Source organism: Protopterus annectens, chromosome 10.part0 (assembly GCF_019279795.1).
Source record: "Protopterus annectens isolate FY-2018-M chromosome 10.part0, PAN1.0, whole genome shotgun sequence".
Classification (NCBI taxonomy): Eukaryota; Metazoa; Chordata; order Ceratodontiformes; family Protopteridae; genus Protopterus; species Protopterus annectens.
The window spans coordinates 1,297,928,964-1,298,001,052 of NC_056744.1; positions in this window are offsets into that span (position 1 = coordinate 1,297,928,964).

Consider the following 72,089-nt stretch of genomic DNA (forward strand, 5'->3'; position numbering starts at 1 on the left):
CTGACCCAGCTCTGTTAAGCATGCTACATCAAAAGAAACCCAATCTGTCCACACCATATGCCCCAGAGACCTCAACCCCATTTCCACAATCAGCAGAACATGCTGGAGAGACAGGTACATAACCCAGAGAATGGCTATGCTATGGAATAGACTTCACATACATATCAAGCAGAGCACCTCACTGGCGCTCTGCAAGAGAAATCTGGATGAGTGGATAGGGAATTGAAATCTCACCCTGCCCTGGAGATCACTCCAGTGGCTATACTTGATAGACACACTGGGGAGTAACATCAGGTGACACGATGCCAGGGTAATCCTATGGGCTGGCTTGTAAAGGCTCCATGGCCATTCGCCTAGTACACACCTATGAACCTATGGTTCTCAGTACTGGCATACATGTGTTAGTGCATCAATGTCTATAAAAGTATTTGTGAGTGTGTAAACATGTAGGTGACAGTAGCTTAAGGCTCTTCTCACCCAGTACACCTCCCATTGCCATACATTACAAGGGCTGGTGATGTTCTTCACTTCACAGGTTCCTTGGGACACTCTTCACCCTGCAAGCCCTGTGGTGTGTGCAGTACCTGCATAACACTATAGTACCAATAACTAGATAGGGTTTCTAATCTGTGTGTGTGTGTGTGTGTGTGTGTGTGTGTGTGTGTGTGTGTGTGTGTGTGTGTGTGTGTGTGTGTGTGTGTGTGTGTGCGTGTGTGCGTGTGTGCGTGTTTGCATGTGTGTGTGTGTAACAGTGTGTATATTTGTAGGATACAGCATTTTGTGGCCTCACTCTTCCAGTTGCCATTCTTTATAAGGGCTTGTGATGTTGTTCACCTTAGAAGAACCATGAGACACTCTTCACCCTATAAGCTCCAAGGCACATGCAATAAATGCATAACACAGTAGTAGCAATAACTAGATATAACTAGATAGGTAGGAGTTTTAGTCTCAGTCCTGACGTGTGTGTGTGTGTGTGTGTGTGTGTGTGTGTGTGTGTGTGTGTGTGTGTGTGTGTGTGTGTGTGTGTGTGTGTGTGTGTGTGTGTGTGTGTGTGTGTGTGTGTGTGTGTGTGTGTGTGCGTGTGTGTTTGTGTGTGCGAGAACTGTATCATGTGTATGTGTTTGAGTGAGAACTATATACATTGGGGGGTGGGTATTACATTTTTAGGCTGTGGTACTCCCAGTACACATCCCAAGGTCCACTTTACAAGGCCTGCTGTCTTTATCAAGCATAGAATCAGCTGTTGACACTCTTCAGCCCCATAAGCCCTGTGCCGCATGCAGGAACTATGTAACAGTATGGACTGACTAACAAGATAGGCAGGGCTGCTAATCTTGGTCCTGGAAAATGTGTGTATGAGTGTATTTGTGTTTGTAAGTATGTATAAATGTAGATTAATGTATTTTCAGTCCATTCTCACCCAGTACACCTCTCATTCCCATACTTTACAAGGCCTGGTGATGTTGTTCACCTTAGAATTACCTTGGGACACTTTTTACTCTGTAAGCTTCATGGCACGTGCTATAAATACATAACACTGCAGTAGCAATAACTATATCGATAGGGGTTCTAATCTCATTCCTGACAAGTGTGTATGATAACAGTATCCAGTGTGTTTGAGTGAAAACCTTGCAAGTGTGTATGAGAACAGTATCCAGTGTATGTTTGAGTGAGAACTATATCCATTGTGTAGCCATCATTTACAATTTTAGGCCATGTTACTCCCAGTGCACATTCCAAGGTCCACTTTATGAAGCTTGCTGTTCACATCTAATGTAGAGGTGTCTGTAGACACTCTTCAGCCCTATAAGCCCCATGCCGCATGCAACAGCTATGTAACAGTCTTGTACAGTCAATTGAATTGTGCAGGTTATAGGTCACATTAAAGGTGGGAAGAGTTGTGAAATGTTTTATTGTGGTCTCATGTTTGTATATCACAAATACCTGACATTTTAACATGGGTGTGTACACTTTTTATATGCACTGTATAAGAGTACTTTTAAAATATGTCCCTAGTTTTGGCCCTTTGTCCCCCCTCCCCATTTTATCAGTCTTTCTCCAGATTTCTTGCACTGACAGGTTGTGAGGTATGCTACAGATATGTTACATCTCCTGCAAATAGACCCCCTGTGATGACCACTTTGATGCAATGCAGTTAACCCCACCACAAGTGAACATGCACATATCACAATATGGCTAAGAGTAACAGTTGTTTGCATGGTGAAATGCATGACCTTAATATGCCTGGGGTATTGGTGAGCCACAACAGGACAATACTATACTCACTGGCTTCAGGCTGCTGTCCCACATCCAGACCAGAGGTACTTATGTAGTTGTGGGGGAGAGGTATTGCCAGCAGACTCACATGTGACATTGTTACAAGATGAATGCTACTTTTCTGCACATGTACTGTATAAGCTCTGATACTACACAATTTTCTGTCCTTCACCGTAGATGTGCACTTGTGTGCATTGAAAAACCCCAACCACAAACGCAGTCTGACCTGACATATACATCTAGATACTCTACAGATGTCAGTATGACTGCTACAGTATTCCATTGATGTGTACTGGGGCCCCCTTGCTGGGCATGGTGTATCAGGTCAGTTGCCCGATGCCTGACCTGATCGTATGTGCGTCCATGGTGACCCAAGTTGTCTACTCTTTGGACAAGCTCATCCCACAGGCAGTCCGGTTCCACAGATTCTGTTGGCTACAGTGAAACACCACCCCATGGTGCTGGATTATCATATTGGTAATGACCACAGTTTCAGCTGCAGTGTATGGTGGCTGTCTTGCACTGCATTTCACCGGGAAGACATAAACAGAGAAACACATCACAGGACCTCATATATTGGTCAATGTTATTTACATAACCTGCACATCAACACTAACTAGCATTAGCTACCACTTACGACAACAACATACCCCGTCATCTATCAGCACAGTATGAGCTTGCATTGCACTCCTGGTCCTGATGTGTCATGTTCCCCCAATGAGGGCCAGTAAATTGCATAATCCACCATTCATCATTCACCTTTCTGTAGAGGGATGAGAGTGGCTGTCTGCCTTGCAGATGCAATGTCAATGGTGATCAGGCTTTGCTTGCATATACTGTGTAATGGAGCTGGGAGCATATGCTTAAGTTCATGTAGACTGCAGACAGGGATGTTATCAGGTCCCATGGAGACTTACTTTTGTTGCCTTTGATTAGGCATTATGGACCTGCTCCCTGATGATAAGGGGAGGGGTGCAGGTGCTGTGCATATCCACCTATACTGATGTTGGGACAGGAGGGTGATGTTTTCCCTTAACCTGTCTGCAGAGGGTTGGTTATAGCCATGCTGTGTGTGTATGTGGTGTGATTGACCACCAGTACAGGATGAGTTGGCTTGTTGCCTCTGAGATTGAAGACATATGTGAAGGAGGCCTTGTGACTGGCCTTGGTGGATGTGTTCAGTTTGTAGTTATAGTTAGCCTTATAGTAATTCACCTGTGATCTTATATGTTTGTTCAGACACAGGTTGACTTGCTTCCAAGTTGGTGCCTGCTCCTACCTGGCCCTATACAGCTAATATAGTGACCAATTATGTGGTTTGTGTATTGCTGCTGTCCAGCAAAGGGGATTACTCCACCTTAGTGAAGGTAGGTTTTACAAGTCAGGTATTGCTGAGTCCATACAGCTATGTAGGTGCTCATATAGCTGTATGTAGTAGGCATGGACACAAGGTCATAACACAGCTGGACACCTCTCCATTTTCAACCTGATAATCATGCTTATTCTAGTGCCCATGTCTGTGTCAGGGCAATGCAACAACCAGTATCTGTAGAAATGTATGTCTGTTGGATGCACAGAAACTAATATTACACATGTGTACAACATGTACTGTTTACTTAGCTGACATTTTGCATCTCATGGTTGTTGTTTTAGGCTTTCTACTATACCTACTCATATATACATGTGCAGCTGATATACATTTCGGTTCTGTGTCAGTATGGCACACTATATTCATGCTCTTGCTGCTCAGTCATACCTCTCAACCTGTTAGAGCAGGACATCTGGAGGATGACACACATACATGGGGGGCAATGGCCCAAAATTAGTGACACTTTATTAATATTCCTGTAACACACTTAAGTCAGTTGATAGCACAGTAGGCTTTGCATTCACAGCAATACCCTGGAGGATGTCCAACACTCATATGTATGCTATTATGCTCTAATGTCAGTCCTTACAGATTTGCCAATGATTTGCCAGACATAACACAAATCTATGAGTAAATGACTACAAATATAAGGCACACATATGGTCAATGTGCACAACACTGGACAGTTGAGTGGTATGAGCTCAGTATATCACATGCAGTTCAACAGACACGTCTGCAGCAGTCTTTTACCATACATATACCCTGTATAGGTCTCTTGGATTTGTGAGACAAATGTGTATCATAGTTGTATTCAATTTATGACATCCCACTAGCTGGCCTAGCAGTGTTACACTCAGTATTGTTCAACAAATACTCCAGTAGTAATCATATGTGAGCCATCTTTTCCTGGGGTGACTCAGGGATCCGAGCTGTGATGTATGTCAAGGCAGACAGACGCAGATGCTATGGGAATAGGTGCTGATCAGCAATATAGCAGTAGAGCAAGTCTTGTTGAGACATATTTGTTTAACATCCTACTTCCCATTATTGCATATCCCCTACTGCATTCCACTACATGCTTACTTGTTTGACATACTTTTTTCAAGTATTGTTGTTTTTTGTTTCTGATTCTGTTACTGTTTCTGTCTCTCTCTCTCTCTCTCTCTGTCTACACACATGTAGAGGTATAGACCTGTTTTGCATAGGCAGCAGCCTGCCTTTTGTAGTTAATGCTCATGAGCAGATGATGGCCTGTGCACCAATCAGTGTCCCCACTTGCTAATTGCATACAGAACAGCTGTGTTGTTATACCTATAGCCAATGGCATGGCCACACACTCCTGTAATTCAAGACTTCATGTAGGTGTTGCCCCTTTTCCTTGCCTATGAGGTGGACTTCATGGAGGTGTGTGGACAACAGCATCACAGAGGGTATTTGGAAATACCTCTTACAACAACAAATGTGAAGACAGCCCAACAACATGGGGGAGAAAGTGCCAGACTTAGGGACAGAATGTAAGTATTGCTGTTATGCAGTTGGATTATCATGGAGGTGTGTGGACAACAGCATCACAGAGGGTAGTTGGAAATACCTCTTACAACAACAAATGTGAAGACAGCCCAACAAAATGGGGGAGAAAGTTCCAGACTTAGGGACAGAATGTAAGTATTGCTGTTATGCAGTTGGATTAATGCTAGTTTAACAGGGTTTGTGAAAACATGGATTTTCTGCATGATTTTAAGTCTGACAGTGTTATGTGGTTGACATAACTCTTAACTGTAGGGCTATCTGCAGATTGGCCAGAGGTTTGACTCTTATATTTGATCTGTTCCTCAGACAGTTGTTGTCCTTGGCAAATCAGTAGCATTATAGCATACTCTGGGGACTGCAGTAACTAAATGCTAACATCCATTGTGTTTCTGACTTCATATCCCTCAGAAAAGATATGTTACAACAAACCCTGTAACACCAGCAACATTTTCAGTCTATAACAGCAATATTTCAAATATTCCCCTGTTTTGGGGCCTCTGTCCCCCAATTATGTGAGGCTTTGTTGAGATGTCATCCAGTAAGAGGTTGATAGTTATGGTATATCAGTATTTAGTGCCTTCATTCTGATATCATCCTAGTGATGTAGCAGAATGCCAGACATGTTATGAGGAAGAGGCCATATCTATGAAGACAAAGCCTGGACATTCTGTGGGAATCTGTACAGTTGAGAGGTCTGTGTATGTCTGGTGATTGTTAACAGACTGTCAGGATTGTGCAGCAGTGTAGTGTGTAAATGCTAGTTGGGCTGTGTAGGGATGGGGGTAGATGTAAGTGTCATGGCTCTTTTTCTATCTGACTGCATGCTGCTCCAGTTTCTTGTGGTCTATCAGCTGTATATATTTCTAGGGGCAGACTGAGACATGTCCCGTACCACCTCAGGATTCCTACAACACTGTGACGTGGGCCACTATATGTAGGGGTAGTGTGTGAGTGGCAAACATGATATTTCATTTCCCACAGTCATTATACTCTAGTGTTCATTTGGCTTAACAGTATATCACTGTGACTGAGGTGAAATTGGTTGTGGGTATGAACTTTCAAACTGGTGTCTATTTTTCACTACTGTTACATCCCTGTAGTGCCTGATATATTTGCAAATGCATGTGTAAATCCCCATAGCTGATTTGGGATAGCGTTGTGTCAGTCTGACTGTAGTGTGGATGGTGCTAGGTGACATGCTTAGCAGCTCAGTGTAGTTTCCCTAATGTCATGTTATGTCCAGATATGAGTAGGATGTCTAGTTGTCGGGCTCATATCTTTGGTCTGGTCCCCATAAATGTTGCGTATTTCTGACAAATCAGTGGGATAATGTGAGGATTTAAGTCACTAACTAATGAGAAGCTAATAAGTCTTGCACTTGTGCTATTTCAGTCAATATAAGTTAGAACAGATGGTGTTACTGCAGCAACTGTCTCAGCTTATCTGCTCAAGTATTTCAGATATGTCCCTATTTTCATGGCTTTCTCCTTTCACTTTGTCAGGCTTGGTCCATATTTGTTGCACTGTGACTTGGGCCACTATATGTAGGGGTAGTGTGTGAGTGGCAAACATGATATTTCATTTCCCACAGTCATTATACTCTAGTGTTCATTTGGCTTAACAGTATATCACTGTGACTGAGGTGAAATTGGTTGTGGGTATGAGCATACCTGTCAACTGGCTGGATTATTTCAGAATGTCCAGGTTTATTGCTCAGATTTTTGGTCTGTTCCACAAATTATTTGTATTTCTCTGGTAAATCACTATGATGATCTGAGGATTTCTTTCAGTAAATGATGACATACATTTCAGTTTCAGACCTCATATCCATCAGAAAATGTATGCTGAAACAAACCCTGTTACTCTAGCAACTTTCTATGTTTATAATAGCAATATTTAAAATACGTCACTAGTTTTGCCCCATTGTCCCCCCATTTTGAAAGCCTTTTCCCAGATGTCTTGCACTAAGAGGTTGAGAGGTATGGTTCTGAGGTATGACTGCACTACATGTTATGTACACACACACACACACACACACAAACATATATACATATATATATATATATATATATATATATATAGAATATATTTTTCATATATATATATATATATATATATATATATATATATATATATATATATCTCCATACATACACACACATATATATATATATATATATATATATATATATATATATATATATATATATATATATATATATATATATATATATATATATATATACATATATATATATATGTATATATATATATATATATATATATATATATATATATATATATATATAGATATAAAACCTTGATGATTCCACAGAGCTTTTTCCCTATTGTTGAATGACTCTACTATATGATATGTTTGAAAAAGCATCAGAAATTCCTACAGCTTAAATGGTGTAGTGGTACATTGCTCTGACTATAGTGTACAGGGTTCTGGGTTTGCGATTAGGCAGAGCTGATTATTTTGTTGCAAGGCAGAACAGTGGCTGATGGAGACAGAGTGATTAAAGCAGCGTTAAGTGGCTTTAAGCAGGTTTGTGTGGGTTTGTGCAACGCTAACCGATACCAATACACGGTTAACTGTAGATGTGCTTAATCATATTTGGCTTCCTTAGCATCATGCAGACTTGCTTACTCCCACTTACTCCTGCTTACACCCACACTAATTCCTTTAAAAGAAAAGAAAATGGGGTTATATGAAAGTGGTGAAAAAGGGGCACACAAAGGGAAAAAAACAATATGAAAAGTAACTAGGGATGTGCAGGATGGGTGCAGGGAAGGTCCATAGCTGTTAATTTCTTATACAGCAACAGCTATGCATTTGTACAGAATTTGGAAGTGAATTTGGACACTCTAACCCAGAGAGAGGGGTGAGGACAACAGACGTGCTGTCAAGAAAATTGGACCGGATTGCATATGTCTAGTGGACACGTGTGAAATGGACAGCTATGTATGGGACAATATGTTTTGGGTAGGGTAGATGCCCCTTTTTTTTTTTGTTAAGGTAAGAGTGGGATGTTGGAGAAGGATTGTAGGTACATCTGGGGAGGTAGGTTGGGCAGGGAGACAGACAAGACTGCAGACAGAGGTGGTACATGACACATGTGGGGTGGTAAACACCTTGGATGGGGAGGGTGTTTGGGAATCAAAGGCCCATGGGCCCCCATATGGATATGGTGGGACTGACATCCCTGATCGCAGGCAGTCACAACTGCATCTTCACAGCCCCAGTGGTGGCTGTGCTGGGGACTGGACAGGATGGGCCGCCTGCTTCTTGAGGTGTGCCAGGCGACCCTCCATCTGTTGCAGCTGGCCACCCAACTCAGAGTGAATGGCACTGTATACTATACCCCAGAAGTGACGAGGATGATGGGCTCGTCTCTGCATCCATGCCTAGGTGGTGCAGATCCTGCAGAAGATGAAGTTCCAGTGTGGGTCCCACACATGCTAGGGCCCAGTGCCATGGCCAGATGGGGTGGGACAGGTGGATCCCAAACATGCTATGGTGTTCAGGTTTTCCAAGATATTTTGGTTAGTCATGAACCAAACATTTCAATATTAGTTTTAACAGCATGCATGGGTTTTCAAATTAACCTGAAACAACAGATATGAAAAAGTTGCATAGCAAACAGAACACATGCATAACTAGAACAGTAAGCATTGTAACAGCATGCCAGTAACAATGATGGCAACAGGCCACCAACAATGGTATTTGAACAAGGTATGTTAACATGCAACCAGTTAATTATATGAACAATAATGGAACACATGTCCCAACATTAGGTTTGGTAAAAACATATCTGTAGTATATGAGTAATAATTAGTGATGCAGATGGGGGTGGAGTGAGAGAAGAAAAGTCCAATAACAACTGCATAGGCTTCAATTGTTCACAATAGTACTGCTCAATACTCTAGAAGTCTGCCCTCACTTTACATCTACCTATGGCCTACCTATGACATACCCATATTTGTGAGGTGGGCTATGTAGATGGCCTTCCGTACAATGGTTCCAACATGGTGGGAAACTGTCAGGTTGCTACCAACCTCAGTGCACAAGTCGCCTCACATCTGATTGCATGCTAAGTGCATTATTACTATCATACTTAGTGTGGATGACATCTGCCACAGCAGGAGGAATGATGCCTATCCTGACATTCTTTTTGTGGTACTGCTTCTTGCACCAGTCAGTAATTGGGTGAGTGTCTCTTGGGGGATGCTCACATCAGTAGGGGAATGTAAGACAGTGGCCAGCTTGCAACCATTTGTACACCTGGTCAGCCACAGACCACTGCTTTTGTCCTGTACGTCAGATACGTATATCTCAAACAGTAGAGGCCCCCAGACAGATCCTTGAGGTACACTGTTGTGGATGAATCTACTACTAGAGGTGGGTTCTACTACTTTGACTGAGTGGGCGCTATCATTGGGCCAGTTAGCTACCCATCTGGTAACCTACAGGTAGGTGATTAGCTGTGTAGGTGTATGCATCCTGTCTGCCTGGGGATTAGTGTGAGAGGATTGGGCTAGGTGAAGGTAGATATTGTTCACTATCTTCCCCTTGTCCCTGTATTTGTTGACCACTTCAGAGAGGTCGATCAAATTGAACAGGCCTGATCTTCCTTTGACAATACCATGGTGTGTGGGCATTTTGTTGTTGCCGATGTCCCTGTTCATAATGTTCTTGATATTGCCTTCCATGCCCTTGCAGAGCAGGCTAGTTAGGCTGATTTGTATAATATTGCCTGGGTCCGTGGATTGCTCCACCTTTGTGTATAGGGATAACAGTGGCTGTCCTCTGTACAGATGGTCTGACAACGGTGCTCAGGCTGTGGCTGACTACAGTGCAGAATGGATCTGAGAGCCTATGCCTGTGTTCATGTAGGATGTAGCCAGGGATGGTATCAGGCCTATGGAGACCTCTGTGTGTTGCCTTTGAGAGCGCATTATGGACTTGCTTCCTGATGATGAGGGAGGAGGGAAGGTGTTGTACATACACATGCATACCAATGGGGGGACAGGGGGGTAATGTTTACACTTCACCTGTCTGCAACTGGTTGCCTGTATCTATGCCATATGTGTATGTAGTTTTACTGCCCACCACTACAGAGCAGATTTGTGTGTTGCCTCTGGAATTGCAGACACATGTGTGGAAGGCTTAGTGATTTGCCTTGGTGGATGTGTCCAATTTGCACTCAAAGACAGCCTTAGGGTACATCACCTGTGCCCTTATTTGCTTGTGCAGACCAAGGTGACATTGCTTCTAATGAGGCACCTGTTTCTTCTTGGCCCGTTCAGCAGTTGTTTCCACCTATTATGGTATTTGTGTATTGCTGCTGTCCACCACAGGCATTTACCCTACCTTGAGGTAGATGATGTTATCCTGTCAGGTATTGCTGAGTACATACAGCTATGTAGGTGCCCACATAGTACTATGGTGTGGGCCTGGACACTGCTGCTAGTTCCAACAAATGGGACATTGGCTGTACAGCTACTTCTACCTGCTCTGGGAATTTATAGTCATTTGTGTACAGTTCATTTTGTTTGAAACTGCAAAGGGGGGGCAGGGGTGATGGTGACCTGAACAATGATGGCTATGTGGTCAGATATTACCAAGGAGGATGGCACTGAAGGAGTGCTACAGTGGCTGCTCATGTTGGTTTGAACCAGGTACAGGATATTTCCACCTGCAGTAGGAGTGTTGACCGGCTGATCCACTGCATTGCTGTTCACAAAGCAGAGGAATCTGTGTGCATTAATGTTCAGGTGGCATAGGTTATGCACACTATGGTTGGGCATTTTAAGTCACCCAGGAGCAGGGTAGATGATTGAATCCTGATATATTCCAGCAGGTATGGTGGGTATCTTTAGTCATGGATGGAAGCCTGTAGCTAGCTATGATTTGTGTAAGTGTTTTGTCAACTGTTAACTGCACTCAGGATGCCACCCGTGCGTCATACTGTTTGGCAAACCTGGAGGTGTATATGTGTATGCTAATGTTCAACACTCCACCTCCTGTGGCTTTGCAGGCCTCCATTTGGGGTCCAAATGTATGATGGGATGAGTGACCTGGCAAGGATGGTGTGCTGTCCACAGCTAGAAAGCAGGTGTCAGTGACTGCAGAAATGTCAGCATCCTACAGGACAAGGTACACTTGCATCAACAAGGGTTTTGTTGTAAGACACCTAGCTCAAGTTAGAGCAAGACATCTGCACAAAGACACACATCAGTGGTGGGCAAAGGCCAGTAAATAGTGTCACTTTATGAATCTAGCTGAAACACGCTTAGTTGCCAGCAAAGACGGTGTCACATTCACAGATCTACTCTGCAGGATATGACATCAAATGTATGCTAATATGTTATGACTTCAGCCTTTAATGGGTTGCCAGTGATGTGCCAGACAATACACAACTGTCTGAGGCATTGACTACAAATATAAGGCAGACATGTGGTCAGTCTGCAAAACTCTGGACAGTTGTCAGGTATCAACTCAGTATATCACATACAGTTCAACACACACATCTGCACCTGTCGTGTAGTATGCACATACTCTATATACATCTTTTACATTTGTAAGACAAGCATATGTATCAGAGTAGCATTCACAGGCGACATATGAATAATTACAACAGTCCAGATAGCTGGCCTAAAAGTGACACACTCAGTGTTTGACAACAGAGACTCTATTAGTAGTCATACATGAGCTGACCTTTCCTTGGGTGACTCAGGGGTCAGAGATGTACTCCATGTCAATGTAGACAGGGCACGCGGAAATGGCCATAGGTGCTGGACAGCAGCATGTCACTCCAGCAGTTATGGTTGCGGCCTAGTGTTTAATGTCCCATTTGACATCATTGCATCCCCAGTCTGCATTCCATTACAAGCTTACATGATTGACATACCTGTTATAGTGCTCAAGAGTTTCCTCACAACAATGCAAATGGTTAGGTTAGTGTAGTCACAATCTGTCTTTGCGTAGATGGGTTGAGATCTGTATTGCATAGGCAGCAGCTTGCCTTTTGTAGGTACTGCTCATGAGCAGGTGATGGTCTGTGCACCAATTAGTGTCTCCCACTTGCTACTTGCATCCAGAGCAGCTGTGTTGTCTTTCCATTTGCCAATGCCATAGCAACACAGTGCTGTAATTATGGCCTTCATGTGGGCCTTGCCTCTTTTCCTTGCCTGTGTGGAGGATATTATGGAGATATGGGAGCTACAGCTTCACAGACAGTAGGTGGAATACCTCTCAGGACAGGACATGTGAAGACAGCCCAACAACATGGGGGACAAAGCTCCGGAATTGGGTACAGATTGTAAGTCACTAGTGCTGTTACACACATAGAGGGTTGCTACACTAACAGGGTTTGTCTGGGCAGGTATTTTCTGAGTGACTTGATGTCTGATAGTGATATGTCTCTGACATACCTCTCAACTGTCCTGATATCCACAGACTGCTCAGAGGTCTGCCTGTTATGTTTGGTCTTTTCCTCAGACAACGTCTGTTTTTGTGGAATCAGTAGGATAATGTGAGGATTGTAGTCAGTAGCTGTTGACATCCATTGGTGTTTCAGACATCATATCCTTCAGGGATGTTATGTTACAACAAAGCCTGTGACACTGTCAACTGTTTCAGTTTGTAACACCATTACATGAGATATGTCCCTCTTTCCAGCCCCCTGTCTCCCAAGTATGTCATGCTTTGTCCAAATGCCTTGCAGCAAGAGGGTCACTATTGTTTGCCCTTTATCCCCCCAGTTTGTTTGGGCTTTTTGCAGATGTGTTGCAGTAATAGGATGGTTATCTATCTCTCTCTCTTATATATATATATATATATATATATATATATATATATATATATATATATATATATATATACAGAGAGAGAGAGAGAGAGATTGGTATCTATATATACATATATATGTATATAACAGTACTACGGATGTATAATTCCCCCTTATGTTGAATGACTGCTGTGCATGGTATGTTTGTAAAAACATTACACATTCCTACAGCTCAGATGGTGCAGAGCTATGTTTCTGTGATTGTTGTGCACAGGGTCTTGGGTTCCAGAATTGGAAGTGATTGCTTTTTTTCATTAATGTTAAATGGCAAGAATGAATGATATGTTAGTAAAAGCATTACAGATGCCCACAACTCAGATGGTGTAGTAGTATGTTACTGTGATTGTAGTGTACAGCGTCCTGGGTTGGAAACTTGGCAAAGCTGATTATTTTGTTGCTGGACAGAACAAGGGCTGATGGAGACAGAGTGATTAAGGCACTTTTAAGCAGTTGTAAGTGGGTTTGCAGGGTTTTGTGCAGAGCTAAGCAATGCTAACAGATGGTTAAATCCTGTTAGCTTCATTTAGCACCAATTACTCCCAGTTGCACTTGTTGTATTTTCTTTAAAGAAAAGAAAAATGTGTGACAGGAAAGTGGTGAAATGGGGGCAAGCAGGGGGTAAAACATTATGAAAAGCAGCTAGGAATGTGCAGGATGTGTAGGAGTGTAGGAAAGGACCATAGCTCTACATTTCTTCAGCAGCAACAGCTGTGAATAATGTGTAGAATTTGGAATTTACAGCCTCACACCCCACAGGGAGGGATGTTGGTGACAGACATTTGCAGAATAATCTGTGGATTGATTGATTAGTTTCACTGTACATGGGGGTGAAATGTAGAGCTATGTATGGGGCTATGTTTTTTTTTTTTGCAGGACATATGCCCTTTTTTTTATAAGGTGAGAGTGGGATGTTGGGTAAGGGCTATAGGTATGTTTGAGGAGGTAGGTTCGGTAGGATAGCTTGCATTTGCAGACAGACAAGACAGACAAGACAGCCGACAGGAGTGGTATACGACACATGAGGGTGGTAAACACCTTTGACAGGGAGGGTGGATGGGAATGCAAACCCCATAAGCCCCCAAATGGATACAGTGGGACTGAGATCCCACCCATGGGTAGTCACCACTGCTCCTTCACGGCCCCGAAGGTGGCTGTGCTGAGGGCTGGACAGGAGGGGTGGTCTGCCTCTCGACGTGCACCAGGCAGCCCTCAATCTGGTGCAGCTGCCCACCCAACTCTGCTTGGATAGAACTGCGCACCAAACCCCGGAACTGACTGTGGGTGACAGGCCCCTGTCCATGCCCGCTCCCTGGTGGGGATGGGCCCCATCTCCTGAGGCAGTTCCACCCAAATATGGTGCAGGACCAATCGATGAGGAAGTCCTAGGTTGGGTCCCAGATGTGCTGGGGCCCAGTGCCAAGACCAGATGAGGTGGGACAGGCAGATTCACCGGGATCTGCCTTGCCAAATGTGCTATGGTGTTGAGGTTTTAAAAAAATATGTTGGTTAGTCATGGACAACACATTTCAAGATTAGTTAAACAGCATGTGTGGATGTTCCAATTAATCCCATAAAATGGATTTGAAACAGTTGCATAGCAAAAAGAACACATGCATAAATAGAACAACAGTATGCATCTTAACAACATGCCAGTGACATTGACATTGACTGCAACAGGCCACCAACAATGGTATTTGAACAAGGTATGTTAACATGCAAAACAGAAGAAAAGATGGCAGGACACTGCTGCTGCTCAATAAAACTTTTAATAAAAACTTTAAAACAAGTAAACGAAGAGGCGTGTGTTTCATTGACCTATAAGGTTTTCATTGGTTGTGACTCTTTTTAAAAAGAATGTGCATGCAGTGTTTGTTGTCTGATGAAGGGTGTAACCCAAAAGCGCTAACCTTTTTTCATTTTGTCTGCATTTGGATTACTTCGTTTACTTGTTTTAAAGTTGTTTTAAAGTTTTTGTTTTAAAGTTTTTATTAAAAGTTTTATTGAGCAGCAGCAGTGTCCTGCCATCTTTTCTTCTGTTTTGCTTATTTTGGATTCGCAGGACTTTGGCAAGGCTAAGTGGATTCATTTTGTTTGTATGTTAACATGCAACCAATCAAATATATGAACAATAACAGAACGCAAGTCCCAACATTATGTTTGGAGAACAACATACTTGTAGTATATGAATTATAGTATTGATCCAGATGAGGGGTGGGGGGAGAGACAAAAAGTCCATTAACAACAGTTTATGCTTCTATTTTCCACAACAGTACTACTCAATAATCTATGAGTCTGCCCTCACTTTACGTCTGCCTATGGCCCATAGCTTCTGTACCACAAACATACCTATTAAACTGTCAGCCTGGAATGGTATGAGGCAAACTGTGACAACTCTGGGTACATGACTAGAAGGGACTCGTACATATTAGGGTTACATATCTGGCACAGAAGGGGTACCCTGAACTGCTGTGTGCTACTGGCATACTTCAACTGGTTTCCTATCTGCGTCCCGGATTATTGGCAGCAGTGACCACTACCTATGACAGTGTAACACTTGAGAGACAAGTATCAGGAAGAGTGCATGTACCTATCCTGCTGTCATTTCCAGGCATGTGGTGGGACAGTTGAACAGTTGTACACAGTTTATTAGTATAGCCTTCATACAGCTACTACCAACATTTTCTTACCTGTAAAACCTGTGGAGAATATATCTGTTAACACTACCTGACTGTTTTTATATTTATTGCTGATTCCTTGTGTGCAGATATGCATACGTCTTAGTACCACTCCCTGGATCCCAACCATGCCTGGGTGTGCAAAAGTAACAACTAAGCTTTCTTATCACACTGAGCTATTGGGGAACTGCTGTTTCATGTTTCACTGATTTCTGTCTAATAGTCTCTCGGTTAGACAGTCTGAACTTGTAATCCTGTGATGCATGCATGACAGATAGTTACTGTACTGTGCATTAATCCTTTGGATTACAACAATCTGGAAAGCAAAGGTTAACACGAGGGAATGCTGTATGGAACACACTTTGATACTTTACACATTACTATTCAGGGTTCAGAGCTTAGTGCAGTATATATTTCACATTTCATTCATATCTTGTTTTGTAGGTCCACCATCTACAGTTTTTCTTAACAGTTGGTTCACAGAACAACCTTGGTTAATGTATGCTGTCACAGCCATATGTGCTGTGCAGAACCTGTATACAGTCTATATGTCTACAACAACATACCAGAGTCAACACAACAGTTTTTTGTACGGATCTTTATTACACATCAATATTAGTTAGACAAACCTTTTTTATTTATTCAGTTAACACAGTAACAGTATACCTACTAGCAGTAAGCAATGTATTCCTTCTTAGCTATTTGCACAATATATTGCAAAATAGATTTGTACTCACCAGCCTGTCAGCGTAGCCTCAGCAGTCTGTCGGCATGGGCTTCAACATTACTAGCCCTCTCTGCTGCAGCTGTAGGGGAGAAAAAAAACATTATGCATACCTGTCTATCACATTCTCAGGATAGTATTTGCTACAAATTACTTGATAGTGATACTTACTCACTACTGGAGCATTCCATGCCCATGCATCTGGGATACAATGGGCCAAGAGCACCCCCCTTCCTCCACTTTAGGTCAGCATAGTGGTTCCGTACCTGCTCAACAGTATGGGGGATGCCAGTAGCACTGATGAGATCATGTGTGAGACACTCCCAAGCATCCACTTTGTATTCTGAGCCCTGGTACTGGTCCTGCAGCAGTCACTCATCATAGTTTTCTACAAGTAGTCCAGCCATGACCCTGGACTCCTGAATGCTCCAGTGCTGTGCACAAAAGCATGCTCCTTCACCTACACCAGCCATAGTACCTGCACAGATGAACTATAACAGATTCTGGCTGTATTCCCACCTGCACTGTTTAAATAAGGTGATATCCCCACTCTTTGGTGTCATTGGACCATTTCAAAAATGTTAAGCTCCGGTAAGCAATGGGCAAATCTGATAAGCTGAGTTGAACAGTGCTTAAAGGGGCAATTGCTGAGCAGTGCTTAACAGTGCTCCAATCCACTTAGCTGAGCTACCTGCTGCTTAGCATTCACTTTTAAGCAATGCTTAAATCTGCTAAGCATAGCTGAGCATTGCTCACCATTGCTCACTTTTCATTTAAAAAAAATTATCAGAATAATGACTTCATTTAGTAAGTGTATATAGTTTACTTTACATGGCATTCCTCTATGTGCTTTCATTACATTAGCAAGGGGTGTGACTATACTGTATGGGAGATTTGTATATACATGAGTGGTTTCATATGTTATATGCACTCACACTTCCATTTTACACCAGCTATACTATCCTGGTTGACAAAAATCAATTACTATAGCAATAACCCACGCCTGGGTGTGGGTAATGCTAAATTTACCTACGGTTGGCTTGGTTTGGTCCCGAGGGCGAAGCCCGGACCAAACAGCCAACCGTGGTAAATTTTGCATTACCCACACCCAGAAGTGGTTATTGCTATTATATCATGACATTATTTAAGAAAAGAAACTATTACTTTTCTTAAATAATGGCATAGTATAATGCCTGTTTACTGCTCTTCCGCAGATGTCTGGCATCCGTGGCAGTTCTGATGTACTGCGTGGCTGCGCAGTACATCAGAGCTGTGGGCAAAAGCAACGGAGAAAGCAAGATCACCGTTGCTTATTTTAAAACTGTCTCGCTATGTTAAACTCATTTAACATAGCGAGACATAAAAGCAACGGAGATCTTGCTTTCTCCGTTGCTTTTTAACACTGTCTCGCTATGTTAAATGGGTTTAACATAGCGAGACAGACTTAATATAAGCAACGGAGATCTCCGTTGCTTATTTTAAAGCTGTCTCGCTATGTTAAACCCATTTAACATAGCGAGACAGTGTTTTAAAAAAACGAGTTATACTAATGGAAAAAGTCCGGCGACGGACCTTTTTCCATTAGTATAACTCGATTTACAATGGGCACGCTGGCCAATCAACGTGCACGTTTTGGGGGGGTCATGGTATAATACATATTTTAAGATGAAAATAATGATTTTAACACTGCTTTCCCATGTAAAAATGAATTGCCTGTCTTGGTACTCAAACCATGAACACCTGCATGTAAAACCAAGACTCTAACCACTACACTATCTCAGTTTGGGGAACTTAGCTGTATATTTTTATTTATCTCTTCTGGGGTGTTTACGCAATGCTGGGAAGCAGGCCATAACGTGTACACCCACCCAGCTATGTTTAAACATGCCTTAGTATGGAAAAAAAAGAAAATGCAAATATTTATGTCCTTGTACAGCTTTGTTACTCTAGGAAGTTGACAGGTATGTGAGGCAGGCACCTGGGCATTCTGCAGACACATGTACAGTTAATGGCTATGGCCCATACTGCACTTTCAGATGGCAGACATTTCTTTTTCAGTCTTCCTACCCTACAGGAAGGCCATGCTACTGCAAACCTTTTATTCTGTCAGCTTTCGGGTTTGTCAGTGCACTTTTTAAAACATGTCCCTATTTCTGTTCCCTTATCCACCCGTTATTTATGGCTTTGTACAGCGTTTTTGCTCTAAGAGGTTAAGAGGTATGTGAGGCAGGCATCTGGGCATTCTGCAGAAACCTGTACAGTTGAGGGCTATGCATACATCTTAACTGTACAGATATTCACAGAATGTCCAGATTGTTGTCTCATATTTTTGGCCTGTTTCTGATCTACTTGTGGTTTTCTGGCAAGTCATTGTGGATTGCAGTCAGGAATAATGGCATACATTTGAGTTTCAAACTTCTATCCTTCAGAAAATTCATGCTAATGCATAACCTGTTTTCTATCAACTTTCTAAGTTTGTAAGAGCTATATTTAAAAAGTGTCCCTATTTTTAGGGCTTTGTCCCACCATTATTTCTGCCTTTGTCCAGATTTCTTGCTTTAACAGGTTGCGAGATATGGGGCTATAACCGTATGGCACTTTTACAATGCAGGGAGTGTGTGACAGAACCTGTCACACTCCCCCTGCATTGCTTTCTTGCTTCCCTATGTATTTCAGTATCCGTGGACACTGAAATACTAGCATAATATTAGAGAAGTTCTCTAATATTATGCCAAAATACTTTTGCAAAGTGCTATACGATGCTTTCTGAGTGCAGGGGGTGTGTTAACTTTGCAAACAGTACTGGAACACACCTCCTGCACTCGTTCACTGTTAGTGTCTGTACAGCCCTTATCAGTAGCGCGCCTTCATGAATATACAAGGTGTGCTGCTGTTAGGGCTGTGCGGAAATGGACACGGTTAACTCTGTGCAGGAATAGCACTATTCCTGCATGGAGTTTATTGAATACCAGGGAGTATGTTTTGGGGGGCTTTAGCATTTTTTTTTCTTTACAGTCTCAGCATAACTTATCTGTCTAGTGGTATGTTGTGATTGAGGTGGTGTTGTGGAGGTATGATGCTTACCAATGCCTACCTTTTAAGATAGCAGCAGTCAAATCAGTGCTGTGAGGATGTCCTTCATTAATAAAACAAGAAACCAATCACAAAATATGATAAATTAGCAAATAAAAGCTGTAGCTGATTACTAGATGTGTACAGAGAAAGGATATATATATATATATATATATATATATATATATATATATATATATATATATATATGGATTCACTTTATAATCTTGAAATACAAAAATGCCGAATTTTAGTATCTCGAGACTATAAAGCCAAAAGCCCAAAAAAACGACACCCACAACTGTAAAATTCAAAATTGTGATCATTCACATACGCACACCACCATACAAACAAGCACACATACAAATACCTAATGACTTTACAACAAATAAAACAACGCACACAAACACAACACAACAAACAAACACACCTACCATACCACCGCCTGCGCCCCCCCCAGACCCCGCTCTCTCTCTCTCTCTATATATATATATATATATATATATATATATATATATATACTAACTCCGAGGTCACACTAAACACATAAACACATAAAACTCACCACAATACACACTCACACACACTAAAATCCCTACCCAATACCCATATTTTTATACCCTTATATTTTCTTATATTTTCAATACCCTTTTCCCTTATTTTTTTTTTTTTATAATTTCAGCATGTTTGCCCTATGCACTGCAGTGTGCAAACATGGTTACCAGAAATTAAAAAAAAAAAAAAAAAAACAATCCTTATATGTTTTGAACAAATATACTATAGGACCATAGGACCATGCGTTGGGTCCATACAATGGTGCACATGTGCTGCCACCAAGCTCACATGGCTATGAGCCATGTAGATGCTATACTGTCAGCACGGATGTCTATGTGAATGAGATCTATGTCGTGAATCTCTAAAAGAAGTAACCATGTACATATATCCATTTTGTGTAGGTTCCTAAAGGATGTTGACATTCCCACTGGATGTGGATGACATCAAGGGTGTGTGTCCCATTATCTGAGTTCTTTGTGCTGAGCGTGTTTGTTTTCTCAGCACACTGCATAGGTAAGCATGTTTTGTGTGACCAGAGTACGCACATGACAGTGGTGATGTAGGCATCTGTCTAGGAAAACCAGATATCTTCAATAAATGTGCAAGCTAAGCTGATCACCCTGGTACACATCAGCGCGGCACACACTAAAGTAGGGTTTTTAAATAATGTTAATTATATTCTAGGCAGGTGAACTGCATCATAATTAGCCATTCTCACATGGTGAACCTAAAGCAGAACTGTATAAAGTATGCATGCACCCTACACTCTGTTTTTCCCACAGCACTCTGGACCATTGGCGTAGAGACTGGGAATTTATCTGGGATAATGCAAGGGGCTGCTGCAGGTCTGCTACAGCTGTATGTGCCAGATGCTGAAGTCAATGCTGCTGGTGCTGCTGACAATAGGCCTCAGCTGCGAAGGAGAATAGTGTTCAGGCCCAGGGTAACCTTCCAGAAGCTACATGAGCTGGAGATTGTAGAGCACTAACTACAGGGTAGTCAGGGACATATTACAAGAACTCACTGAGCTTTTCAACCCTCAACTTACAGACAGAGTTAACAGAGGGGAACCCATCCCAATTGGAAACTAAGGTATGCGTTGCCCTTAGGATACTAGCTACAGGTACTTTTCAAAGACAAGCTGGGGACATGATGGGGGTGTCACAGGCATCTGCATCCAGGATACTCCACCAATCCTTGGATGCCATGCTCATACATGCCAGAGAACACATATATTTTACCTTACTACTGAGAAGAGGGCCAGCAATATTCAACACTTCTACCATATAGCACTCTACCCTGAAGTACTGGGTGCCATAGGTTGCACAAATGTACACACTGAGACACCAGCTGGTGAGCAGGGTAGAAGCTATGTTACCACATGCGTACCACTCTATAAACTGCCAGGACATGTGCAATGCCCAGGGGATTATCCTGAATGTGTGTGCTTGCAGCTCTAGTAGTTATCACAATTCCCATATCTGGCATATATCACAGCTGTACCAGATGTTTGCTAGGAGGGCCATCCCGCAGGACCATTTACTGGGGGATACTGCTATGCCCTAGAACCATGGATGATGACACCCATCAGAAATGTACATGCACCCATGGAAGAATGCCATAATGAGGCATATGCACAAACTAAGAACATCATGTCTTTGGGCTTCTGAAGTCATGATTCCAGTGCCTTGATATATCTGGTGTAGCCCTGCAGTATACTCCAGACACTTGTGCACAGATATTCACAGTATGTGCTATGCTACACATCCTGATCCTGTGGAAACAGCTACACCAGGATCAGCAAAGAGAAGGTATACACAACCCCCAACTAGTGCCTAGGTCACCACAGCCTCAGTCACAGGAGGTCTTGGAGGAGGAAGTAGCCATGCTCGGTATGCCCTGGCTTTGGCTAAGAGACAATGCATAGCACATTTACTGACAACTATGGTCTGACACCTTAGTCCTGATTACATACACAACATAAAATTGATACCAGGCAATTCACACATCCTGTACCTATCCATGTATTAGCTGTGAACTGCTTGGATCAACAGAGTCATCCCTGAATTACAGTTGTGTCAACTGCTGCATTTGCAAGGTAAGTCAGTAACCTAGACAGTACTCAAAAGGATTATTATGATATGTCATTGATGTACGGGCCTAGTACATTATGCAAGTAACTATAGTAGACTAGTTGGACAGAATTGGCATCTACATGGGACTATGGATACCCATTCCACTAACGTTTCCATTCCTATTCAGTAGGCCTTATGCATGGAATATTCATGCAGTCCTACTGCAACAGGTTACTGGTCCATCACTGAAGGGAGATGTTAGACATTGGGGTTAAATAATAGTCATACTATTGTGCATCCCAGCTGAACATGTGTTGTTGCTCCCCCTCCCCCAACACAGCAGTGTTCCCTTCTAACTGCTGTAACAGTATCCCATCAATGGTATATGAGCATTTCACTCAGTCTCAGGACAGTAATATATAGATTGATCTTACATTGTTTGTTTTAGGTAATGGAGGAAGAACAATGTACATATTTATGCAGGTGACTGTGTCATGAATGACTCCTGCCTATTAAGCAGCCTATGTGGCCCAAAGGACTAAGACAATTGTCATTTGTGATGGCATTCATGGTTCTAATCTACAAGCATCCACTTCTTTAGTATGTGAGGTATTAATAAGTTTTGTTTTACAGACTGTCATTCTGTGTGTACTGTACTATTAGTAACCTGTTGCATATATTAATTACATAACACAACTGTAGAATATCTTAGCCAGTGTGAGGAATGTGCAGCAGTGCAGAAACAGGTTCTGATGTCATATTGTGTAACAGACAGAATCCTGGACTGGAGTACAGCTAGGTGTGGGCTGGACCCATTTTTAAGTAGCCAAAACTCCCACTGGGCATGCTCATATACTTAGTTAAGCATAGTGCAGATCCGTGTCTTCAAACAATGATGTTACAAATATATAGAGATAGAGAGATATTTCTGTCACTATCTCTCTCTCTCTTTGGAAAAAAAAAAAAAAAATATATATATATATATATATATGTATATATATATATATATATATATTTATATACGCAGAGAGAGAGAGAGAGAGAGATACATATACATCTCTCTGTCTCCCCACATACCCACAGATAGATAGATAGATAGATAGATAGATAGATAGATAGATAGATAGATAGATAGATAGATAGATGGATGGATAGATAGATAGATAGATAGATAAATAGGTATGACCCTGTTACATACATAAATATCTATGATGTATATATGTGTATGTATGTCTGTATCGCCTGACATACTCAAATTAAGTTGCATATAGTAGCACTATGACACATATATCATATTGATGAAAGGACCAAAGGTAAGGGCTCAGTAGTAGGTTATGCACTGATGTACAGCCCCCAGTGTCTGCTGAGTGTCACCACACATATACCAAGAAGTGAACAAGTTGTGTGATGTATAATGTTGTGTACTCACGCATTGACAGGGCAAATTGTTTTTGACCACGGGCTTGCCCAGAGAACTGCATGGATCAGGCAATCCCAAACAAAACTAAGACTCTTTGTACCAAAGGCAAGCGTCCAGTCTGGTGGACCCCAGCCATAAACAAGCTCTACAACAAAAGGAGGAAGCTACTACAAGATAGAGCAAAATCCTTGAAAGGTAAGACACCTTTGATCATTATAAGTAAAAAACTAAGAGCTCTCATAAAATCATCCAAGGCAAATTTTGAGAGAAAAATCGCCAAGGACTCAAAAGACAATCATAAGGCCTTCTTTAGCTATGTTAGAAACCTAGGAGGAAACTCCCAGATATGCTCAGAATTAGTTCAAAATGATGTGAAGATTACTGAACCTACACACATTGCCAACATACTGGCTGACAGGTTCAGTGCAAACTTCTCCCCCCCAAAAGGAGAGATATCTATACCAGAGGATTGTAGCCCCCCAAACATCTCCAACGCCCGGGGGCGAACTGCTCTCTCCAAAGCAAAAACACAGCATCCATGGGACGGATGGTGTCCCCGGCTGTGTGCTCCACGAACTCAATGAGGAATTAAACCCACAGTTAGGACAGCTGTTTAATCTTAGCCTCACCTCAGGATAGGTACCCAAGGAGTGGCGCACGGCGACTGTGGTCCCACTTCACAAGGGCGGTGCCTCCACTGACCCTGGAAATTACCGTCCCATTAGCTTGACAAGCCTTATCTGCAAAGCCATGGAGAGGATCATAATGGAACTCATAAATAAAGACATAGGGAACTTGCAGACTTTGGATCCAACCCAGTTTGGCTTTGTCAAAGGCAGATCATGCCTTTTAAACTTGGTTGACTTTTTCGAGACAGTCACCAAGGCCATTGATGAGGGAAAGGCAGTCCATACAGCCTACCTTGACCTGGCAAAGGCCTTCGACACAGTACCCCACTCAGGTATCATCGAAAAACTCATCAGCTTGAATGTAAACCCATACATCACAAGATGGGTTGCAAACTGGCTAAGTGACAGAACCCACAGGGTCAGAGTTGCTGGAGCCATGTCAGACTCAAAGCCTGTCACAAGTGGTGTCCCACAGGGCTCAGTCCTGGGTCCACTCTTGTTCGGCATCTACTTTTCTGAAGTACAAGCAAACACAGGAGGGTTATGGCTGACAAAGTTTGCAGATGACTGCAAACTGGCGCCATAGTCGAAAACACATCTGACACAGATATCCTTCAGAAGGGCCTCACAGAAATGGATAACTGGTGCCAGAGCCATGGCCTAAAGTTAAATGCCAAGAAATGCATAGTCATACCCTTCGGGAAAAACAAGGTTACCCCTAGCTACCATATAGGTGGCAATCCACTGAGCACAGAAGAAGTCATCAGGGATCTGGGGACCCAGGTTGACAGTAGCCTTTTGTTTGACACTCATGTTGCTAAAGTAGTTAGGAAAACCTTCTACATTGCCCACCTGATCATGAAGGGATTCACATCTAGATCAAGGGAGGTCATCGTCCCCTGTACTCATCACTCATTAGACCTATGATTGAGTACAATGCCCCATTCGAATGTATCTGACCCGACACCTGCAGCAGCTGGAAAGGCCCCAAAAGTTCTTCACCAAAAGGATAAAGGGTCTCAAAAATATGTCTTATGCTGCCCGACTGAAACAACTCCAGCTCTATTCAGTCTCATACCGCTTGCTCAGAGGTGACCTGTGCCTGACATATAAGGCCATGTCAAACCCTGATTTGATGAATATGCTTCACCTCAAAAAATCTAGATCCCTCAGAACCACAAGGGCGGGAGACTTAAACCTTGACACGGTTATTAATAGAACATGCTGGAGGGACAGATTCATCACCCAGAGACTCCCTATGCTGTGGAACAAAATCCCGGTACATGTGAGGCAGAGCATCTCGCTGGTCTTGTTCAAGGGGAATCTTGACCAATGGATGGGGGATTGCAGATATACCCCAGGGATTACTTCAGTGTCACTGCTTGACAGAGGCACAGCAAAATAATAGGCATAGTTTTATTCAAACTAAAGGGGTGGTGAAAGCCAAATAACTATGGGCTAGGCTTATAAATGCCCTTGGGCAGATAGCCTAGTATAAACCTATGAACCTATGAACCTATGACACATATGGCCAAAACAACTACTGTTGCCACATAGCTAGAATAAAAGAAAAGTTATCCTCCTGCAAGGCTACTACATGCAGATAACAGTAAGAACAATGTTACTCTGCAGGCCACACATGTCGTTCAACACAGGCCTTGTTTACCTCCTCCTCCTCCAAAGTAGTTTGCTTGCAGTCATTTATAAAACAGACAAGCCGTGGCATGTATGTTAACTACTGTGATATTTAGTACATAAAATTAGATAGGTAGGGGTTCTAATCTCACTGTAGTCACCTTTGTGTGCATGTATGTGCATCTCCCTACAAAAGAAAGTGTGAGTCCCCCCTGACTTCTACAGTGCAATGGTTCTGCACTTTTTGGCCCCTGCAGTTGCTGCAGGCCACCAAACTCTTGTCTTCCACCAGGCCTGCTGATGTCATCTACCATAAGACTACCAACAGCCATGTTAAAGTCAGACAGAAGCTGTGACACGTGTGTTAAGTACTGTGATCTGTAGTGTGTAAGACTAGATAGGTAAGGATTTTAATTCCTCTGCAACCCACTTGGTGTGTTTGTGTGTGTGTATGTGCATCTCCCTACAAAATGCATATGACCACCACAGTGACTTCAAAAAAGACAGGATTTTGCAGTATTTTTGGGCATAGCAGATGATGCAGGCCTCCAAAACCCTTTCCCTACAAGGCCTCCAGATGTAATCTAGCAAAAGATTACCTGAAGAAATCTTAGTCTCAGACCTAAGCTGTGGCACATGTATTATGTTCTGTGATGTAAAGTGTGTACGAATAGTTAGCTAGGGGTTCTAATCTCCTTACAGCTTACTTGAACCATGTGTGTGCAGTGCAGTGTTCTGTAAACATGAACTGGTAGTGGTACTATACTCACTGTAGCCAAGTCAGTGCATGTGAATGTTAATTAGACAATTTTATATCAGCCTATGGGATAATATCATTATTGGATTTTACTATGATAATGGCCATAGGATCCTTACAATCGTATCCAAGTTTTTACTGTTAGCTACATGATCAGCACCTATAGCTCTGTCCAAGAAGGACATAGGGAGAATCCCCAGGGTGAACTTATGGTCACCCATCCAATTGTATAGAATGCATCTGAACAGGGACAATGAGGTGCTCTGTTTGACATTAATTGGTATTCATTACAAAGGTTACTTACACTGTGATATACATATCTCTCCCTCCAGCATGTGTCACTGATGTCACATACGAGGTTATAGTCATTACAGCAAGTAATCCATATGCCATTTGACTTATGGATATGCAGAAGTTCCAATACAGCAGGGTCAGAGATTTCCTTGTATGCAAGGCAGAGATAACCTATGAGTAGCCTGTATGACACACACTAAAGTGACATTGATATTAGATGACCCCAATAGGACAGATGCTGCAGACTTGAATTTCCTTTGTGAGGGACCTTTTTGGTCTCTGCAATTGCCACTGGTGCTTGTACAGGTACATAACAAACTGGCCATTGTACACAGATATCGGTCTGATGGGCAAGAGTACATGGAGATTATAAGTATGTCATATGTGGGTGACAGTGCTCATAGTTATGACATGAGCAACATCTAATGGCTGTTTTACCACTGTGGAGACATGGTGATCTAAGGTAAGGTTGGTGTGTGCCCAGGTCTCTTACCCCTGAGTATGTACCTAAAGTGTTGCTGTTGATGTGCTACATAGCAGCAACATTGCTGGCCCCAAAAGGAATGATACTACATTTATTTGCATGTAGTTTATGACAATGATTGTGGCAACAAGCATATGTTAATTTAACACTTTCATGTAGGATTTTGACAATAATTTGCAGATTCTATGACTGCTACTGGTTTGCAGGCATCAAATGACCTTGTCAGCCACAGCCATTCACTATGTGTTGTATGTTGGGTCAATCGATTCCAAACAGCAGAGTATCCTGGATTGAGCCCTGTGGAGCACCAATGGATACAGCTCTGATACAGGAGCTGGACTCCCCTATTTTCACTATATGTGTTCTATCAGTGAGCCATTTAGTGATCCAGCTAATGATATTACTGTTGATGGCTAGCTGGGTGGGTTTGTCAATGATGCCTGAGTGGGTGATTGTGCCACATGGCTTGGTTAGGTCCAGGTGGTTATATGCACAGAGGCCACCCATCCTGGTCATTGGTAACTGACTTATAGATGTCCACCAGGTTTAACACACATTATCTCCCTTTCACAAATCCAAACAGTGTAGGGTCAAATGTTTCTAGTCAACCTATGTCTTTGCTGATAAGGTCCATGATGATTTGCCCCATGGCTTCATAGACATGGCTAGTCAGCTACTAGGTCTATATGTCCCATGGTCAGTGGGCATACCAGCTCTGGGCAAGGGGATAACAGTAGCAGTTGTACAGTCAGCTGTGATGCAGCTGGTGGTTACACTATGATTGCAAAGAGTTCCCAATGGCTGTAGTAAGCCACGGTGGATCCCATATAGGACACAGCATAGAATGCTAGCAGGTTCAACACATGCTGTGCTTGTTACATAAAAGAGAGCCCATTGACTGTCTGCTCTTTAGAGATACAAGGTATGGGACCAGATATAGGGATGTCATAGTGTACGTGTGGTGGGGACAGGGGAGTACAGTGGTCACAGCACCTGTGGATGACACCACACAATGATGCAATTATTGAAGTCACTCGTGTACCTTTTTTAATGAGCCATTATCCTAGGTGAAAGCAAAATGCATCTGAAGGCCAAAGGCATACCTGCCTGAGACACATAGTCTGTAAGCTCAGTCATGTCTCTGCATACAGTCCAGAGAGATAAGCCTCAAGTCATACACACCAAAAGGTGATGTACTCATAACAGTACCTGATGTTGAAAGACGTGAGTGCATGTCTCATGTGGGGTATCCTGGAATTTCATAGACAGGTGACTGTGAATTTTTCCCTCATGTAGCCTGGTGAGAGGCATGACAATGTGTCCCATGATGTAATCACCTATGAATCAATGTTTGATTTTGCATTTTGCCTTGGGTGTTTGATCAGTGAGACAGTGGTGTGTGAGGTGTTATGTTTACTATGTTCTCCAGAGGTATGTGTAGCGGGCTTGCATCTGGGTTTCTGAGGTACCTGGTGTTTACTTATGTGTATGTTAAGGACCTCCACACATGTGGGTATGTGTGATGTGGTTTGGGGTGGAGTAGGAGGTGAGGTGTGCATGTTGGCAACTTGCTGATTGTAATATGTACTGACTGTTGTGTGAGAAAGCATGGATTCAAGGTTTGTAATATTGTCACATCTATCACACTTTGTGGTTGGTGATGCTTTCCACATCTCATCAGCAGTCAGTGATAATGCCATTAGCAACAGAATCTGACTTGTCTATACATCACAACAGGCCATTGTTAGGCAGTGGCCTGACAGATGCTTAACTTTAACATGTTATCAAATGTATGTTGCCAACCTTAAAGTAAAACAGGACTGGCAATGTGGCATAACATGCTACACTGAGTACAATGCTTTGCCAGAAATGTGGCACTTGTACTAACCATAATACTGTTATTAGGAATGGTTGCAATACCATGCACAAAAATGTGACACTGTTCAACCCCAGCAAACCTAGGGTCATGCTGCAGCATCCTTCTGGTTGACATCCTCAAACACGCTGTCTGTAGGCACTCTGTGCAGGGAAGATGTGGATATCTATGCATGCACAGAAAACTTGTTCATCTTTGCATTTTAATTCTGCCTTGAAAGTGTACAACACACTTTGGCGGGGAGGTGCATGGCTGCCATGCATGGAGGTGCCAGACCCCACTGTGTACCTCCTGCATATCAAAGTAAGGGCTAGCATGAAAATTCCCTGTTCTACACACCTACACCTTGACTGTGTTATAAACTGGACATGCTGGAAAGACTGGTATGTAGTTTAGACACTACACCCAGTATGTAACAAGCTCCTCATGCATGTGGTGCCCAGTTGTACCCTAATGCAACTCAGGTGCAAGTTGCACAACAAGATGTGGGACATGACAACACTAACTGCTTTTAGGACAAATGTCTCTAATGGACACAGGTAAAGTGTAGATGGTTCACCTCAAATACTCCCTGGATTGTACATGAGTCACTTTCCAAAACCCTGCTTACAGTTATCAAGGGTGTCAGACCTTGCCAGAGTTTAGGGATGCATGGCTAAGATGAAAGATGCCCCCTTTTGTGTTAGCCTGTTATACACATATGAACCTATGGAGCAATGGAACTATACTGTTTTACCTTTCTGATTACTTTTCTTCTGTGCTGTCATTCCATCCTGTGCTCTGACATTGATGGGTGTATTGTAGATGTGAACCCATAGCTGTGTCCTATGCAATCCTGAAAGTGAAACATAAACACACCTTTCATTGCATGACTACACAGCCATTGCAACAGCATCCAAACTAATATACACACCATAATGTGGTTTGCTCATTACAAATGATAGCTTACAATATTTGTGACTGACCAATAAAAGTAACATGTCAATGGCAACAATGGATGACACAAGTACAAAAATTTTTAGATTGTCACCCTGTGCATCAGACATGTAGCTTCACTTCCCTGAATCACTGAGATTGATGACAGGGATGTGGCACAGGTATTGGACAGGGTGTTGTATGGGGGTGCAGGAGGCCTAGGCTGACACAAAAAGTTGTCAAATGTATGTGTGAGTCAGAAAGGGGAGGAAGCAAGACAGACCATGTAAATGTGGTGTGTGTGTCTGTAGGTGACCTGAATGTGACAGTGGTGTGTGAGTATCTATGTTCACACAGCCGAGATCAGTGCTAGCCCTGCGTGAATGTATGTTGGATAGCTTTGAGGAATGCATGGCAGAGTTGAGAGATCATCACCTATGAACATAAGATCTGGCTATGCCAGGAGTTGCACTAGCACCTTCATGCCTAAAGTCAGCTGCAGGGATACTACCTGAGGGTGACTGCTGCCTGCTTGGACCATGTCCATCACTGGGCCACCCAGGACTACGAGCCCATCATCTGCCAAGTCTTGATGTGGACAGCACACTGCCCTCTGGAGCACTGGATGTACTGTCACTATGGGAGCATGCACAGCCACGTGGACTCTCAGCAGATGTAGTTGCTGACCTATGTCCACAAGTCCAATGGTCAACTTCAACCAGATGTTACATTACAATGTGTGTCCTAAGACAGTTTGTCATCTGTCTCAGACCAGCATCTTTCCACTGCATCAGTCAACCAATCCAGGGTATCAGCAACATGGTGGAGGCAGTCACAGATGTCAGACTCTGCTGCATCCATTACCCTGAGCATTCATCTGGAGTTCCTTTTGGACAGTGCATGTGTCTCTATGATGGCCCTAAACATACGTCGATTAACATGTGACAAGACACCTGTGACAGGTAGTGGAGGGACTGGTGTGGAACCTCGTCAACTGTTTGGCTATGGCCAGTGTTTACCCTCACTGCAGCCATAGTAGCCACATTTCCCCATTCAGAGCCCCCACCTCCAACTGTCCAATATCTGTGGCCTCAGGCAACTGGGTATGCATAGACATACTGACTGTATACAGTGACAATGATGGTGGTTGAGGGATGTCAACCTCTGCAACAGATTCAGCCCCTGCAACCTTCAGCTGTGCCTCACTTTGGTAACCATCATCATCAGAGTCTGAAGAGACACTGACTTCAGGTTGTAAAGGGACAATGACCAACCTTCCAGGTCACCTGTGATATAAAGAGGAAAGCATCACATTAATACCTGCACTACTATGCTCTGCAGTACTATGGCTGAATATATGTTAAGCTGTATACACTGCTGTCACTATTACAGACTTGTACAATCCACAATCTGATATAGTAGGACCTGGGTTCATTAATTTCTAACCCACATGTGTAAATATTGCAGAATAACAGCTCTGTAAACCAGAGTCTCATGAGCAATGCATAAATTATGTACACTGTTGACATTCTGCAGAACTCTACACAGTTTGCAGGTATGGCCATCTGAAAACTGTCAATATTCTAAAATTAATCCCTGTGTTCACATCTACAAGGCCTAGGTATGCTCACAGTGTTTACAGTCAGAATATATCTCCACATTTGACAATCGTGCAGACAGTATATGTATCCAGCCAGCAGGCCTAGGATGATATTTTATCTAATACCCAGCAGTAAATCTACATCTGTGACAAAAATGTTTTGCACTTGCCAGTGGCAGGGGCATGGCCTCTTCCTATTCCTGATGGTCCTGAAAAACAACTGAGGGAGATGTACTGTAAACAGGTCTACATGTTACAGTATAACAGTGGTAATACATTCAAATATCCCCCAGTGACATAAGTTGCTATGATAGCAGGTATGTGAGTCACAGTCTCTGCATGAGCTTATAACTGCAGATAACCTGCTTCCCAGTAACCTGCTTCCCCCCACTCCATAATACACTTGACACCCATGTAAAACTATATACAGCTTGACACGCTAAATGCTACAGTATTCCAATGCTGGTTCAAATAAACATACCTGGACCCTCCCTCTTGGGCAAAAGTGGTGGCTCCCACATCCATGACATATAGTGTGATTGAAGCTGATGAGTTATCATGCATTGCAAGGTTTACCAGGAATTCCTCAGTGGCAGAGATTATTCTGCTGCAGACCCATCACAAGTGACTTAACAATCCCTGGCCATATCTGCTGCCCTTCTGCATGCCAAGTAGATCATGTCTGTAGCATGGTGTTGTGCCTGACTGTATGTTAGATTATGATGCCCCACAGTATTTATGTTATGGACCAGTTCATCCCACAAGGCTTGTTGATCCTGCCTATTTGCCCTCCCTCTGGACAGCAGCACTTGGTAGTGTTGACGTAATGATTCAATAATGAGGTCATTTTCCACCTTACTGAAAAGCGGGCAATGCCTGGCATACATTTTAACACCTGAAATACAGAATAATGGGAACATGTGTCAGGATCATATATGTGGCTGCACAGTCTGTACAGATACAGTAATTAAGGAATGTTATCAGTATTCCCTGTCTGGGTACACATTTCATATGCAGCAATGCTGCAATCATGCAAAGGGTGTGGAGGCAACTAGGATAGTGGCAATAGTGACCTACACCTGCTTGTGCCATGACAGATACTCACATATGATCACACACCCAACACAGGAGTCCACTTGTAGTGTGGCCCATAGCAGGAAAGCCCCCCCCCCCATAACATATGTCTATAGTTCAATGCCAAAACATAGCTGTGTAGTATTACAACTGCCAACAAAGGCAGCATCCAGGAGACTTGTGTCCCTATTTAACAAACAGCATTAAATCCTTGCTGTAGTCTACATACTCTGTAGGTATTACACAGCTGCAGATCAATGGCATGTCACCTGTACAGTTTTAAGAAAGGCTTACTGATGTAATCCCCATTACCCATAAGTTTAATAAGACATATGCATCATCATGTTGAAAAAAAAGGTTACATACCTGATGGTGTACAATACTCCTCTTTTGAGAGATACAGATATATTAGTGTTGTGCTAATGAGTTCACCATAGAAAGTCACTGTCATACACAGTGGTTTCCCTGTCTAGCAGTTCACCTTTTTAAGATGGTTTACATTAGCAGGTGATTGCTTCTGAACCAATCTGTGGATGAGTAATGTTGATTGCAGTATACACTGGTGATTTGCAGTGTAATGAGACAATCCCATGCAACTAATGAATGTGATATAAGGTCTCAATTTAGAATCCATCCCCTTTCTGATATGATGGAGTGGAAATGCTGGGGTTGAGATATTACATCAGCACAGAGAGGATGTTTGTACTAGATAATTATTACATACACATGTGTGCGCTACAGGCTGCAGCTGCTGCTGCAGACAATACGCATAGTGATAGAGGCTGCAGAATGTGGAGGACAAGATCACTTATGGTGTGACCATTGGCAACCCTGGTATACAGCCACAGTCTGATTGAGGGGACACATTCCACAGGATATTGAGGTATGTGTTTAAGGTAAGTATGTCAGCCAAAGGTATTATTAATAGGGTAAAAAGCAACATGTTTGTTGTGTCCTTAAACAAGGTACGGGGTACATTTACCAGTATGACAACCATTTGAACAACTGCCAAGCCATGTGTTAAATTATGGGAGTCATCTAGGACATGTATGCTGGCATCCCTAGTTGCTACCACAACCTACATATGTGTATGCTAGTTGTGTAGCTGTGCTTATCTGTAATATCAGTAGAAATTACTGTTATTACTGGGCCTCCTTTGTATTACATAATCTAAAATATTCTGTGAATGCATAGTAAAGCATGATCTGACACTCTATGCACTTTCTAATGTTGTAATAGGAATATGTGAGCTGTGGGCCTATCTGCAGGCCTTTGACTTCCATCATTGAACAGCAGACATTCAGTTTGAAATGGTTTGTGTGTTTAAATACTTGGTGACACAGTTGCTCATTACAGAATTAACAATTCACATCACTGGATTTGAACACAGGACCTTGTGTACCAAAACTTAATGTTTTCAAAGCATTCAACAGACTGAGCTAGTGTTATTGTAGGTGTATTTCTCAACATATACTTGCACATTTACATGCTGTTACATACCTCATTTACATCCATTATTATGTGCATGGCTATATAGGGATTTATTTCTCCACACCAGTCCCAGTTAAACACAGACTACTAATACATACTTCTATAGATGTGCAATTTCAGTTGTGAGTACAATGAGTGCAGATATTGTATAGATGATGTTGCACGTAGATAGGTCTCAACCAGTTAGCATGGGACAGTATGGGCCAAGAACTGACAAATGCTGGTACATAGGCACAACTTCAGGGAACTTTTTACATGGTGTGCTCATACAGTACAACCAAGGTGTTCTTAAAATGGATTTGCCAATAAATTGCATTCCCAGTAATGTCATGTATCCTCTAATCAAGGGCCAGTCATATGGGGCACTAGTCATTACATTCTTCAAAAGCGTGACAGTTGAGAGGTATGTTTATGTACACTAAGTGCACTAGACAGCTGGTCATTTCTCAGCTGGCTGCCATGGGATTAGAATAATGGGATTAGAACCCACAAGCATTGACTACAGGGATAATGTGCACTTTATTTCAATATAACGAATAATGCATAATGAATAATGAAAACTTATTTGAAAAGATTAGTTATCAAAGCACAATCCTATTTTAAACTGTATTTATAATGTTCCATAAGATCTGGCATCTAGACACATGGAAAGCAGTCCAGGACTTCAGTTACCTTACCCATATACCATGTTCATTGACTGGGTGGAATATATAGCATTATTTCAGACAGAATAAGCAGAACACGGGCTTAAATTGTACTCTGGGTATTGCACTACATTCATTTCAGACATTTGTGGCTACATTCATTATTCATTTACATTTAACAGTTGACTGGTGTCAGTTTAGAACACACCTGCAGTGAATACAGGAATAGTGAACACTTTATTTGACAACATTACATATCAAAGCACTGTGACAAAGGGAGATACTACCAGTACATCTGTTTGGAATTTTGTAAATAATTATTTGTCATTTGTGAATATCAACAAGTTTTATATAATATGCGTGTTACAACTATATTAGAACGGTATGTCATGTATATATCAAAGTGGTACAGAAACGTGTGTTGAAAAGGTTTTTGCAGAGTGGCTTAAAATGTAACCATAGTGTGCCCTACTGGCAAAGCAGAAATGTACATGCACAATTGTAGCTGTTTAAATGTATGTATTTTAACAGTGGAAACTGGGATACAGGAGGTTAACCTCAGTCTAATAAATTTCAGAAAAGTAGCTGAAAATAAATTACTTTATGGCCACTAGAGACAGAATGTCTGTACTAGGGAGTTTTCTGCATAGTATTTAAGATGAACTAATTACTAGTGTTGAAAACATGAAGGAAGGTTATTGTTTTGTGACTTCCAGCATCTGTCAAAGATCTGAGGTCTATGTATTTTCAAAGATAGATGCTAAATACTGCTAGCTTCCAGCAGTGGGGGTTTCATCTGGGATAGAGTCAGATGACAAGGAATTATGTCATTCTGCAAGCTATACTAGCAGTAATATTTGACATATTAATTTGATAAATCTCTGAGAGAGACACACATCATTCTCTATTCTGATTTGACATTACAACAAACACTAGAAGATCCATTCACCACATCTTCCTTGCTCCGATGAAATAAATTTCTAGAGAACAGTATAATTCTCTTGGATTTAGTCAGGAATATAGCAAAGATTAGTTTAGATATTTTTCATTATTTATTTGAGACTGTCCTGCAATGTTTTAAATATTTCCTGTGATTTTGAACTCTGATGTCAGTGTGAATATATACGGAGTATTTTTTTGTTCTTTTATTATTATTATTAAATATACTTAAAGCTTTTATTGTGGATGATTTCTCTAGAGATATTTAAGTTTTGAGAGTACTTGCATACTTATTTGGTGACACTGTGGACCACTTCTAATAGCCTTGCTCTTGGTCAGATTACCCACTTGTATTAATATTAATATTACACAGTAAGATTGAGCACCCTTTGTAAGGGCCTTAAAGTAGCTGCTAACAGTTGGCTGGTGGCAGTAATAACTACCTTATAGTCTGGAAAAAAGGGGCATAGCTAGTAAACCTGTGCTACCCTTTCCCAGGTGTGTGTGTGTGTGTGTGTGTGTGTGTGTGTGTGTGTGTGTGTGTGTGTGTGTGTGTGTGTGCATGTGTGTGTGCATGTGTGTGTGCATGTGTGTGTGTGTGCATGTGTGTGTGTGTGTGTGTGTGTGTGTGTGTGTGTGTGTGTGTGTGTGTGTGTGTGTGTGTGCATGTGTGTGTGCATGTGTGTGTGTAAATCAAACCTCAAAGAGTGTGTGTTTGTCAGCTACTTGGACAGGGACCGGAAACACTGGTTGGACAGAGAGAATGCTGGAGGTCTTGGCTTGACCACTCAGCTGAGATCTCAACTCTATAGCTGTGCCAGTGGGGAGTCTTATTGGGGGTCTGGAGAAAGAGGGAGAAACCAGCCCTGGACTGACTGTGGTCTCTGTGTGCTCTTAAGAGAAATTGCACTTGATGCAGAGAGCTGCATCTGGAAATACTATGTATATACCTCTCATCCTACCACTGTACATCCCCCACTGTTGCCAGTGGTGAGAATTAAGGCTCCTTGATTACTGATGCAGTAGAGGGTCATCACAAGCATCATCACCCTTTACAATTGATTGATTAATGTTGCTTCAACTCTGGCATGTAGACCATGGATGGCTGTGCAGGACTTCTGATAAGTAACCCATATACCCTGTTCATTTATTCAGTGCAAACTACAGCATATTTCAGACAATGAGCAGACCAGAGCAGTGACTCTTACTTTGCGAAGACCACAACACTAACTGATGTTTGAAAGCTATACTACACAGTACTGCATGCTTACTTGCTTTAACTTGCTTTACCATTTTAGGTAAGCAGTGACACAGTAATAAAGACCTAAGATGTCCTAGGCATGTCATACTGACTGTTAAGACAGCAAACTCTAGTTAATTTCTTGTATAATTACGTTATGCATTAAGTTATTTACTTTGACGTTTTCCTACTCACCACATGACTGGGTCATCCTGGCCAGGAGCCCAGCACGGGACTGGACATTGCAAGCCCTCTCTTCTGCCATGGTAAGAGAAGCAAACCATTATGCATACCAGTTTTGCACAGATTCAGCTGTATATTTCTAAATCACTGGCAAAAATACTTACATATCTGTGAGGTTTGCCCAACCCTAGCCTGTTGGACCCAAGTGTCCAAGGTTCCCCTCTTCCTATGCCTCAGGTCATCATAGTGGTAACAACACTGCTCACCAGTGTGGGGGATACCAGTAAGACTAGTAGTTTCCCTGGTCATCTGATCCCAGGCCTAAGCCTTGCACTCTGAGCCCTGGTATTCACCCTGCAGAAGTCAGATTCATAGTTCTTAACCAGGAGTCCAACAAACATTCCAGACTCTAGCACACCCCACCTCTGCACCTGAAAGTACACTCCTTCTCCAACAGCCCCAGGCATATCCACAGCCAAGTGAAGACTCCAAAGAACGATGTGAAATTCCTGCCTATTGACCTTTATATAGGCTGCATTCTTGCTCTTGCATTTCATGCTGTAACTTTCAAAAAAAAGTGCTAGTCCGCTTAGCATCACCCAGCCTCACACAAACTGTGTTTAAGTGAAGCTTAGCAACACGTAAATGGGACTAGACAGTTGACCATGTTTAAGCACTGCTTAGCATCGCGCAGCTATTCTCAATGTAACATTTTTTTAATTTCAAATTAAACCAAAGTTTCTGTCACCTGACCCATTTCCACAGCTAATAATGTAAAATGTATGACTGCTCAGGCCTCAAACCCAGGACCAACTACACTGGAGGTCATGACTCTACCTATATAGCCACTTGGATAGTGAAGGGGAGTGCTATATCTGCACATATACTACTAAGGTGCCTGTTAGCTGGGCTCAGCTTCGCTGCAAGGGTTTGGACATTGCTAAGCATCTCAGAACTACAACAATTGAATAAATCCAGTTTCTATTTTTAGATATATACCAGATGTCTGCTCTATATGTATAAGCACTGCTCGGCATCTCTAAGTACCATGCCGTGCAAACAGAACATAAATGTAAAAAAATACTAATAATAATTAAATTGCAATTTCATGTAGTAAAATTTGTTGTTCACCTTTTGTTCCAGGGTAACAAGTTGAAAGGTATTGTGCTGTGCTTAACAATTGTGTAGAATTTTTCTGGACAGTTCACAACTTCAGGGCAGCCTCTACACTGCTGCTTGCATGGATTCAATATCCATGTTACTGTGATCTTCCTCAGCAGTGTCCCATAATTAATATGTATGCAATAAAAAGAAGAATAATCCACTGGTAAATCACAGTGAAAACAAGTACAAACAGCCAAGAAAAAGAAAAAAATCCACAGTAAACCACATAGCACCAAACTTGAAGTCAAATACTTTAATATGCAACTTTGTAGTTTCACTTAAAATCTTCCTCAGGCACATAAACATTTAAAACAGTTACTAAAGCCATTTAAATAGATAAAAGTCATATGATAAAAGTCACATGATACAATTACACTCTCTGATGTAATTCTGTCAAATAGGGCTTTAAAGATACAAATTCATTTCAGCCTGGCAATATATGAGCCATAAGTCGCAATATCCATCTATATTCCTCTAATTCAGTGCGTTGAACAATATCACCACCGTGTAGGGATTCATTAACTTGAAATAAAATCATAAATTTAAAATAGTGTGTGTTGCCTGTATTATAAATATGCCTATATAATGCATTTGTGTTAAGCTTTTTATTAATTTCAGAGAGATGACTACTAAAATGATCTTTCAACCTTCTGTTGGTTTATCTCACATAATATGCATCACTTAACTGACAAGTAGCTAGGTATATAGTGTTCCTAGAACCACAATTTCCAAATACTCCTACATTAAAGCCCTAATGTTTGCCAGAGGCTGTCCTTTCATCCATGCTGTCTTTGGGTTCAAGATTATGTTTGGAGAGACACTGGTTAATCATCAGTAGTGATTAGCTTTGTCGACTTTTCTCTACTTTTAGAACAGCAATGTTCAACAGAAACAGCTATTATGTTAATGGATGCATAGTTTTGATTTTATCATATTGACATTATATTCTAGTAATATCTTTTTGACATTTAACTTTTTTAAGTCATGTCGTGGTATGAGATTCATGTGTGTATTACTGTGCAGTGTTATTGGTATTGTTATACAGCCATGCTTTCTGTTTCAACAGGGGCTATAAAAGGTTGGTTGACTGCATAACAACTGCATGTCCAGCTTCTATATATGTTTCTATTATATGTTGTTACTTGTCTTCTGAAACAACCATATCCACTGGATAAACTTTTGTAGATATTTGGTACTATTGCATTTGATTGTAAGTCACTGTGGCTCAGATTAGATAATGGCAGTGACTCTGTGCTGGCATGTCTATGGCTTGGTATTCTAGTCATAAGTCTGGTCATGTATTGCACATCTGTGGTCTATTCGTTGCATTCTGATGTGACAGATTTGGCTTTCCATGGAGGTTATGCGCAGTCTACATAGCAAATCTTGTTATAGGTATGTGGGTTTTGTTATGGCTTTTTTATGTTTCTTGGTGTAAATAGGAGTCTGCAAATGCCTGAATATGCAACAGAGATACAGCTATTGACTGATGTGACACCTGGGCCTGCATTATTTTGTATGCCACAGGTCTGGAGATCTGAGTAACATGTATTTTTGCTATGTTGTGTGATTGTCCTTAATCTGCCTTCTGTCTTTAAATCATGCTTCTGCTTTTGAGGTGTACTTCAACTATGTACTTTCATGTGCAATGCAATTCATGTTTCTGAATCATACCTTATATCATGAATCAGTAATGGCCACACAGACCACTGACACAAAGCAGATGGAAGCAGCGTTATGGGCAGTACTGTCTTTGCAGTTTTAGGAAGGTCTAATGGATTTTGGTTTCCCACTAGAAACAATAGTCAGCTATGATTCAGGCAGCACAGAGAAATTATGTTTCTGCTTGCCATCACATTCCACAATTGCTTTAGCAGTACTTACTTCCTAACAGTCTCAGTAGCTTAACAAATAGCACACTCACCTTTGATGCTGTTAGATCTGAAAGCTGTGAGTTATTTTCCTATACCTGGTAGTTAGATTCATTTTCGAATACTGACTCTGCAGTACAACATAATTGGGTTGCTGCACTCCTGAATGTGCTACCTTTCAGATGCTAAACCAGCACTCCATCTGCCTGAGCAGTTCTCGAGAAAAGAGAAAGGGAAGTTCCCTGATGCCTTGATCAATTTTCCCCTAGTCAGTAAAAATGCCACCTTGGGTCTCCCTAAAAAAGGCCATTGGTCTAGTGGGGCACATCCAGTCAACAAAATGTAAGTAAGTAAATAAATAAATAAAAAAATGCTGGTGCATGGAGAAGTAACTTAACAAAACTTTTCTTTCTTAGACGGACTGACTAAAGTATTTTTTTATTGATAGTCATATGATCAGAATGCCTTGGGGTTTTATAGGCAAGTGAGTGGGAGAGGATCGGACATCAGAGAGTGGCTGTGTGCATGAATTTCTGTAGACAGTGTCCCTCTCTATGGACAGACATTCAATGACCAAATCTTTGCTTCACAATCACAGGATGTGGAGGTTCAATCCTGATTTCTAGGCACGATCTTTATGGAATTTGTATGCTAATATTGTCTTTGAGCAGTAAACAAAGGTCAGTATTAGACATTGGACCCTAGAGGTCTGAGTCAGAGATTTTAGCCATTGAGCTACTGTGCTCAGCCTCAGCCCGGATATGTAATATAGTTAGGTCCTCTAAACTCTACAAAATACATGCAGTCGAGGACTTTGACAGAAATATAAAGAGTGATCTTCAGCAGTACAAAATAGTTTTATTTTATTTCATGTTATTTACATTTTTTTTTAAAAGGTGGATTCTGTTAAATACAGATGGCTGTGACCTAGCAGAAATGACACAGTCAGTTGGGCCTAACAGGATTAAAGGAATAACCACTCCTACAGACATTTTAAGGATTAAAAAGGCACATTATCAGAGCATTGGAACTAGCAGGATTGATAGGTTTCACTAACAGAATTCAAGGGGCTAACATATTTAACAGAGTGAAGAGACAATGCAAGATTAGAACAATCAGAAAGATTATTGAAGAGTTTCCAGTTTAAGAGGCCTCTTTAAGATTAACAAAATTGTGAGGCCAAGGAGAATTCATGGTGTCTATTATCATAAGACAGGATTAAAAGCATCAGAAAATGCATAGCAACATACAGAAATCCCTTGGCCTGGAAGAATGTAAAGAGTCTGGCCTGAAACCGATTTTAACACATGAGAAGAAACTGTAGGAAAAGTGAAGCAAAACCAATAAAAAAATGAGCAAACGAAGAAATAAATAAATAATAAATAAAAAACTTTGGCAATGTTCTTATGAAGTCTTGCTTCCATGAGTGAACTGAGCTCTCTTACTGGCTCCAATCCAATATTAAATATGGGGACCAAAACAAAATTAAGCATGTTGACAGGACAGAGGTCTGTAATTTCACATATTTCACAGCAGCTTTTAAAGAAGACAAATCAGCCTTATTAAAATCTGGCAGAGGTGCAATATACTGAGCTATGCGCAGTTTTAAGATGGATAATGCTGTTTATCTTGCTGGCACTGTTTTCTGTAATGGGTGAATGAAACAGAAGACACAGTCTTTTTGTGCTTAATATGATTTGCAAGAGATGAAGGCTCTGCAGCATGGAAGTAGTCTAATGATACAAGCACTACCTCTGACAGTACTCTAATAATGCTTCTTATGCTGAGACCCTTTTCCTGCCAGCTCTGTTAATGATTATGTTGGGTTTGTATTAGCTGCTTGCTATTACTTCTGTAGTACTTGGCATAAGAGTTAGTTGATAATCCTGCTCTATGCCAGTTTCCAAAATAAGGAAGATTTAGATCCCCAAAGTGTTTTGTTTTTGTTGGCAAAATTTCTCAGTGTCTTCATGTTACAGGCAGCCATGTTACTGAATAACTCACTTGTGCAATGGAAAAGCAGCATTAGAACCACACTTTTATTCTTAGGTTCATAGGTAGGTACTAGGCTATTGGCCCTAGGGCATATATAAGCCTAGCCAAAAAGGTACCCTGGCTTTTGCCACCCAAGAAAATGTGTGCCCCTGTCAAGCAGAGCCCCAGAAGTGATCCCCAGGGTGAATTTCCTATTTCCCATCCAATCATCAAGAATTTTCTTGAAGAGTGCTAATGAGGAGCTCTGTTTGACATAAATAGGTAGTCTGTTCCAGAGTATGGGAAGTCTCTGGGACAGGAATCTATCCCTAAAGCATGTTCTGTTTATTGTGGTGACAAGGTTTAGGTCCCTAGAGTGTGTAGTTCAGAGGGATTGGGATTTCTTTAAGTGGAGCATGTCCAACTGCTTTGGGTTTGACATAGCTTTGTATGTTAGGCAAAGATCGCCTCTGAGTAGGCGATATGCGATGGAGTAAAGCTGGAGTTTTTTGAGATGGTCTGTGTAGGGCATCTGTTTGAGGCCAGTAATCCTCTTTGTACTATGCAGCTAATTTCTGTTGCCTGCTTTACAGGCAGCAATCTGATCCAAACTTCTAATACAGTTTACTGCTCATGTTTTTCCACCATATGAACAGTATTCAATATAAGCTGTGCGACCTCATTAAGTTACTTCATAGGTATGTCTCTAGAGGAGGTAAAGATCTAAAGTGTTACAAGGTGCTAGAGGGAGATTGGGAGAAAAGGAGTTTTTTTCAGTAATGAGAACTTTGGAATGTTATGAATGCTTTTGGCATTCAAACGAATTTCTTTAAACAGCTGTGGAGTAACCAGAGTAGCTTATCTACGTGTAACTGTCATATCACAAGGAAATATTTAACAGAGTTGGTTTCTTTGTGTGTGTGTGTGTGTGTGTGTGTGTGTGTGTGTGTGTGTGTGTGTGTGTGTTTGTACTGAAATTGTTTGCTCAATAGTACATATAGCTGCATAGCTGCAGTTATATGAACATTAGGAGGGGTAGACCAGCGCGAACAATTCTAGTATAAGCTATAAGCATTCACAAAAATTGTCCCAGCTACTTGGAACTACCTTCCGTTAGACATTGAAACAGAAAAATCTCTCCAAAATTGTAAACCATAACTAAAAAAGCACTTAAAAGAGGAGACAACCTTAACTGTTTCAGAGACACAGTCTAAGCAACATCCTGTGCTCATTTCTTCCTCGCTTTTTCAAAGTTTTGGGAGCTCAGAGTTGCAGAAGTGAGATCCTGATGTGTAGTTTACAAATAATTTATTAGTACCATTCAGTTGTCCAGTGCTGGATACAACTGCTTCTAATCACATCCTACTGCACTCATTCTTTGTTGTACTTCTGTGTCAGGTATTGTTTAACCATTACTTGCGGATCATTCACAGGATTTTCTTTCTTTTATCAGGCATTGTTTAATCATTAATCGTGTAATCATTCACAGTGTTTTCTTTCTTTTGTCAAGCATTGCTTAACTACTAATGCATACTCATTTGCAGTGTTTTCTTTCTTTTGCCTAGCATTATATAACTAACATTTGTGCAATTTCATGCACTGTTTTTATCTCATCAGGGATCTGGGTAATGGCTGAAAAGTATCTCAGGACCAGCATGCCTACCTACATAACAAATTGCAACAAAAATAAAAACAATAAAAATAAGCTGAATTTTTGTTTATGTAGGATTCCTATGCACACAGATGTAAGATTCTTGACTTCTTTAATAACTGTGATTTGTAAGAACTGTATAACAAAACTATTTAGTGAGAATTTTAAGTAAGTAATTATTGTAATGTCATATGGTAAAAAAATCAAACTGTTAATACCTCTTCATAAAACACAAGCTGAAGATGTAAAGCAGCTTTTAAGAGGCAGGGACAACCACAAAGTTGGTAAAATGTTAAAAACTAGTCAGTTTGCATAATATTTAATGTGGCAACAAAATTCTTAGACTTATTCTGAGAACTTTTATTTTCTAGGTGGTTGTGAAATCAGTTTAATCATAATCCTTTATTCACATCATAATTGAATTAATACATTTACATCTGAATATTACTGTCAAGTGGAGGCATTGATATTTTGCTGGTGTTGGTGACTACAAAACAAAATAAAAAACTAAGCTGCAATTAAAAATATTCACCTCGGTTTGGCTGGAACCTTGGTTCAAAAGTTGTAATCTGCAGCACTGCAAATAGAAGAAATAAAAGCTCTAGAAAAAGAAGTTAAAGCATTAAGGACTTACACATTTTAGAATGCACCCAGTTACAACAAAAGATTTTATAGAATAAAATAAAATAATAGAATACAAATCTGGTTAATTATGATTCTGGTTGCAAAATGGGATTGCTAATTCAATAGCTAGATGTAGATGATGCAATATTTTTCTTACCCGTAAACCAAAATCATAGGATTTTATTTAAATACCAAAGCAAGGACCAGTGCAACTACTGGCATATGTAAAGGAACACAAGTTTCTTCAGCAGGTAGGCAACTTTAATTTTGATGTGACTAGAAAACTCAAGTCTATGAGAGTAAACATAAATTGAATAATTTCTTGTGGCTGTTAGAAAAAGAAATTAAAATGTATTACTATGCAGGTATTTGATGATCTGTCCAATATGGTAAATAAGACTTCATAGGTTCATTGGTTCATAGGTTAGTACTAGGTTATCGGCCCAGGGCCTATACAAGCCTAGCCATAGTTTACAGACATTAGAACAAAGTTAATGATAAAAAATGCTGCCATTTCCTTATTTCCATCAACGGTCGCATTAAACTGTGAAGAACTAAATTATACTTGGTGCTACTTGACAATTGAGAATGGATCAAAAAGTATTAAATGTTATATGAGGGGAGGCAAAAAGAAAGCACTAGAGATAGAACTATTTGGAGGTGTTCATAAAAGAGGTCATAGGTAGCAATTTTGGTCTATGATTTCAATTTCTTGGTAAGATCTCATTAGTGTTTAGGTTTTGTGACTGCAGAATGACATAGTCGTATAGTTTGTGACAGAGCAGGGGTTAAAGAGAGCCCAACTCTGTACCACTGCAACTGGCGTGATGAGGGAACAGAGGTTAAAGGGCCCAAATCCACACCAATGTCACCCAAATATATATGAATGAGTGTGAATGGCACCAAAAATATGTAACAAATAGGCACTACTGCCATTGGGTTCTAACCACCAGCTTCAACACCTAATAAGCTGCGAACTGTCACCTTTAGAACAGGGTTATAATCACTAACTGCCCAAAATTTTAGCTGCCTCCATCTCATCCTAAGTACCTTCTACAGAACTTACAAGCAGTAACCGAGATATAACCAAACTGGATTTCATACTCATACACTTTCACCATGTTTCCCAGAACTGACTACTGATACCTCACCAGTAACTATAACCATTACCTGTTTTATGGTATGCTGCCACTATTAAATTGATAATCTGATACGTAGACCTCATTTACTGATGACTCCTTAAATAATGCAATCAACATTATGTTATGTTAAAAGATAACCAAACAGTTCTCTGTCTTCATAAGAGTATAGGAACAATACTAGGCAAGCAGTCATAAGGGCCATAATATACCTTGAGATATGCACCTTTAAAAAGACACAAATGTTTTTCCTTCACTTTACAAGCACATAAAAGTACTTATTTTCCAAAATGACCAGAGCTGTACATAGCAATCCTGAAGTAAATTTCTGTCTATCAACCCAGTGATGAAGACTAGCCTTAACAGCAGTCAAAGTAGCACTTTGACCCATAGTAGTAACTTATTCCATAGGCTGGGAATGCATTGAGTTAGGGATATATCCCTCCATTCAGTGTTGCTTATTTCTTCATGTAGATATTAGTCCCTGTTGCAGGTATTTGTAGAGCCACTTGCTTTGCAAAGTACATGGTCAAACAGGACTGTTTTTTGTGGCTCAAAAAGCAAGACACAGGTCACCTTGGAGCGCAAGCTTACTGAGTATGAGTTGTGCTAATCTTTTGGGATAGTTGAAAGGTTTCAGGCCTTTAATGTTCTTGGGTGCCTTTCTAGTTGAGCAATATGTTTCAGTTTATATATACCAAACAGGGCATTGTATTCAACAATGGCAGTTACAAGGGGATAGTACAGATGTAGGATGATTTCATTGGATCTTGAAGACATTACCTTGGAAATTAACTGAATCATATAGGATTACCTGACTATGGGGGGAACATGATGACTGAATAAAAAATAATTATCCATATAGCTCTGGGTCTCTTATGACAGTGTCTGTTTGAAGAGGTGTATCCTTTAAAACATATGAGTTGGGAAAATCTTTTTTACAGAAATCTACTACACCACACTTTTATACATTTAACTTGAGATGGTTTTCAGTACACCAGCTATATGCACACTCCAGCCCTTGCTGGAGTTGTTTACTGTCAGTGGATTAATAGATAACAGGGCTCAGCTTCTAGTAAGTAGCAAACTTGGTTAAACCCACTTCATAAGTTCATAGGTAGTTACTAGGCATGCAGGCAAGGGACCATTGTGCTGCCTATCCAGAATTTGCAATTGCTCAATTAGCAGTGTATGGTTAAGTGACAGCCACAAGGTTGTAAAGTAGGCAGATAAAGATGGAAAGATTCAATTACTGTACACATGGCACAGGATGCAGCTTATTACTAAGTCAGAGCTTTAGTCATCTGTGCTAACTTCTGGATTAGATATTTGTAAAAATAAATGTTAAAAAGGAGCTGGATCAGCAGTGATCCATATGGTACCGCCAATCACAGTTTTACATTCAGACAGTTTACCAGAAACTTGCACAGCCTGGGATGTGTTGGATTGCCAATTTGCAATCCAGCAGATAGCACAAGAGTTTTTATTAAGGTTGTCTAACTTTTTAACAACACCAGCATGGAAGAAACTGTCAGAAACACTGGCCAATCAAAATAATCAGTGAGTACTGATGACCACTCTCCACAGCCCCTATAACTTTTGAAGAAGATTACTAGAGTCATGAGGCAAAACCTACTCTTCACAATGATAAGCTGATTGGGATCTAGTGTGTGCCTGCATAAATGAGTACTTCTGTGATATGTTCCATGGCTTTGCACACAAGGCTGGTGAAGCTAATGGACCTATACTTTCCTGGATGTGTGCAGGGGTCACCCTTGTGTAGGAGAGTCACAGTGGGTACTCCTCAGGCATCATGCACAAGCCTTATGTATAGACTGAGCTTGAATATTTTAAATAGAGGCTGAGAAGGCCCATACGTGGCACTGATGAGAGTGTGACCTGATATGTTGTCTGGTCCCATACAAGTATAACCTTTAGTCTTTGACAGAGATTTTAGACTTATTCCAAGTGGATATCACTGGAAGCTAAAATTTCAGGCATACTGGGAACAGAAATGTGGGCAGATGGGGTAAAGTTAGCATTAAATTACTTGCTAGTATATTGTCTATATTCTTTGGATTGAAATATGCAATAATATTATTATAGATAAGTTCAGAGCATTGATGGACATTATTCCTTAATCCTGACATAACTCGAGAAAAGTTTGTAGTTTCCTTTGGTATCTGTAATCTTAGGCTTCTTCTTTGTGTTATGTTTTCTAATATTACTCTTGTGTTCCTTACTGGCAAGTTGTAACACAGACCTAAAATAAGAGGCTCAGGGTTTCTTTCAACTTTTCATTATTTTCCTTTTTGGGGGTGTTCCACCGTAGAGGTTTGTTTCTGAGTTTACCTTCATATTTAAGGTGGACAAGTAATGACTTTTGTATGTAGTTGTTTATGCATTGATAAAAATGAGAAGTGAATGTGGCAGCCTTCTCTGTTTGGGAATTTTTAATTTTAACTTATGTATTATAGGGTTGTGTAAGTGCAAATGGTGTTTGAAAAAGAGTGTGGTATTGGTAGAGTATAAGGTGGAGGTTACACTGGGTGAATTAAGGGTTGAGTATGCTGCATATGTATATATGTATGTATGTATGTCGGTTAGTACAACTAGCATGATGGTGATGGAGTGTTGGTTAGTACAACTAGCATGATGGTGATGGAGTGTTAGTACAACTAGCATGATGGTGATGGAGTGTTGGTTAGTACAACTAGCATGATGGTGATGGAGTGTATGGAAGTGTAAAGGTAAAGATGCTAAGTGGGTGAGCAGTTAGAGAAGTGAGAGAGTCAGCATGGAGACTTGTATCATGGTGGTTAATTGTAGGATGATAGTATGACAAGTTTAAAGATCGAGGAGGGGGTGGAGGGCATTGCTGCTCTGTATTCAGCATTCATCACACCTATCATTGGGTACAGTTCCCCCTTTGGTATATACCTAACCACATGCATCCAGCAATTTGGGAGGGTGGCCTAATGGTTAAGGTGTTTGCCTTGCAAACACAAGGTGCAGGGTTTGAGTCTCACAAGGGATAATTGGCTAGGCTTAAAATGGCTTGTAAGGGCAGTTAGCTTAGCACTAATCTATGAACCTATTTGAATATCCACAGAAGTTCCTCACTAAAAGAATACAGTGCGTAAGTAACAAGTCCTATGTAGACCACCTCAAAGCCCTATCCCTGTATTTAATCATTCCTAATGTCTTCTATCATATATCATTCAAACTATTAAAAACATTTTTTCTTACTTCTTATTTTATACCTTGTCACCTGTAACATCATTATTCTCCTGACTGCAATCAATCCACATATGTCTTACAGCTCTGTATTTAAATACTGCTGTTCTGTTAAAACATTAATTACCTGTGTACGTTCTTGAATTATGCAATATATTGCATGCCATATTTCTTGTACATATTATGTTATTCATATTTAATTTGTACCCATTTATAACAATTCAAGTGCTGGCTGAATGTGTCCCATACAATATAAACATGTTTTAGGTAATGGAGCTTTTCTCTCCAGGCCTCCACTGAAAGAGGTTATTGTAGCCTAGTTGGACTATCCCTATGAATAAATGTTAATAACATATTTAAAAATTATATCACATATGTCTGACAACAGGCTGTTGATCAAGAGATCTATGCCTGCCATACAAGGCATTGTCAGACTCTACTTTGAAGAACCTCCTGCATATCTGCAAAATAGATAGCACCAGAGGTATCTCATCTAAAGACTTAAACCTTGCCTGTGATATAAATAGGACCTGCTGGACAGATAGGTATGTATCCCAGAAACTACTTCTTCTGTGGAACAGCCTCCCCATACATGTGAAGCAGACTGCCTCCCTAACCTAATTCAAATGTAATTTGGACAATTGGATGAGGAACAGGAAATTCATCCCAGGTTTGGCACCTATTTCTCTAATACACACAGGCAGCCTCTAAATGATTAATTTACCAGGCCCCTACTTGTAAATGCTTCACCTCCCAGCCCCTGCTTACACTTATCAAGGGTATCAGAACTTGTAAGAGATTTGGTATGCATGGCTAGGCTTAAAAAGGCCATTGTGGTCATTAGCCTATAAGCACCTATGAACCTACGAATCTATGAACGTGTGTGTGTGTGTGTGTGTGTGTGTGTGTGTGTGTGTGTGTGTGTGTGTGTGTGTGTGTGTGTGTGTGTGAGTGTGTGTGTGTGTGTGTGTATACCTACCATCATTAAATACTATGTGGCATACAGCAATATTACATCATACTAATTAAATAGACACTTATGTCTTGTTTCATCCACATATTGTAATGCTGTTATATACACAAGCATATAACCAATTCAGATTCATTTGTAACCTTGGGGAATTCATTTTATGCACAATACTGTTGCTATTCACAAGGATTATTCAGGTGTTGCTCAGCAGCATTGTGTGACTATCAGCATTTGTGTCATTAACTGTTGTGCATGAACCACATCCACCTCATTTGTAATGTGCACATATATGGTATCAGATCTTGCACACACACCTTTCCAATGATAAACATATATGCATATGATGTGCAAGTGATGTAATGATGTATAACATGTAGAGTTGTATGATTGTGCTAACAGTTCCACTGTGTGTCATGTGATGCATACCTAAGGTTGTATTTAGAGGTATTGTCACAAATCTTTTTTTAGGTAAGTACAAAATCTTAAGGGGAATGCACAGCTATGCTCATAGGTGGTTGTGGATGGCAACACCAATACTCAGCTTGAGGCAATAGGCAACCTGCTAGCTGACAGATTTGGATCAAACTTAAACCCCGTGTCTCCACTGGTTGTCACCCAAAGTATACATACAAACATTACTCAGCATATTTTCTCAAGAAAGCAGCTCATCTGTGGGCTTGTTAAGGCTAAAAACATGGCATCATTGAGCCCTGACAACATCCCACTTGCCTTATCAATAAATTAAAACATGACCCAGCAGACACAGTTGGATACCTAGTTAACCACATTCTCCAGACAGACTATTTTCTAGCACAATGGTGTACAGGGACACTCATCTTTTTGAACAAGGGGGGACCATTGCCTGACATAGGGAATTATTGACCCATAAGCCTGAGTAGTCTCATCTGTAAGCCAATTGAATGAATCATCATTGATCTTAGCAAAACGAACTTAGGTAATTTCCCAGCTGTGTAACCAACCCATTTTTGATTCATTAAGGCTGGATCATGTCTGTTAAATCTGGATGACTTATTGAGAAGGTCACCAAGGCCATGGATGAGGGGAAAGAATGTGGGGAGAGATCTGAATAATATGTTAGAAGTGTCTGAGTATGAATGGATTCTACGCTTGGAAGCTGATTTTACACCAGGATTAAATGCAGCAGTTAGTAAGAAACCTATTTTAAAGAAAATCAAATGTTTTTGAAAAAAAATAGTTTACTAAATATGAAAGCAGCAAAGTTGGTTTCCCATATGTTATTAATGTTCTTATGTTCAATGTTCTATGTTGTGAAATGTATATAAATGTATTAGTTACATAGTATATTTTAATTAGAGTCTGTGTTTTAAGTTGTTATTGAATGAATATTGTGTAAATTGTTTTATTGGCTGTGTCAAATGATTTTAGCATTTAAATATGGATTCAGGTTTTAATAGGTTCATAGATAGGTACTAGGCTATCTGCCCAAAGGCATTTATAAGCCTAGCCAGAATGTGTTGGTTTTCACCGCCCCCTTAGATTAGTTCCCTGTGCCTCTGTCCAGCAGAGCCATTGAAGTGATCCCTGGGGTAAACTTTCTGTTTCCCATCCACTTGTCAAGGTTTCTCTTGAAGACGGTTAGCAAGGAGCTCTGCCTAATGTAGATTGGAATCTTGTTCCAGAGCATGGGAAGTCTCTGGGACAGGAATCTATCCCTCCAGCACATCATATTTATTGTTGTGGTGAAGTTTAGATCCCAGGAGCGTGTGGCTCGAGGGGATATGGTTTTCTTTAGGTGGAGCATGTCCATCAGTTCTGGGTTGTACATGGCCTTGTATTTCAGGCAGAGATCACCTCTGAGTAGGTGGTATGACACCAAGTACAGCTGGAGTTTCTTCAGCCGAGCTGCATAGGGCATCTGCTTGAGGACAGTGATCTTCTTGGTGAGGTACTTCTGTGTTCTTCTGAGTTGTTGCAGGTGTCTTGTAAGGTACATCCCAAATGGGGCATTGTACTCTATGATGGGTCTGATGAGTGATGCATAGAGGGGCCCAATGACCTCTTTCGATCTGGATGCAAACCCTTTTGTGATTAGGTGGGCCACATAGAAGGATTTTCTAGACATTCATTCAATTTGGCAATGTGATTATCAAAGGAGAGGTTACTATCTACTTGGGTCCCCAGATCCCTTATTACGTCTTCCATATTTAGGGGGCTACCACCTATGTGGTAGTTTGTGGGTAGTTTGTTTTTTCCAAATGGGATGACAATGCACTTTTTGGCATTTAGCTTGAGGCCATGGTTTTGACACCAGGTATCTGTCTCAATGAGACCCTTTTGGAGGATGTCTGTGTCAGCTGGAGAGTCAATTATAGCCCCTAGTTTGCAGTTGTCTGCAAACTTGGTCAGACATAGTCCTCCTGTGCTTGCCTGTACCTCTGAGAAGTATATGCTGAACAGGAAGGGTCCTAGGACTGAGCCCTGGGGAATGCCACTTGTAACCGGTTTAGAGTCAGACCTAGCTCCCACAACTCTTACCTTGTGGGTTCTGTCCATGAGCCAGTTGGCAACCCATCTCATGACATAGGGGTTTATGTTCAGGCTGGTGAGCTTGTCTATAATATCTGAGTGGGGAATGGTGTCAAAGGCCTTTGCAAGATCTAGGTAGGCAGTGCGGACCACCTTTCCCTTGTCTATAGCCTCGGTAACTGTCTCAAAGAAGTCCACCAGGATTAGGAAGCATGATCTGCCCTTAACAAAGCCGAACTGGGTAGGGTCCAGTGTTTGGAGGTTCCCAATGTCTCTGTTAATGAGATCCATGAGGATGTGCTCCATAGCTTTGCAGACCAAGCTAGTCAGGCTTATAGGGCGATAGCTCCTGGGGTCCATTGTGGCTCCACCTTTGTGGAGCGGAATAACCATTGCTCTGCACCACTCTGTGGGCACGTAGCCTGGGGAGAGGCTGAGTTTAAACAGTGTGTTTAGGTGAGGGGTTAGTTCATCTCTGAGCTCTTGTAGGACGCAGCCTGGGACACTGTCCAGTCGGACTGATGCTGTGTTTTTGGCTTTGGAGAGGGCTGTTTTAACCTGAGTGTCTATGATTTCAGGGGCACTACATTCTTCTGTTATGGTTATGAGCCATTTTGGGGGTGAGAAATGGGTGAAGTTTGCACTGAACCTGTCTGCCAGGAAGTTGGCTATATCGGTTGGTTCAGTGTATTTTTGTGCCATTCTGCACTAACTCTGAGCAGATCTGAGAATTGCCACTTAGATTCTTGACATAGCTAAAGAATGCCTTGTGGTTATCTTTGGAGTCCATGACAATTTTTCTTTTGAAGTTAGCCTTGGATGATTTTATGAGGGAACATAGTTTCTTGCTGATACTGATCAGGGATGTCTTCCCTTCTTGGGATTTTACTCTTTTCTATACTAGTTTCCTCCTTCTTTTGTATAGCTTGTTTATGGCAGGGGTCCACCAGACTGGTTTCCTTTTCTTGGAGGAGTGAGTCTTGGTTTTGTTTGGGATAGCATGATCCATGCATTCTTGTAGATGCCCACAGAGTGCATTAGTAAAGGATTTTGCAGCTCGGACGGTGTTATCCTTTAGCATGGGGGCTTTGAAACTTCCCACCTCAGTCTTAAGTAATGTGAAGTTTGCTTTTGAAAAGTTTTTCACAGTGGTTTCTTTGACCAGGGTTGGTGGTGGAATGTGGATATCCAGAGTGATCAGTTTATGGTCAGATCTAACCAGCGAGGGGTTCACCTCCTGTGTGGAACACTGGTCGCCCATGTTGGTGATGACCAGGTCCAATATGTTGTCACCTCTGGTAGGGATGTTGACCAATTGATACAGGGTATTTGAGTTTATAAATTCTAGGAAATGTTGGGCAAGGGAGTTTGTACTTGAGTAGTTTTCCCAGTTAATGTTTGGGTAATTGAAATCACCCAATATCAGGGTGTTTGGTAGGACCTTTATGTTTCCCAGTGTTTCCAGGATTGTGGAGTGGGGGTCCTGGGACATGGTGGGTGATCTGTAGCAAGCTATAATTTGAATAGCAGTTTTGCTCATTGTTAGTTACATGTGGATGATCTCTGAAGCATCATGTTGTGCCACTAACCTGGAGGTGTGGGTATCCTTGATGAATATGGATACTCCCCCGCCTTTTGTATCTCCGTCCGGGATTTGTGGCCAAAATGTATGGTATGAGTTGTAGCCTGGTAGTGCTGGGGTGCTCTCTGTAGCCTTAAACCAGGTTTCTGTTACTGCACATATATCAATTTCCTCCATACTGAGGAGTGCCTCGAGTTCGTGCATTTTGATGTTTAGACTTCTGCCATTGAGTAGCATTACCCTCAGTTTTATGTTACTTGTGCTATTTACAGTGGTGGGTTTGTCTTTTGAGCCTTGTCTAAAAAAGGCACTATGGGGGTGGCAAGTGCCTTGGCTAGTATTTGAAAGCCTAAGGATGACAAGTGCAAGCCATCTCTAGCAAAGCAGTGTGGCTTGTTGAGCATGTCATCCAAGGCTAACAGACACTGGATTCCCTTTGAATGACACCAGAAGCTTAGCCAATTGTTGAAACTGATAATTTTTTTCTCTATACCGTGGTATCATTCTTGGTGAGGGCAGGATGCTACTCAGGGTCAGGGTCATACCAGCCTGGGCTACATGATCAGAAAGCTCCTCCATGTCTCTTTTCATGTAGTCCAGAGTCATTCACACCAACATGGACAATGACAGAGTCATATTTGTACTTGTTTTGGAGTGACCTGAGTGCTTGTGTTATGTGGTGATCCTGGCATCCGACAGGCAGCTAACAGTAATTTTCTCCTTGTTCAGCCTAGTGAGTAGGACGTCAGTGTGTCTGACTATAGAGTCACCTATTACTAGTGTGTTGGGTATGTTATTTTGCCTTAAGGGCTGTGATTGCGTGGCACACTGGTTTTGTGAAGTATGTGTTTCATGGTTTTGGAGGTCTCTGTTACTTTTGCATATTTTTATTTAGAGCCTCCGGGTATGTTTTCATGTATTTATGTACGTTTTTTTACCTGTGCTGGTTTCATAGGTCTATATGAGACTGGTGGTTTGATGCAAGTAATTCCCTTCTCCTCTTGACTGCCTGGTCCAGTCTTGGGTTGAGAGAACTTAGCCTCCAGTTTGGTTGTAGAATTGCATCTCTCTCATGTATTAGTGTTTGGTGGAAGGAGGAGAGGGTTGTCTGTGTACATGAGGCAATTGTAACATTGCCTCAAAATGCACAGATTCACCAGTTGGACCAGAGAGTACACCTGAAACTGCCCTTGGACATGCCTGGATAGGTACAATGAACTGTTTTACTGATTGGATGATAAGGTCGAATAGAAAGCCTTGTCCTTCTCTACAGTATGGGGGGGGGGGAGTATAGTGCTAAGGTTTATTAGTACTTGTTATGAGTTTAGAGCAAGTGCCGGGATGAGAAGTGAATGGGTTGAGTGCTTAAGTTGAAGGTTAGTCTAGTTCCAAGGGAAAAATTGAAGAGCAATATACACACTGAAGAAGGGTATTTCTCGAAAGCGTTGTGATTCTGAATAAAGTTTATAGTTCGTTTATGCTCAGCATGTCCATAATTTTGAAGTTTTGTGTTTTGTTAATATTTTGGTTCTCCAGAATGGTTTACCGTAGTGCTGGTCCAGTTGCTGTTTTTGGCTCAGTGTGGGTAGTGTGCACAGAATTTATTTTTGCTGCAGTGTGCAAATATGTTTAACAGAAATAAAAAAAATAAAAATAAAAAATAACATTTATAATATGGTTTTCACAAAAGTACTGTAAGAACACGCATCGGGTTCTTACAGTGGTGCACACTGGCTGTTACCCAGCTCATGCAGCTATGAACTGTGTAGTTTCTAGGCTTTCAGCACAGATATGTATGGGAATGAGGTGGGTTTCCTGAATTGCTAAAAGGAGCAACTGTGTCTGCATATTCATTTTGTGCAGTCTCCTACACGATGTTGATATTCCCAGAGGATGTGGATGACATCAGGGGTGTGTGTCTTATTATTATTAGGATTTGTTGTTACCATTGCACATGTTTGAGCAGCATGCCACATAGCTTAGTGTCTCTGCGTGAGCAGACTATCCACATGATAGTGATGACATAGGCAGCAATCAGTTAAAACTGGATATCTAAAATAAATATATTATGACTTTGGTATAAGCTATCCTGAGTACCATGGCACATAATGCTGTGTTGCGTACTAAAGTAGGACCTTTAAATTATGTAAATTATATCCTGGGCAGGCATCACAATTAGCCAATCCCACATGGTGGACCTAAAACAGAACTGTATAATGTATACATACACCCTACATTCTGATTTTCTCTCAATACTCTGGACCATCGGAGTAGACATTTGGGAATTTTAACTGGAATAATGCTAGAGGCTGCTGCAGGTCTGCTACATTTGTATGTGCTAGATACTGAAGTCGCTGCTGTTGGTGCTGCTGACAATAGGCCTAGACAGAGAAGGAGAAGAGTGTTCAGGCCCAGGGAAACCTTCCAGGAGCTACATGAGCAGGAGATTGTAGAGCACTACAGGGTGGACAAGGGTATATTACAAGAACTCACTGAGCTCTGCCACCCTCAACTCAGAGCCAGAGCTAACAGAGGGGAACCCATCCCAGTGGAAACAACGGTATGTGTAACCCTTAAGATACTAGCTACAGGTTATTTTCAAAGACCAACTAGGGACATGATGGAAATGTCACAAGCATCTGCATACTGGACACTTCACCATTTCCTTGATGCTATGCTTTCACATGCCTGTGAACACATATCTTTTCCCCTTACTTATCGTTGCCACCTCTCCAGGATTGCCTGGGAGTCTCCAAGATTTTTATAGCATCTCCTGTCCCCTGGAAGTAATTAAAAAAACTCAGAAATGTCCAGGAATAATGACATTACACTCTCTCTCTCTCTCTCCCAATCTCTGTCTCACACACACACACACACACACACACACACACACACACACACACACACACACACACACACACACACACTCACACACACACACAGTCACTGCCTCATTTATAAAACAGAAAAGCAGACTCAAAGCTCAGAAAAAAAGAAACGTCAGTTCACAGACTCTACTTGCAGCAAGCTCAGGTTAAAGAATGAGTCCACGATGTTGAAGAATCACACATATTCCTTTATTTGCTAAAATAAAATATCCGGTTAGCGCTTTCATTTAAACCAAGTGTTAAACTTTATCAGACAACTGATAATTTTACATTCACTTCCTATATAAGCTTCCTATAACATTGATTGGTTTAATAACTCATTAATATTAATGAAACTTAACAATTCATCCCATGAACATGAAAACATATACATTCTAAATACATCTGTCTGCTACTGCTTATTATTATCAAGTTTATAATGAACTATAAATAAAATTAATTTAGCGTCTTATATGCACAATCAGGAACTAATGTTTTCATGTTCATGGGATGAATTGTTAAGCTGTGTCCCCCACACCCCTCCTACTTTAATATTCTCCCTCTAAGACAGCACTACAGTGGGGAAAAGGGAAATTTCCCTTACCCGTACCGTAGTACAGCCTCAGCAACAGGCATACTTACGCAAAAGTGCTTCTTCGGTGAAAAACACTTCTGCGTAAGTATGCCCGGCCATTTGGGTTTCGGTCGTTTGCTCACTTGAGCAAACGTCCTAGATCCATACATATATATATATATATATATATATATATATATATATATATATATATATATATATATTTACATTATACATATATATATATATATATATATATATATATATATATATATAAAAGTTTTAAAAGTTCGACTTTCATATGGCCGAGACCATATAATCAAACTTTTAAAAGTTCAAATGGTCTGAATGGGGATCTCCATAGAGTGCAGAATGGGAAGATTTCCCTTTACCGCAATGTACTGTGATCTCAGAGTTCATATAATTAAATAGAGGGGTAGGGGGTGCAGGGGGGCTTGCCACCCTGCTAGCACTGCTTAGTTTTTTTTTTTTGTTTAGTTAATTTTTTTCACATTGTCGAACATTCAAATGTTCGAGCATATGGTCTTGGCATAATGAATGTCTGGATGTTCGATTATGTGAAGTCAATATATACATATATATATATATATATATATATATATATATATATATATATATATATATATATATACATACACCTATATAAATATAGCTATATAGATATGGATCCACTTTAGAACATTGAAAGCCCATAACACTGAAATTCAAAACACTGTGATCAAAATCTTGAAAATTTAAAGCACTGAAAACTCAAGATATTAAATCCTATAACATTGAAAATACATAGGAAAGCAACATGTACTATATTCCAGTTCAAAAACATACAGAAACAAATAAAAAACAAACCGTATTACACTTCTCCAATTATAAGCAGGGGGAAAAGTCCCCCTGCACCTGCACACACCTGCTACTTAAATATATCAACTCCTGGATTGTGCATATATATATATATATATATATATATATATATATATATATATATATATATATATATATATATATATATATATATATATATATATATATATATATATATATATATATATATATATATATATATATATATATATATATATATATATATACACACACACACACACACACACACACACACACACACACACACACACACACACACACACATACATCCACACACACACACACACACACACACACACACACACACACACACATAAACACACACATAAACACACACACACACACACACACACACACACACAAACACACGCACACATCTCTGTCTCTCCCTATATATCTAGATAACATATATATATATATATATATATGTATGTGTGTGTGTGTGTGTGTGTGTGTGTGTGTGTGTGTATGTCTGTATTGCTCAACATCCCCAGATTGTGGTGAGTAAAGTTGCACTATTATATGTAATGTTGATCAAAGACAAAAGTAAGGACTCAACAGTACATAATGGACTTACTTAGAGCCCCCTGTGCCTGCTGGATGTCACCACAAGTATACCAAAAAGTGAACAAGTTGTGTAATGTATAATGTTGTGTACTCAGGCATTGACAGGACAAATTGTTTTTGGCCAGAGGCTTGCCCATCCAAATGCAAACAGACACATATGGTCAAAATGGCTACTGTTGCCAAATAGCTAGGATAGAAAACAGTTATCTGACTACTAGGCTAATAGATGCAGATGACAGTAAGAAGCAATGTCACCCTGCAGGCCACACACACTGTTCAACACAAGTCTTGTTTATGTCCTCTTCAAGTAGTGTGACTGCAGTTATTTATAGAGCAGACTTGAGCTGTGTCATGTGTGTTAAGTACTGTATTCAACAGTGTGTTAGAGTAGATGGGTAGGGGTTCTAATCTCGTTCTATCCCACTTGGTGTGATTGTGTGTGTATGTGAATCCCCCACTAACTTCCAAACTGCAATGGATATGCACTTTGTGGTCCTTGCAAGTGACACAGGCATCCGAACTCTCCTGTGCCACAAGGCCTGCTGATGTCAGCTGCCATAAGACTACTAACAGCCATCTAAATGTTGGACTTGAGCTGTGGTGCATTTAAGTAGTATGTTTTGTAGTGTCAAATACTAGATAGTAGGGGTTCTAATCTCACTCTAACCTACTTTCTGTGTCTGTGTGTGCATCTACAGTTCTCTCCAATAGAAATATGATTATTACACTGACTTAGAAAGAGGTAAGATTTTATACTATTTTGAGTTCAGCACATACCTGTCAACTTGGAAGCATCAAAAATCTGGACAAAGTGCCATGAAAAGTAGGTAAAACTGGCCAAAAATCGTAACACTGATTATCATAAAATTTGCATACATAATCATGTAACCCCCACCCACTCCAATGGAATTGCGGGATGTCAACATGAAGATTGAAGTCACTAAATATAATACATAATGGAAGACATTTCAGTTTCAGACTTGTATCCCTCAGAAAATAAATAATAATGCAAAACCTGTTATTCTAGCAACTAACTGAGTTTACAGTCCTACTATTATTTTTGGGTTTGTCCAGATTTCTTGTTCTGAGTGATTGAGAGGTATGCACCCCACCTCCCAAATTAAGTCCATAACATATGTTTAATGTTCCATTAATATCTGCATATAGTATGTAGTACAAAAAAATGCATTATAAACTGAAAAAAGGGAAAAACATAGTGCATAATAAACTGAGAAGGGTGGGGGAAAACATAGTCTGTATACTGTAGTGCAAAAAGTTTAAATTAGTCTAGCATTTTCTATCTGGTCTGCAACCTAATGACTGTAACACAACATTAAATATTCCTAGAATAGTAAACACAGGGCAGCTAACTATTGATTGTTAAAGGTCAAGATGCTGGCATGTCAGTCATTATCCTGGGAAGTACTCAGATGGAGTAGAAGGCTGGCTAAAGTGTACTTTCAACAGCCAGGAACACCAGCCAAAGTCACAGTAATCTGCTGCTCCATGATGAGGGATCCTGTGAAACCAGTGCCTTTCTCAGATGTGCACATGCAGAAACATGATCTAAATAAGAAATAAACTTTGGCCCTGCTAGGAAATGAGAGGCATAAAAATGAAAGCAAGTAAAGCTACAAGTGTGCTGAGATCATGAAGCATACAATCTGTAAAGCTAGAGCTGTACAGAGAGCAGAACTCATGCAGACTGCCCCATGCGTTACATAACCAAGAAGTGGCAGTCGATGCCTAGGCTGGTATTTATGTGTGCAGACTGCACATACAAGTTAGGGCTACACTCGGTCACTCTAGTTTTAACAAGACAGGCTTGTTTGGCTGGAGAAGTTTTCTTGGTTTCAAGTATTTTCTTGTTAGGTTCACTGCATGATTTTCTCTACAGGGTGAGTGGCTTTGTGCAGAGTACTTAAACTACACATACTACCAAAGATATTTATTTTGAGACAAATAACTGTACACCTAGTTTATTTTGAAAAAAATAGTAGTTCCTAAAAATAAATGCTCCCAAGCACACAAGCAAGCACATTTGTTTGAAATAGTTCTAACTTGTGACAGTTTCATAAATTGTCCAATTCAAGTGTTCTTTTGAAAATAATTCATTCAGCAATAGTTACTAATAATAGCAGAATGCAGTTAAGATTGTTGAAGTTCATTTAATGGAAGCACTTAAAACCTGCAAAGTATGAAGATTATAGTCAGTGTCCCTAAAATGTGTATGTTAGTCATGGTGACACACACACACACACACACACACACACACACACACACACACACACACACACACACACACACACACACACACACACACACACACACACACACACACACACACACACACACACACACACACACACACACACCTTGTCAAATCCATATTAAAGTCTGATAAAGGGGAAATCAATTGGGCTATGAGCAAAACAGGACAGGAGGACTATAGGACCAGTTCATACCTCTCAACTGTGCAGATTTTTGCAGAATGTCCAGATTTTTGCCTCATATTTTTGATTTGTTCCTCATAAAATCTATGTTTTTTCTGTCATATCACTGAGATGATCTGTGAAGTGAAGTTGGTAAATAATAATGTATGTTTGAGTTTTAGACCTCAAATCGTTCAGAAAATGTATGTTAACACAAACCTAGTAAATTTAGCAACTTTCAACTTTATAAGAGCAATATTTAAAATTTGTCCCTATTTTTGGGCCTCTGTCTCCCCATTTTGGCAGGCTTTGTCCAGATTTCCTGCACTAAGAGGTTGAAAGCCATGCACATGAAATGTCACACCAGGTGAATAAAAGTTCTTCTCTTGTTATCTCCCATGTGATACAGTCCGCTATTTGTTACTCTCTAGTTATGTGTTGCCTTTCCTACATGCCATAACCATGGATACTTCTCAGGTCAGATGAGAAAATTGCTGGAGCTATTCAATCTTAAAATTTTAAGCAATGATCTTGACTGTAGTAGAAATTGAAAACCATTTTAGTATGCCAAGGAATGTATGCTTGGAAGGTCACAAATAGTGCAGTATTTGCATTAACAAGTTTCTGTTGGTTTGTAACCAATGGGGATTCTATAGAAAATTTTGACTTGTACTCTGAATATTTTTTTCTAGTAAAACTGGACTTGCCCCAAAAGAATTTAAAGCCGTGTTTTGGGACTGTTGTAAAATAGTATGATGCTTCTGATAGAAAGTCTGCCTGTGATAGCCCCATGAAGTTGAGTTGTATTACTTATGTAATGTGCCTTTTGTTTTTCTTCAGCATAGTAAATCATTACAAAGTGACCCATGTTTATCTTTACTGCATTCCGGAATTTAATTTATATCATTTGCATGGTCCCTACTATCTTCTGCTGCTCATATTCAGATTTTGTTCACTTCTTAAGCTTTCAGAACCAATCTTATTTTTTTGAGTATTTAGTGCTTAAGCTGAGACAGTAGTATTGCTGAGGGGGCATGGTCGCTATTCTTGTCGCATCAATATAAAGGCCAAAGTACAATTTTTTGTTTGTGGGGACAGATACATTGGAAAAGTGTTACTTAAGTTGTTTGTTTTATATGATTATTGTAAATCAGCTTCTGATTGTCAACATGTTTGCCTTTAAGTACTGTCAGCCTCAAAGACCATTTGCTAACATGCAAGGTATTTCAACAACTCTAGAAGGCTCACCTGAAGTACACAAATATCTCCATTAACTTAAAGGTTGTCAGCGAGTTTTCTCTTGCATGGATTTCTTCTGATCAACTTGAAGAGGTAAAGACTGCTTTGCTTTGCTGCTGACTTTTCAAACTTTGGTAGGTGGAATTGAGCCAAATCAAGCTTTACTCATAAGTCTTGAATTGTCGTAGACACTTGAAAATGATCTGTGCTGATTATATTGTACCTTTAGCAGATTAAATGGCATTGTTACTTAAACATAAGCATTTATTCATGGTTAAAAGAAAAAGGGAATTGAAGGGGGCCAATCAGTAATTCGTGGCATCCCATTATTTTGCCCTCAAAACTGGTAAATTCTGAGTAATTCAGTGTGGTTGGGAGGTATGGTATAGCATGTGATGCAGGTCTCCAAGCTGCTGTCCTCCACAAGGCCTGCTGATGTCATCTAGCATAAGAGTACCTAAAGACATGTTAAATTCAGACCTGAGCTGTGGCATGGGGGTTAAGTAATATGATCTGTAGTGTGTAAGACTGGATAGGTAGGGCTTCTGATGTGTGTGTGTGTGTGTGTGTGTGTGTGTGTGTGTGTGTGTGTGTGTGTGTGTGTGTGTGTGTGTGTCTGTGTGTGTGTGTGCGCGATCCATAGTATTTAACAAATGACCATTTCACCGAAAGTGAAATGGCCAAGCACACTTTCATGAAAGTGCTTTTCATCGAAAAAGCACTTTCGCGAATGTGTGCTAAAAAAAGATAAAAATGTGGGGAAATGGCTGTTGCTGAGATTGCAGCACAGTGGGGATAAGGGAATATTCCCTTTTTTCCACTGTAGTGTGATCTCTTAGTGAGAATATAAAAGTAGGGTGTGTGTAGGGGGTGCGTAAATGTGAATACTGTTTTTTTTTTTTTAATTTTGTTGTTTTCTAATTTTTTTGCACACTTTAGTGAAAGTGCTTTTTCGGTGAAAAGCACTTTCGCTAAAGTGTGTTTGGTCATTTACGTTTCGTGTAAATGTGATTTCGTGCAATAGTCCTAGATCCGTGTGTGTGTGTGTGTGTGTGTGTGTGTGTGTGTGTGTGTGTGTCTGTATGTGTGTGGGATCCATAGTATTTTAACGAATGACTTTTTGCAAAAGTGCTTTTCACCGAAAAAGCACTTTTGTGAATGTGTGCTAAAAAAAGATAAAAATGTGGGGAAATGGATGTTGCTGAGATTGTAGCACAGTGGGGATAAGGGAATATTCCCTTTTTCCCACTGTAGTGTGATCTCTGAGTGAGAATATAAAAGTAGGGGGTGTGGGGGTGCATAAATGTTAATACTGTGGGTATTTTTTTAAATCTGTTGTTTCCTAATTTTTTTTGCATACTTTAGTGAAAGTGTTTTTTCGATGAAAAGCACTTTTGCTAAAGTGTGTTCGGTTGTTTACATTTCATGGAAAAGTGATTTTGTGCAATAGTCCTAGATCCATGTGTGTGTGTGTGTGTGTGTGTGTGTGTGTGTGTGTGTGTGTGTGTGTGTGTGTGTGTGTGTGTGTGCTTACAGTGTTCTGTAAACATTAATTGGTAGTGGTACAATTCTTATTGTAGCCAAGATGGTGTGTGTAGATGTTAGTCACAGCATTTTACATCAGCCTATGGGATCTTAGTATCATTGGAATTTTTTATTTATTTATTGCATTTGTTTACCGGGAAAGTCCACTGGGCCTAAAAGAGCCCATTTTCAGTGGAGCCCCGGGGAGAAAAGCTCCAACATGAATATAGATGCAGAAAAAAATTAAACATTAATTGGTAGAGAAGTAGAAACAGTGTTACACATAGTGGTTACAGTAATATATACAGAATATATACATAAGTCAGGAATTTAGTTTGTTTGATTACAGTAACATATACAGAATATATACATAAAAACAGGAATTTAGTTGGTTGCCAGATGAATGCAGAGTGGCTAAAATGGAGATAAGTTAATCAGCATTATTGTGCTAGTATCAACAAGTGATCAAAGAAAAAAACATAATAAATATGGAAAAAGCATTATCAGTCACTAGTAGTAAAAAGCATAGGAATTTAGTTATAATATAAAGAGAAGAAAGAGGTTAGGTTATAGAGCACTTATATAGCAGGAAGAGTTGAGATGATTTTTCATTGTTTGAAGGTGGTGGTGCTGCCCATATTTCTTATAGAAGGAGGAAGCGAGTTCCATAGTTTGGTGACGGTGAAGGAGTAGAGCAGTTGCCCAGCTGGTAAGGTGGGCTTTTCTACTTTTAGAAGTAGATGATTTTCAGATCTTAGTTGCTTGCTGGGTTGGTATTTGACAAGTAGAGTTGAGAGAGCAGGACAGTCTGTGGGTCTGTAGATTATTTTGTGTGCTGTAGTTAGCTGGGTGAATGAGAGATAGTGGGGGTGTTCCAACCAGCCTAATTGTTTCAGTGAGTTATAGTGGTGGGATGAGAATTTGACCTTGGTGGCTGTTGTAACACATATCAAGTTTGGATTTTGTAGAATTTTGGATATTAGTGAGGAGAGGGGCACCATAAAGGAGGGAGGGTAATAAAAATGTGGTTGCAAGGGTTTGTCATAGAGAGGCTAAGAAAGTGTTGGTGCCTGTACAGCATACAGAGTATATATTAGAACATCAACGTTTCAAAACTTCGAATGTTCTAATATCGACCCCTATTCAGAGAAAACTGAAAATATCAAAGCAACAGAAAACCGAATTTTTTCCTAGGGAAAGAATTTGGTTGTCTGTTTCTGTTACTTCGGTATTTTCAGCACTGTGGTGGAAAGTTATGGGTCAGGTTCAGGTAATTGTGTGATTGAGTGCAGGTTAGGTTAGTTAGGGTTAGGGTGCGGGTTAGCTATGTGTGCGATTGTGTGGACGTGAGGGTTAGGGTGGGTTAGGTGATTTAGGGTTAGGGCTTGGGTCAGGTAAGTGTGCAATTGTGTGGAAGTCAGGGTTAGGGTGGGGTAGGTGAGTTAGGGTTAGGGTACAGGTGAGTGTGCAATAGTGACGGACCTTAGGGTTAGGGTTTGGGTTAAGGTAAGTGCATAGTTAGTGGTGTGTGTATAGTTTAGTGTAGGGTTAGGTGTAAGATTTTAGGTGTATGTGTGTGGATTGCTGTTTGTTTGGTGTGCTTGTGTTGTGTGTATGTGTTTCGGAACAGCAATTTTTTTCCCTAGGAAAAAATTCACTGTTCTGTATGTTCAATGTTTTCAGCTTTCGCTGAATAGGGGTCGATATTAGAACATTCGAAGTTTTGAAGCTTCAATGTTCTAATATAGACCCCAGCATACTGAGCTTTTGGTAGCTTTTTTTGATGTTACTGTTTTTTTTTTTTTTTTTTTTTTTTGCCTGAATCTCCTTGTGTCCTGACTGTGCTTCTCAAACATTTTGGAAATATAGAGTATATTTCAGAGCATTTATTATAACTGTAATTGCCTTAATATTGCTACAACTCAAGTGCTCTAGGTTGCACTGCATCCGAAGTATTTGTGTGTTTTAGCTGCTTTTCTGTATATTTAGACTTCTCTGTATATGTAGACTAGCTACTTATTCTGCTGTGTTACTTCCTCTTAAATCATTTTTCAGTTGTGCACTTGCCTTGCTTCATTTAAAAAAATTTTAAATTGCTAATTTTGTAGAGTTTTAATTGCATTTACTATCTAGGACTACACACTCAAGTGTGTTAGCCTTTTCTGTGTTTATTTACTGTATTATTGCATTGTTTAGCCTGTTTCAACAAAAAAAAAACACACTATCTTGTTTGCTCATTTCCCACCTTTTCTAGCCAGTACATATCCCAAGCTTTGCTTGTTTCAGGACTTTATTTTCTGTGCTCAGAGCTATCCAGACCTTGCAATGGTAGAGGGAAGTCCTACTGTCTACCAGTGGGACTTGTGAGCATTGTACTGCCTAACGCTAGAGGAGTGGTTTCCAGCTCTGAAATTGTAATTTTATTAGCCTTTTGGGCTGATTTCTATCCCTTTCAACTTTCTGGCTTAAAAACGTGTGTGTTTGCATATTTTTCACATAGTGCAGCACTGCAAGTCTACAGTTAAACTATTCCAGGTGGCAGAAAGTCTGCTCTTCAAATTTTCCCTTAAAACTAGCTGGTTTCTCAGTAGTAGCACTAAAATCTGAACCCCTGTGACTAGCACTTGCTCTAGAACCTGCTGGAAAGCACTAGGAAGCCTGAAACAGATACAACCACTCAGCTCTCCTTGTCAATAAGGAGAAATTAATCATAGGCACTAAACAGCCTAAAATTGCAAAGTACCTTGCAAAGGTAAGGGAAAACAGCTCTTAAACTTTACATAAAAGCACCTAAACAGGCATGTCCAGGGGTCAGCTTCTGGTGATTTCTCCTGTCCATCTGGTAAATGTGGGCATATTGGGTCAATGCGGCAACTGCCTCATGTACACAGACAATCCTCTCCTTCTACCACCCAACACTATAACCTGCGAGAGATGCACTTACATAGCCAAACTGGAAGCAAAGTTCCCTCCGGCCAAGATTGTGCTAGACAGTCAAGAGGAGAAGGTTAGCACCTGCATCACAACTCAAGCAACTCATAGCCCTTCAAAACCCACACCATCAACACACACACATAACAACACTAAACCCATATATGTGGAGGTACTTAACATTAACCTGCCCAAGCAACAAGGACCTCCAAAGCCGAAACGCAAACAAACACCAGTCACAACCAAAGTGACACATAGCTCACAACACCAGTGTGCCACCCAATGACAGCCCCTAAGGCAAGACAATGTACCCAACACTTTAGTCATAGGTGACTCTATAGTCAGGCACACTGATGTCCCACTCACCAGACTGAACAAGGAGAAAATTACAGTCAGCTGCCTGTCAGGTGCCAGGATCCACCACATAATGCATGCACTCAAGTCACTCCACAACAAGTACAAATATGACTCTGTCATTGTCCATGCTGGAGTGAATGACTTGAGACGTACCTCCCTGGGCTACATGAAAAGAGATATGGAAGAGCTCTTGGATCATGTGACCCAGGCAGGTATGACCCTAGCCCTGAGCAGCATCCTGCCTTCGCCAAGAATGATACCACAGTATAAGGACAAAATGATTGACTTCAACAATTGGCTAAGCTTCTGGTGTCATTCAAAGGGGATCCAGTATTTGTCTGCCTGGGAAGACATGATCGACAAACCACAATGCTTTGCCAGAGATGGTCGGCACCTGTCACCCCTGGGATTTGGGTTACAGGCTAAAGCTCTTGCCACCCCTATAGTGCCTTTTTAGGCAAGGTTCAAAGGTTAAAACCACCACCGTAACAAATAGAAGCAGGCAAAATCTGAAGGTAATGCTACTCAATGCTAGAAGTCTAAACCTCAAAATGCACTCTCTCGAGGCACTCCTAAAAATGGAGAACATCGATATCTGTGCAGTAACTGAGACCTGGTTCAAGGCTCCAGAGAGCACCCCTGCAATACCAGGCTACAATTCTTACCACACTTTTCGGCCACAAAACCAGGACCGAAACACTAAAGGTGGAGGAGTGTCCATATTCACCAAGGATATTCACACCTCCAGGCTAGTTGCCCAACACAATGCATCTGAAATTCTCCAGATGCAACTAACACTAGGAAAGACTGCAATCCAAATTGTAGCTTGCTACAGATCCCCATCCATGCCCCAAGATTCTCACTACACCTTTCTAAACATACTGGAAAATACTAAGATACAACGAAACACCCTAATACTGGGTGATTTCAACTACCCTGCCATTAAATGGGGAAACTACTCAGGTACCAACTCCTTTTCCCAATGGTTCTTGGAATTCATAAATTCCAACGCCCTGGATCAGCTAATCCATTGTCCCACGAGGGGCTCCAATATCCTAGACCTGGTCATTACCAACATGGGAGATAGATGCTCCACACCAGTGGTCACCCCCCCATTGGTCAGGTCTGACCATAAGCCAATCACCCTTGACATCAACATCCCACCCCCACCCCCCAGTAAGGAAACTCCTTAAAAAAACTTCTCCAAAGCCAACTTCAAGCTACTGAAGTCAGAAGTGACAAACTTCACAACACCCATGCAGATGGGATCTGGAAGTTAGACTGCAGAATCCTACACTAAGGCACTGTACGAGCACATCCACTTGTGCATGAATCATGCCATCCCAAATAGAACCAAAATGCTCTTCTCCAAAAAAAGGAAGCCAATCTGGTGGTCCCCTGCTATAAACAAACTATACAACAGAAGGAAGAAACTGTAGCAAAAAAGAGGAAAATCCCAGGATGCAAAAAACTCCCTCACCAGCCTCAGTAAGAAGCTGAGATCCCTCATAAAATTCTCAAAAGCTAGTTACGAAAATAAAATTGCCAAAGATTCCAAAGACAACCACAAGGCATTCTATAGTTATGTCAAGAATCTAAATGGCAATGCTCAGATCTGCTCTGAGTTACAACAGAATGGCATTAAATATACTGATCCCAAGGATATTGCCAATATCCTGGCAGATCGATTTAGTGCCAACTTCACCCCACTCTCACCCCCTAAAGGGCCCATCTCAATACCAAAAGACTGCCAAATTCCGATAATCACGGCCACACAGGTAGAAACCGCACTTTCCAAAGCTAAGAATACAGCATCCATGGGATCAGATGACATCCCAGGCTGTGTACTACATGAACTACAAAATGAACTGGCACCTCACCTAAGTGTGATGTTTAATCATAGCCTCACCTCAGGCTTCATGCCCACTGAGTGGCGCACAGCTGCAGTTATCCTGCTCCACAAGGTAGGATCTACCTTGGATCCCCGGAACTACCGTCCCATCAGTCTGACAAGCCTGATTTGCAAGGGCATGGAACGCATTACCATGAAACTTATAAACAAAGACATTGGCAACCTTCAAACACTAGACCCCACCCAGTTTGGGTTTGTGAAGGGCCGATCTTGTCTCCTGAATCTGTCTGACTTCTTCGAGTCAGTCTCCAGAGCTGTGGATGAGGGTAAGGCAGTCCACACAGCCTATCTGGACCTCTGACACCATCCCCACTCTGGAATCATAGATAAACTTACTAAGCTGGGCATAAATCCCTACATCACTCGATGGGTTGCTAACTGGCTTACTGACAGAACCCAGACAGTAAAAGTAGCCGACTCCAAATCCAGCTCCAGACAAGTGACAAGTGGAGTACCTCAGGGTTCAGTCCTGGGACCACTCTTGTTTGGCATCTACTTCTCTGAAGTACAGGCCAATACTAAGGGACTCTGGCTAACAAAGTTTGCAGATGACTGCAAACTGGGAGCTATTACTGAAAACCCAAATGATGTGGGTATTCTACAAAAGGGCCTTACAGAAACAGATGTCTGGTTCCAGAGCCATGGGCTCAAGTTTAATGCCAAGAAATGTATAGTTATCCCCTTTGGAAAAAAAACATGTACCCATGAATTACCACATAAGTGGCAGGAGACTAAACATCGAAAGTGTGATGAGAGACGTAGGGACACATGTGGACAGTGGTCCCACTTTCGATAACCACATTGCACCAACAATAAAAAGACAAACTAGAACAAGCGAAATAACAGAATGGCAGACCAGGCAAGCACCGTTGTGTCCAAGAGAAACTTTGACTGAATCCTTTTTAAACACAAAAAAAGCGTATTCCAAGTAAATAATAAAGGCCAATATTCAAAGTCACTTTCTCAAGTAAAACCACCACTGGAGTCGGATGTAAAACCTCCCATTGCTACGCCTTGCTTCTGGAGGTAGTGTTTCCCATTAAAAATGAAAAAGTTCGACGTAAGTATAATGTCTAGTAATTGAGATACCAGATCAATTTCGTTTTTAGGGGCCCCCAAGCGGTCTAACATTAGTGAAATCCATTCAATGGCCTCTAGGTGAGGTATAGACATATATAAATCTATAACGTCTATAGTAAGGAAATTTAATGTATCACAATAATCAGTTTCACACATCTTCCTCAAAAATGACCAAGAATCCTTACATATGTGCGGTATTTTCTTAATGTATTTACTCAAAATAGTTTCTACAAGTTGAGCGCTAGGGTATGTAAAGGAGAGGCGACTATCAATCAATGCACGAATTGGTGGGTTAATCATATTTTTGTGGATTTTTGGGATACCAAAAATCACTGGTGTCCTAGGCATTGTAATGTCAATGTAGTTATAAGTGTCAGTGTCAATGCACCCACTAATGAATAAGTCCCTCAAAAAACCTCTAGTTCTAGAAATTGAGGTGTTCATCTCGTTCAACGACGATAAACAATAGGCAGGACTATCGAGAACCGTTTCCATCTTACTGATATACATGTAGTTGTCAAAACTCACAAGCCCACCTCCTTTGTCCGGTTTTACTACCCTAACTGGTGCTTTACATAAGTCTTCTAATGCTTGTAGTTGTTCTTCAGTGATGTTATAATCAAAGCGGTCATTTTTAGGTTGTGCAGAAGTGACCATGTACCTAAGATCTAGTTCACATGTTTTTTCAAAAAGTGTTAATATGTTGTGTAAAGGAGGGTTATAGGTACTTGCTAACTTTAAACTAGTATTCCTAGTAGTAGCATTGTTATTAAACATTATATGCAAATTCAATTTTCTGACAAAACATTTAAGGTCAATCAATGTCCTGACAAGATTGCATTTGGTTGTAGGAACAAAGGTGTTTCCAAATGCTAAAAGTTCAATTAAAGGTGGAGACACAGAAGCTTGAGAAATTGTAGATGGTGAAGTCGCCTTTTTCATTAGTCAGAATACTTAAATCACCTGAAATGTTAGTGTCAGTGGTGGGCATTAAGTTAGGAATAGGGTCACCCGTCACTAACGTCTGGTCCAGTTCTTGTTGAAGTAAGGGTGGTGTTTCGGGTTCCCTAAAAAATGCCCTTCCGGGTTTTCGTTCCTTTGGTGGTTGCCATTATTTTGCTGGCCACTCCTCGTGTTGTGTACTTTAACAAAGTTGCCACATGGAGGTACACCAGCGTTGGCGCTCCCTTCTGTTTCATCCCAATCTCTACCTACTCCTGTGTTAGAGTCATTATTCTCATTTCCAGTCTCAGTAATGATACTGACATGTTGAGTGTTTGCTGAAGCCACTAATTTAGGGTAAGCTGTTCTGTTGGAATAGCTTAGTCTATCCCTTGCCAGTTTTTTGCTTTTATTTATTTTTAACTTTTCCACTACGCCGTCAATGCTCGAAAAGATACGGGAGTAGTCGTATTTGTATCTGTCAAAATACAGATTATGTTTCAGAGAATTATCCAGTTTGTTAACTTCTTCAATTAGTCTAGCAATCTGTACATTGTAATGTTTAGAAATTAATTCCAAGAGTTGGATGCCTTGGTTATCAAACAGTGTTGCTAGTTCTGCACAAAAGTCAGCATTATTAAATATGCCAGTAGGACAAAAAGATGAACGAAGGCCCTTGGGAATAATTTTTTCTGAAATGCATTGTTGAAAATAAACTACTTCTAGTTGT